The following is a 70,919-nucleotide window of genomic DNA, read 5'->3' on the forward strand; positions in this document are numbered from 1 at the left end:
TGATGAGCCCCCTGTTTTTGTCCGTCATACAAGACATTTTTCATTTTCTTTGTAAATTTTCTTTTTGTGTAACATTGTAAGTTGGAAGTTTCTTTCAGCACACTGAAGATATTCTACCGTCCTCTGGGTTTCCACTTTCTATTGAGAAGTTAGGTATTAGACTGTTATTTCTTTGAAAGTATATTTGTGGGAATGCAAGCTGGTGCAGCCACTCTGGAAAACACTAGGGAGGTTCCTCAAAAAACTAAAAATAGGACTACCCTACGACCCAGCAATTGCACTACTAGGCATTTATCCAAGGGATACAGGTGTGCTGTTTCGAAGGGACACATGCACCCCCATGTTTATAGCAGCAGTATCGACAATAACCAAAGTATGGCAAGAGCCCAAAAGTCCATCAATGGATGAATGGATAAAGAAGATGTGGTATATATATACAATGGAATATTACTCAGCAATCAAAAAGAATGAAATCTTGCCATTTGTAACTACGTGGGTGGAACTGGAGGGTATTATGCTAAGTGAAATTAGTCGGAGAAAGACAAATATCATATGACTTCACTCATATGAGGACGTTAAGAGACAAAACAGATGAACATAGGGAAGGGAAACAAAAATAATATAAAAACAGGGAGGGGGACAAAACATAAGAGACTCTTAAATATGGAGAACAGACAGGATTACTGGAGGGGTTGTGGGAGGGGAATGGGCTAAATGGATAAGGGGCACTAAGGAATCTACTGCTGAAATCATTGTTGCACTATATGCTAACTAATTTGGATGTAAATTTTTAAAAAATAAAAAATAAAACAAGTTAAAAAAAAAAAGAAAGTATATTTGACCCTTGAACAACATAGGTTTGAACTGTGTGGGTTTGATTATTTGTGAATTTTTTTCAATAGATATATTGGAAAATTTTTTGGAGATTTATGCAATTTGAAAAAACTCACAAACCACATAGCATAGAAATATTGAAAAAATTAAGAAAATTTGGGTATTATTGTAAGGATACAGTATATATTAAGGGGCGCCCAGGTGGCTCAGTCAGTTGAGCATCCAACTTCAGCTCAGGTCATGATCTCACAGTTCATGAGTTCAAGCCCGGCGTCAGGCTCTGCACTGACAAGTCAGAGCCTGGAGCCTGCTTTGGATTCTGTGTCTCCCTCTCTCTCTGCCCCTTCTTCTCTCACACTCTGTCTCTCTCAAAAATAAATAAACATTTTAAAAAACTATATAATAAAAATAACATACAAAATATGTGTTAATTGACTGTGTTATTGGTAAGGCTTCCAGTCAACAGGAGGGTATTAGTAAACTTTTGGAGCAGTCAAAAGTTACACTCGGATTTTCAACTGCACAGGAAGTCAAAGCCCCTCGCCCCATGTGTTCAAGGCTCAATTGTAATCTTTTTTTTTTTTTTTCTTTTTGCCTTTGGTTTTCTGCGATTTTCACTATGATGTTTCTATGTGTGAGTTTCTTTCATGTATCCTCCTGGGGATGCATAGGCTTCTTGAATCTGGGGATTGTTATTATGTATCGGTTCCAGAACACATCAAGCAATCTCTTCAAATAGCACTTGTACCCCATTCTCTCTCCACTCTCCTTCCGAGACTCCATTTAAATGTGCTTTTCTGCTTTAACCTCTATGTTTCTTACTCTCTTTCATATGCATTTTAGTTTTTTTTACTTTCTGTATTATTATACTCTAGGCAACGTCTTTTGATCTTACATTCAGTTTTCTCTTCAGCTGCACTTAATCTGTTGTTAAGTTCATTTATTTTTTACTTTCACTTAGGTCTTTTTCATTTCCAGAAGTTCTGTTTGCTTTTTCAAAAAGTCTGGGAGCACCTGGCTGGCTCAGCTGATAGAGCGTGCGACTTTTGATCTCAGGGTTGTGAGTTCGAGCCCCATGTTGGGTGCAGAGATTACTTAAAAATCAAATCTTAAAAAAAATGAGGGGTGCCTGGGTGGCTCAGTGGATTGGGTGCCTGGCTCTTGATTTCAGCTCAGGTCATAATCTCACAGTTCGTGAGTTTGAGCCCCACATGGGGCTCTGTGCTGATGATGTTGAGCCTACTTGGGATTCTCTCTCTCCTTCTCTCTCTGACCCTCCCTCCCTCTCTCTCTCTCAAAATAAATAAGCATTTTTTGAATGAAAAAAAAAAACCACAAAAACAAAAAGAATCCATTATGCTGTTTTTCTTAGTTTCCTATTTGCTCCGTACTTTTTCAAACTGTCTCGTATTTCATTAAACGTAATAAGCATGTTGTCAAAATATGATGTGTCTGATAATTCCAGTTTCTGAAATTTTTATGGGTTTATTCCTGCTCTGTCTTTTCTGCTGGCTCTTACTCACAATTCTTACGGTATCTCGTTATTTTCAACTATGTGCTGGATATTGTTGGAATAATTTGTTGCTTTGAAGAAGCTTTGTCCAGAGGGCATTTGTGTTTGCTTCCTCCAGGCAACTGGAGTCATGACTGATTTAGTACCACCTTAAACCAAGTTCAAGGTTTGACACTCTCTGAACCACTCAGATGAGGAAACCCTTGTCTGTATATTTCTGTAAGAGCTAGTTTGCTTCTGGATTACACTTACTCTGAGGGTGTGGTCCTTTGAGATCCCAGTTTTTTTATAGATCCCAATTTTTCATACTCCCAGCTTGTGTGCGTCCTGGGCCCCCATTACATGGATGGCTCTTGCTAGAATCGTCAGATGCCCTAGAGCAGAGCCACGTCTCTTTTCACTAACTCTGTTGTGTGCTCATTTTCCTTTCAGTTGAGTCTAGGAAGTTCTTTTCTATCTTGTCTTTTCAGGGCTTTTAGGAAGATGCCCTTTATATTTTATCCAGCAATTTTAGTTGCTTTTAGTGGGATATATTTTCTGAATAAGTTAGCCTGCCAAAATTCCCAAATCTTTTGTTTAAGCCAACGGTATTCCCTTTCCTCCCAGAAGACTTCACTTTTGAAACTTAAAAGCCAGAGGATGCTTTTCTTTGCACTGTATCATTTATTCCCTGAAGCAATAAATAAGGAAACTCCGTGTTTGAGGGAGAAAAGGGCTACAGAGTAGAAGAAAGTACCCCTCGACTGGGCTACTATTTCAACATATTGTTCTGCCACATATGTAAACTGCTTAGCCTGGTGTCAAACACATAGGGCTCAGTAAATAGTTGCTGTTATCATTATTATTTCTGTATCCAAACTCACCTTCTTTAGGAAACCTTCTTTCACTAATCATTAACCTGTCCCATTCCAATTCTTCCTTTACTGTATTTTCTCCAAGTACCTTTTTACCCTATTGATTTGCTGTAATAGCTTTTTCAAATGCGCAGTTTTTCTTGGGAAAGTTCAGTGACTGAAGATCATCCCCAGAAGCCTTTGAAAGTATAGAGATATTGTTTCTTTGTTAACTCTTGTATCAGAAATCTTTCAGCTACAGGTAACAGAAGGCTCAATTTAAACTGCCTTAAAAAAAAAGATTCTACTGGTTAACGTAACTGAAAAACCCAGTGGTAGGTCTTCAGGTATAGCTTGATCCAGGGGTTCAGTAATTATCGGGAGGACTTGGTCTTTCTCATCATGTCACGGTTCTTTCGCCCTTCATTTTCCCTTCATTCTCAGGCAGTTATAGTCTGCGTGGTAGCAAAATCTTCACATTCACATCCTCACAGCTCCAAATCCAGTGGGAAAGTGCTCCTATTCACTCTAACAAAAGTCCCAAGATTCACCCGTATCGGAACTAGTTCGGTCAACACTTCTTTCGCTATGGCTAGGGGAATGTGATGTGCTGATTGGCCAAGTTTGAATCAGAGGTATACCTCCTGGAGCTCACAGTTAAGCCCCTCTGCAAACCATGTGTTTTGAGATCGGAGAAATTGTGGTTCCCTGAAGGAGAACTTGGGGGGTTGCCAAAAGAGGGGTAAGTGGATACTGAGTGGACAAAAGCACCATCTGTCCACTTCAGTCTCCAACAGCTCACAGAAAAAAAGCTCAGCAATGAGGCCTTTGAGGCAGAATAAAGTGCATTAACTAGGTGCTGGTTCTCACTAGGTCTCTGGAACATTGACATAGATTTCAGCCACATACAGATAGGACGAGAGCCGGAACACTTGGATGTCGGACATGAAGGGGGCTCTCACAGCCTCCCAACCACTCTGGCACAGTGGACCCCATTTGTAATTCATCAGGCTACTCCCCTTGGCCTCCTCAAGCTGTTTTTCTCCCTCTGATATAAAAATAACGCTTAAACAGGATCCCGACCCCATGTCCCAGGCAAATCAGCTATCCAGATATGGCAGCCAAATTCACCCTAGGGTCAGGGTGCAAGTCCTTATTACACCCAGTTTTGAGAGTGAACCAAGAAATAGGGTTTCAAGAAATATGATACCATGACCAGAGACTAAAAGCAAACATCCAAGGAGTATTTATTTCCCAGCCAAAGCCAGTATCTTCTGCTGATTCGTCCTGCCGATAATGTGTAGGGCTCGCCTGGCCACAGGAGCAGGTGTGGGAGCTCTGAGAGGCAAAGGGCAGGGGCAGGGCAAGGCAGGGCAGGGAGTTCTTTTTTTTTTTCCAACTGGAAGATCGCTACGGTTGTAGTGTTGAGCAGTGCTGGGTCTGCCCCAGCTGAAGCCCTCCTCCTTGATCAAGCCATCCTTGATGACACCATCCCATGGTGATGGTCAGAGCGCCCTGTGCCTGCCTGCCTTCAGAGCCTTGTAGCTGAAGGTCTAGGGGGACGGAAAGCAGGTGGCGAGGCAATAATTATAGTAACTACTTACTGAGCATCTATTACATGACAGGCCTGTGCTTTATTTACAGTAAGCTTGGTGCTTAAGAGTGTGGGTCCAGAGCCCAGAAACGCTGGTTTTGACTTTGACTCTCAGCTCCATCTCACCTGCTTTGAGGTTTCGGTCAAGTTAACCTCCTTATGTCTCAATTCTCCCCATCTGTAAATTTTTTTGTAAAAACTTTCTTTCTTTTAGTGTTTATTTATTTTTGAGAGAGAGAGACAGAGACAGAGCATGAGCAGAGGAGGAAGAGAGAGAGAGAGAGAGGGAGACAGAGGATCTGAAGCGGGCTCCGTGCCGACAGCAGAGAGCCTGACACAGGAGCTCGAACCCATGAACCATGAGATCACGACCTGAGCCAAGTTTGGATGCTCAACCGGCTGAGCCACCCAGGAGCCCCTCTCATCTGTAGAATTTTAATAAGTAGTATATAACAACATTCATAGATATTAAATATTTACCACTTAAGTAAAAATACATAATAATATTTACCACACAGGGTTGCGAGCGATTACAAGAGATACTGCGCCCAACGTGGTTTGCTGCGTAATTGTGAAGGATCATTATTTATATTGGAATTTCTAACCCTACCCTGATCCTGCAGTGTAATGCATTAGTTAGGGAGAGGCTTGGTTGCTCTCCCTAGCTAAGAGAGCAAAGGTTTGACATGTCAGTGGTTTAAGCAAGACGGAAGTTAATTTCTCTTTATAACATAACAGTCCAGAGGAAGGTCGCATGGGGATGGGAGAGGTTCTACCATTTCCAACCTGCATCTTTCACCATGGGGTTCAAATAGCTGCTCCAGCTCTGACCTTCTTATCAGAATTCCAGTCAATAGGAAGGAGAAAATCTGCCCCTTCCTTCTAAGGTCATTCTGAAAGTTTGCATACAATGCTGATGCTCAGATCCCATAGCCAAGCTTTGTAACGCGGCCATACTATCTGCAAAGGAAGCTGGGAAATATAACGTTACACTTAGCTAAAATTGTGGGGATCACTCATAGAGGAAAAAGGAGAGAATAGATATTGCCCTGCCAGAGCCCACCATCTGGCCACCCTGAGCAGAGAACACATTCAGCAGCCTTCAAAGGGAGGCATCCGGGCACCACACCAGCTCTGAAAAATGAGGCGTGGATGGGATCCCATGGTCCCGTGACTTGTAAACTAAAAGGCAAGTAATCTGCTCCTCCCACTCCCCACAGACAACAGCGGAGGAGGAACAGGATAAACCCAATTAAAACATCCCCTCAGAACAGGAGTCCCCGGATCTTATCAATTACCAAATCTAGTTGGGCTGGAATTGCAAAGCGGCTCCCCCACAGAGGAGTAAGTTCTTGGGCAATGCAACTGGCTGCCACTCGTTCTGCTCTCTGAGAAGACCTCCCCTTTCTCTTGTCCTGTGTGGCCTCTGGTGTTGCATCCTGGGAAGTTCTCCCTTACACAGTACCCTCCACGGCTGCACTGGAAAACATGTCTCTGCAGACCTTACAGCTTCCACAGACCTCTTCCTGCTGGCGCAGGTCTGAGGGGGGCTGGGGGTCACCGGAGGGGGGTCAAACCAGCTTTGGGTGACCAGGCTTATCGTTTCTCGGCCAATGCAACACCCTCGAAATCTTAAAAGCCTTCTGACTGGTTCCATATTTGAGTAACCACAGCCAATGCTCTCATAGAGACACAATTCCTGTGGTATACTTTCTATTCTCTCTCAAACTGCTGGTGGCTATCTTGAGGTCATCTGAAAAAAAGATGGCTGTAAAGAGAGCCTCCCTTGTTCTGCCTACGAGGCCAGCTCCCCCTGTTTGCTGAACAGAGTGCTCGAGAGAGGTTTGGAACTCCCGGCACAACCTTTGTTAAGTCTGCCTCCTCCCAACCACCTCTTACAACCAGCCTGAGCTCATCCCTCTTGTAGGTCTTCGCTGACAACAGCCAACAACAGCCAATACTCACCAGCAGTCTGTTTCCATCCAGTTTCTGTGACTTATAGGCTCTGTTAGCACGTGATTGACCTTCCAAAGCATTATAGATGACTGCCACACCACAAGGTTTGCTGTCACATAACAATGGTCACCACCTTACTGGCAAACAATACTTTTCTTTGCTATCTGCTCCCCAGTCTTGAAACCAACGCCACTTGTTTTAGACTGTTAGAGCAGTACCACTTACAGACGCCAAATTCTGCATTCCTTAGGATGCCTGTTTGGTTGCTTTACCAAAGACACGATTTAAGAATGACTTAAATAGGAAAATTTATTTCTCTCTATCATGGTCTGTAAGATGGTCTACAGCTGGTAGGGTGACTTTGAAACCCTTAACAAGCATCTTCCATTTTGGGTGCAAGATAGCTGCTCTAGCTCCTGCCATCGCAGGAGCATTCCAGCCAGCAGAAGGGGAAAAGGAAAAGGAGAACCCACCCCTCTTTTGTTGAAGGCCTGACCTGGAAGTTGCCCACATCCCCTCTGCTCACATCCCTTTGGTCAAATTTAGTCACAAGGCCTTATTTGGCTTCGATTAGAAGATTGGGAATCTGAGTATTTATTATATGCAGCTGCTTCAGCTGAAATTCAAGTGATTCTACTACTAAAATAAGAAGAGAAAAATAGATATTGGGAGGCGACTGGCAGTTTGCCCCAGAATGTTTTCATCCTTATTTTACATCGGTAGAAATCAGCCTCGGAGAAAACAAGCAGTGCTTTTTAAGGTCATGTGGCAAACTAACAGCAGAGTGTGAATTTTAATCAGGTCCGTCTGACCATAAAACACGCCTTCCATGACACACAGCCAACATATTTTGGTCATCAAAGTGCCCACTGTTTACTTGGAGATAAAGGATATTCACACGTGAATAGTTAGGTAAATGTCCGCTCTGTGCACACCGAGATATGCACACAGATCCTGAGCTATAAGGACACCAGTGCAAGGGACAATGATGCCATCAGGGAAGACTTTTCTTTTTTTAACCATTTTTAAGCTTATTTATTTATTTTGAGGTGGGGGCAGAAAGGGGGAGGGGAGAGGGAGAATCCCAAGTAGGCTCCTCACTGTCAGCGGGGAGCCTTATGCAGAGCTTGAACTAACAAACCATGAGATCATGACCTGAGCAGAAATCAAGAGTCAGATACTTAACCAACCGAGCCCCTCAGACCCCCCAGGGAAGACTTTCTTGAAGAAGAGGCCCTCCTACTGGCCCTGTAGGTGGAACAGGCCCGAGGTAGAGGGGAGAATGGAGTATGGCAGGAGAAGGCAATGGTGCGAGCTGCACCTGTTCTGTATCTGGCCTGCTTGTGAAGGTGGCCCAGAGCTTAAGGGTGGGGGAGGTAGACACATCACATATCTCCAAAGATGGTCCACTTGACCTTTCCACCAGGTGAAGTGTCCCACTAGCTGTACCTTAGACGTTCCATCAGCTGGGACAAGACAAGAACATCCCACTGAAGAAGAGCTGTGCTCACCCCTGGTACTACGCAAGACACATGGAAAGGCAGAGTCTCTTCCCCGATCTGTTCTCTTCCACCCTCCCTGTAGGCAGTGCAGGGGCTTTGAGGGGTGATGAGAAATGTGTTCAATACATTCAGCAAAAAATCCAGTAACCCATTACTGAGTGTCCACTCCAGGGCCAGAGACTGGGATGGAAGAGGCTGGAAGGAGGGGCAGAGAGAGGGGAGCTAGAGCAGCTGGGTCAGCATTCCCGATTTGGACACTGACTCAGGCCCCAGGAATGCCAAGGAAGGGGGGTGGGCAGCCACCAGAGCCGGGCTGGGATCCTGTTGGCACCGGGAGATGTAGGGACAGCGGGCACAGAGGGATGTTGGGACGGGGGCTCCCACACACTGGCACCCACCTCCAAACCACTGGTAGAAACAGAGGTCTCTCACTCTGGGCCCTCCAGCCCACCGCACACCTTCACGGTGATTCTAGCTCCCCACCTGCCCCGCCCATCCCACTCCAGCTCCCCCAGCAGAGAGAGGGACAGGCTCCTGGGACTCAGATGAGGACATTTGGGCATACAATGCCCGCTCTCCCGCGACCGCCCACAAACCCCTTGTCCCCAGCCTCCCTGCTGGCTCCAACTTGCCCTTTCTAACTTCAGGACCTCCCACGACTTAAGTGTGTACAAGGAAGACAGTCAAGCTCTACCTGCGTCCATTTTCCCTCCTTTGGCGCCTGACAACGATGAGAAGGAACCCAGGACTCTGAGAGCCCACTTCCTCCCACCTGGCGCCCCCGCAGCGCTCCAAGCCACCTCCCTCCATCGCAAAGTCCTTCGAGCTTGTCCTTGGAGACCCAGGAGGGAGCCCGGGCCCAGGCCTCCAGATTCCAGGTGAGCCCCTTCCCTCCCCACCCTGCCCCAGGCGGCTGGGCGAGAGCAGCTGAGCCCGAGGAGCCCTCCCTCCCGCTGCCTGACACCCAGAGAGAAACCGATCCGGGGAGGGCAGGGCGCCAGGGGCCGGGCCCAGAATAGTGCTGCCCAGCCTGTGTTGCGCACTTGCTCTGGGTTGGTCCGGGGTTGGCCGCATGGAGCACGCACTGCGCCGGGTACAGGGGTCCCGGGGGACGGGAGCTGGGGCAGCCGAGGCCAGGGGATTGCGAGCACACCACACCCTGTGAACGAGTGTGAATGAGTGTGTGTGCGTGTGCGCATGAGCCTGTGGGTGCCTGTGAACTCGTGTGCGCGCGCGCGTGTGTGTTCTTTGTGTCAGCGACGTATGTGGTGCCCTGCATGTCTGGGAATGGTTGGATGTGTTTTTCCGAGTGTGTCTAAGTGTTGGTGTATGGGTGTGTTTGCGGGGGTGCACCTGTGCGTGCATGCGTGTGCGTGCTTGCACGCGCACACGTGGTGGGAAAGGAAGCTACCCGTGGGTTCGGGGATGCAGGGCGTTTCCCCACCCCTTCAGACATTCTTCTCCTCACAGAACCCATCCTGGAGCAGCCTTGGGGGACCTGAGCGTCAAGGTAGGCGGGGCTGCCTTCTCAAGGGCGTAGCCTCTCCTCCTACTTCGTTTGTCTCCCACCTCTCTGGGCCCCCAGTCTCCACTCTGCTAGCCTGGCTTTTCTGTCTCTCCTTTTTCCTTCTTTGTTCCTCTGTTTCTTTTTTCCCTCATCCCCTCTTTCCTCTTTCAGAGGAAGTAGGGGGAATCTAGAGTCGGAAGACTCCAAACCTAGTTCTGTTAGCACTTAGTAAATAGCTGTGTGAATTGTGGTGAATTGCCCCACCTCTCTGATCTCAGGTCCCGCTTTAGTAAAATAAGGATGATGATAACATCTCCCTTATAAGATTGCTATGAGGTTTGAGTGAGAAATATATTGGAGGAGAACCCTTGGGAAGCTTGCAAATGTGAAATATTATTATTAATAACATTTTAATTGATTTTGTTGTGTTACTCCCCATTAACCAAACAGGCCCCATTCCCCCTTCCAGAGATGAGCTGTCTAGAACAAGGAGAGAACACTTCATGGCCATCGCCGGCCATGACCGCAGGCTCAGAAAGAAGCCATGAGAAACAGGGGGCCAAGGCCTCGAGGTGGACAAGGCAGGAGGCTGTGGCGGAAGGGCAGCTGCCGGGTCTGGGGGAAGGTGAGGCCAAGGCCAGTTCTGGGGAGATGGGAGCGGGGGCAGTGGGACATCCCGGAGCCTGGGGCTGGGGCTCTGCTCTGGATCCTTCCAGAGCACAGAGTTGGCCCCACCCTCATCTTGTAGTCTGTCTCTCCACATGGGAAAAGTCACCTGCACAGCAGAGCCAGGGGCCTGACGCGGCCAACTCAGGACAGAGCCACTGTCTTGTGTGACTCTGAGACTCAGCTTTCTCACCTGCAAAATGGGGCCACAGCACCCAGGCTTCCCAAGGCTGCTGTGAGGATGAACAGAGCCAGCGGATGAGAAAGGTCTCTAGAAGACAGACTTACTGTCCTCTCCCCACCAACAGATCCCCAGGCCAAGCCACCTGCTGAGTACGCCGGGCTGGAGGCCACGTTCCCCAAGGCCACACACTTGTCCCAGGCTGCTCCTTTGGCCAAAGTGGGCGCCCCACCAACAGAGTGGGACATCTTCCCCCCTAACCACGAAGCCTCGGCCGCTGGCTCCAGCACAGACGAGCTGGAGCTGGACATAGGGTTCCCAGCCACAGCATCGTGGGGGTATGAGCTCGGCCTGGTGGAAGAGAGGCCTGCCCTGTGCCCATCCCCACGGGCCCTGTTACCCAGGCTGGGCTGGGACGACGAACTGCAGAAGCCGGGGGCCCTGGTCTACATGCACTTCATGCAGGAGCACACCTGCTACGACGCCATGGCAACCAGTTCCAAGCTGGTCATCTTCGACACCACGCTGGAGGTGAGGCTGTGGCTCTGCCCCACCTCCGTTCTCATGGGGCTGCAGCCTCCACTCACCCGCTCCAGGGCCCCCCGCGAGTCCCTTTCCAGAGCTCCTTCTTAGCACCACGGAGACCAGTGCTGGGGAGGACCCCTACTCCCCAGTTGTCATCCCAGCTCTGCCATTGAGTATGTGTAGGCTTTGGCATCAGTCACCGCTCTCATCTCTAAAATGGGAATGGGGGCCCCTGGCTGGTTCAGTCAGATGAGCATACAGCTCTTGATCTTGGGGTCATAAGTTTGAGCCCCGTGTTCGGTGTAGAGATTACTAAAAAAAAAAAAAAAAAAAAGTAAAAAATGACATAAAATGGGGACAGGAAATGCCTGCTTTGCCCTCCAAGTTTCAGAGGACTCCTGGAATAACCCGGGTCAAGTGGGAGCACTTTGTGAACCCCTAAGTATGGGGAAGACCTTGCAGGCTGGCTTAGGACAAACAGCAGGGAGCTCTCAGTAAGAGAAAAATAGGATGGGTTCTAGCCCCTGCTCTTCCCTTCGGCTAAGCTATAGAACGCCTGCTTCCATTTTTACCATCACGTATAGCGGAGCAGTGTTTCCAGAAGCACGGCGATAGTATTACTTAGGGTGAAGCCAAATGAGTCAACGTCAGATTTATTTAGAGAAATCTATTTTGCAGATGCAACGTGAATAAGCGTACCTCCAGCACGTAGATTAGCGAAAACCATAGTGTGTGTGACTGTACGCATGTAGCACCCGAGTAGAAACCCCGGGTGAGTTTGTCACACCCTGATGTGCCAGGTGAAGGCGTCACCACAGTGCCTCCGGCCACCAGCAGCCTCATCTCTGTAGCAAGTGTGCCTGGCAAAGAGCGTGCCAGTGTGTGCCATGGCCTAGGACGGGCAGTCAAGCTCATGCAGAGGAGATCTCGGGAGAAGGCCCCGGGGGAGGACCCTGGTTGGGACAGGGTGCCACTGAGGGGCAGTGAGAGACTCACCCCTCAGTGTTCTGTCTGGCCCTCAGATCAAGAAGGCCTTCTTTGCCCTAGTGGCCAACGGCATCCGGGCGGCACCGCTGTGGGACAGCAAGAAGCAGAGCTTCGTGGGTGAGGAGGGGCTGGGAGGCAGAGGGAAGAGAGAAATCTTCGAGGGGATTCTGGGGCTGAGCTCCGACATGCCACGGGTTCGGGCAGACCCTTGGTGTGAGCCAAGCCGGGGGCTGGCGTGGGGGAACATCCGATCCCGGCCTCGTGGTGGCCAGCTGGGAGACCCCATGAGTGGAGGAGGTGTGACCAGATGACCACTCCAGCTCTACTCACCCATGGTCCCATGTCGTAGGTGCTAGATAGGAAAAGAGGAAAGGGAGAGGAAGGAATTAGGAGAATAGAAAAGGGTGCAGCGGGGGGCGGGGAGAGAAATTACAGGGGAGGCACAAAAGGCGGGGGAGGGGCTGCCCCGCTTCCCTCTGTCCACAGTTCCCACAGCTGTCTCAGACCTAGGACTCTGGCAGAGCCCGGAGGGGGGTCTGACCCCTCAACCTGCCTCCCACCATGGGGCCCCAGACTGACCTCCTGCCCTTCCCTCCTAACCCCGCAGGGATGCTGACCATCACAGACTTCATCCTGGTGCTGCATCGCTATTACAGGTCCCCGCTGGTGAGGAGTGGGCTGGGGACCCCAGGGGCTCCCATCTGGGCTGGGGCGGAGGGTGGCTCAGGGAGCCTGGTGCCCGAGAGGCCCGTGTCCGACTTCCGGAGTCCTGTCAACGTCTCTAGGTCCAGATCTATGAGATTGAAGAACATAAGATTGAGACCTGGAGAGGTGAGCTGGCGGAAGGGACCTGGAAGGGGCTGAGGGTGTGTGGGTGAGCATGGGGCCAAGGACCCGAGGTGGAGGATGGGCAGTGGGGATTTCTTGGAGGGCGCAGGGGAAGGGTGAGAGGGAGCCCAGAGGGCCTGAGGGAGGAAGACAGAGGGGCTGCCCAGTGAGGCAGGGTGGCCAGCTCCTCAGGCCTGACTCTGGCTTTTTCCTACAGAGATCTACCTTCAAGGCTGCTTCAAGCCTCTGGTCTCCATTTCTCCCAGCAGCAGGTAAGCGTCCCCAGCCACCCACCTGAGCCTCCTTGCCTGAGCAGTCCCCTTCCGGGTCAGCCCCTCAGTTCTGACCTCAGGGGCCCATCCCGTGGCAGACAAGGCAGCCTGGACACCCTGTCCTTCTGCAGGGGCTGGGGTGGGGGTTGTGTCTCCCCCAGACCCACTGCTCCCACCTCTGCAGCCTGTTTGAAGCCGTCTACACCCTCATCAAGAACCGGATCCACCGTCTGCCGGTCCTGGACCCGGTCTCAGGCGCCGTGCTCCACATCCTCACACACAAGCGACTGCTCAAGTTCCTGCACATCTTTGTGAGCCTGGGCACAGCCTCAGGGTGACCCGAGGGGCTGAGAAGTCATTGGCCCAGCAGACCGGGGAGGGAGCCGCTGGGAGCACTCTGGGGGCTGCTCCACCTTGACTGCCACCTGTCCCCAACCCACCCAGGGCTCCCTGCTGCCCCAGCCCTCCTTCCTCTCCCGCACCATCCAAGATCTGGGCATTGGCACATTCCGAGACTTGGCCGTGGTGCTGGACACGGCGCCCATCCTGACGGCCCTGGACATCTTTGTGGACCGGCGCGTGTCTGCGCTGCCTGTGGTCAACGAAGCTGGTACCTGCACCCAGAAGTGGGGCTGGCTGGGGTGGGGCCGTGGCAGGCAGGGTCTGTGGGCGTCTGCTCGGGACCCAGGGTGGAGTTAGAAGTCTGCCTGCTTAAATCTTGGACCCTTACTTAGCCTCTCTGTGCCTCAGTTTCCTCATTTGTGAAATGGGAATCTTAATAACACCCATCCTCTGACTTCACGGGATGATTTGAAAAGATTATGTGCAGTTAAGAAGCATGGTAAGAGGGGGGCGCCTGGGTGGCTCAGTCGGTTGAGCGTCCGACTTCAGCTCAGGTCATGATCTCACGGTCCATGAGTTCGAGCCCCGCGTCGGGCTCTGTGCTGACAGCCCAGAGCCTGGAGCCTGTTTCAGATTCTGTGTCTCCCTCTCTCTCTGACCCTCCCCTGTTCATGCTCTGTCTCTCTCTGTCTCAAAAATAAATAAGCGTAAAAAAAAAAAAAAAAGTTAAAAAAAAAAAAAAAAGAAGCATGGTAAGAGGAAACCGAAGATGAGGTTTTTAATGGGAATTCACCCTAAAATGGGCCATGGGATCCAGCCAGACCTCACCTTCTTGCCTTGAAGAGAGGGATTAGAGGGACTACATGATCATTTCTTTGGTTGAACTGTGGCTGTAAACTGTTTCAAAGTCAAAATTGCTGTAATGAAGCTAGATATCAAAAAATGTTTTTTTATTTGTTTTTGTGTTTTGAATGTTTATTCATTTTTTGAGAGACAGAGACAGAGCACAAGCAGGGGAGGGGCAGAGAGAGAGAGAGGGAGACACAGACTCCGAAGCAGGCTCCAGGCTCTGAGCTGTCAGCCCAGAACCCAACGCGGGGCTCGAACCCACGAACGGCGAGATCGTGCTCTGAGCCAAAGTCGGACGCTTAACTGACTGAGCCACCCAGGTGCCCCAAGAAATGTTTTGATTTATTTTTCATTATGAAGAATTGCAAATGTATGAAAATGGTAGGACAAACTGTATAATGAAAGCCACATATCCGTCACCTGGATTAACTATTGTTAACACGTTGCCATAACCAGGGTTTTTTTCCCCCCTGTTTTTTGCTAAAGCGATTTAAATTACAGAGATCATGTTATTTTATCCTTAACCCTTTAGTCTGCATCTCTTAAAATCAGTATATGTCCTATATCACCTAACAAAACCAGAATAACTTACTAATATCATCGAATATCTGAATCTAATTCTCATTTCCTCGCCTTCCCCGAGAATATCTTTTTTACAGGTGGTTTGTACAAACCAGGATCCAGTTAAGGTCCATGCTTTGCAATGCTTCTTTTGTCTTTAGTTTCTTTAATCCAGAACAGTTCCTTCCTCACTTAATTTTCATAGCACTGTAATGACATTCCTGGGTCAGTTGTCCTATAGAATGATGTCCCCCCATCCAGATTTGTCTCTTTGCTTTCTACGGACGGCCTCAGTGTTGTTCCTCTATTCCTGAGTTTCCTGTAAACTGGAAATTAGATCTGAAGGCTTGATCAGATTCAGGCTATCCATTTGAGGCTAGGATATTTCAGAGGTGACACTGTGTAGTCGAATTGCATCACATGGGGAGGCATGATTTCAGGCGTCTCCTCTCTGGCTGTGATGCTGTGTGATCTGTGGGTTTAGATAGTGGCCCCTTGATGCCTGTTTTAAGCCAGTAGCCTGGGGGCGCCTCGGTGGCTCCACCGGTTAAGCTGACTTCGGCTCAGGTCATGATCTCCCGGGTTCATGGGTTTGAGCCCCGTGTCAGGCCCTCTGCTGTCAGCACAGAGCTCGCATCAGATCCTCTGTCCCCCTCTCTCTCTGCCCCTCCCCTGCTTGCACTCCCTCTCTGTCTCTCTCAAAATAAATAAATAACCTAAAAAAAAAAAAGCCTGCAGCCTGGGGAGGACATGGAGATGTCCAGTAACTCTTTCTGAAAGGCTGCCTCGGGCCCTTGCACAGCATGCTGGTTCTGACGTGAACCTCTTCCTTTTCTCTCACCACCTGGCCCCCCACCACCCCTGCAGGACAAGTCGTGGGCCTCTACTCCCGCTTCGATGTGATTGTAAGTGTCTACGGGAATAGGGAACTGGGGTGCCACCGGGAGGCTGTGGGTGTGAGAACCGATGGAGGGGTATCTGTAGCCCGGAAGGACCTTTAGAGGTGTGTAGAGGGCAAGTGGATAGGTGGAGCCTGGTTAAGGGGCTGACTGACATGGCACTTGCCTTCCCGCCCCAGCACCTGGCTGCCCAGCAAACCTACAACCACCTGGACATGAGTGTGGGCGAAGCCCTGAAGCAGAGGACACTGTGTCTGGAAGGAGTCCTTTCCTGCCAGCCCCATGAGAGCTTGGGGGAAGTCATCGACCGGATTGCCCGGGAGCAGGTACCTCGTGCCCCTTCATACATGCCCCCAGCACGTATGGCCCAGTCCCCATGAGCAGCTCCAGCTGTCCTTGGACACCGGACACCTGCCCTGTCCTCCCATTTTATGGCCATTTCAAGCTCTCAGTGTCCACACTGGTCTGCAACTGATCTGCAACTGGAGATCTGTCCACACCAGTCTGCAACTGGTCCTGCTAAGGGCCACAGACAGCCGATCACCCCAGCGTGGTCAGAGCTACTTCTAACTGGTTTCTAGGAGATACTTTTCGGCTCCCCCACTTACGTCGTTGCCCCTGAGTCTTGGTGACAATCTCGTTGGTTACCATAGCTGCATGGCTCGAACCTCTCACTGATCCTCTGTGGACCCGCAGGTACACCGGCTGGTGCTGGTGGACGAGACCCAGCATCTCCTGGGCGTGGTGTCCCTCTCCGACATCCTTCAGGCACTGGTGCTCAGCCCTGCTGGCATCGATGCCCTCGGTGCCTGAGAATATCTGAGTCCTCACTCCCAGGCCGTCTTCCACACGCAGAAGCCAACGAAGGGAGCCAGGGAACACGGTCTCCATCTTTCCCCACCCCAGTTTGCTGGTTTGGCTGTGGTTCAGGTAGGCTCTGCCCTGGGCCATCGGCCTCAGCACCAGCCCATTGGTCTTCCTAGGCTCTCAGATCTCAGCCTGAGGCCCCCTGAGGATGGGGGTGCCCAGCTCACTGCTGAGCAGCCCCATGAAAACTACAAGTATCAGGACTCCCCGTGGGGCACCCACTCTGTCCCATTCTCCACTGAGGTCATGAGGGTCGTCACAAGAGGGGTGGACAGGGGCTGGGGTCAAGGCAAGGGCGGTGATGTGATTTCAGATGCTCTGGGGAGTTTGACCTGCCTTCTCGCAACTCAGCTCCCACCTGCTGGGAATCCCACCGGAAGGAAGCAAGTTAATAAACCTTTGTTGAATGGAATTTCCACGCTCAGTCAGAACTACGGCTGAAAGGAGGGGGTTTCTATCTAAGTAATCATCTCAGTAAATCCGACATGATCTCAGACTCTTTCCTGGTACCGTGTTGGCTAGGAGCTGGCTCAGATTCCACCTGTTTGGCAGTGGATGGCAAGACAAGGTTCCCCTACTGGAAACGCAACCTCTCCTGCCCACGTAGTCACTGTCTTGTCTTCTCTTTTCCTCACAGGCTTCACCAGCCCTCTGTCATTGCCCTTGCCCTGCCTGTGCTCCCAGAAGCCCTCAGGAATTCTCAGTCCTCCATGGGATGATGAAATTAAGAACAGCTGAGTCGAGCCTGGAGATCTATGAACCAGAGGCACTGAGATTACCCCAGGGCTGCCTGCTCCATGCCTACCCACATCACTTTCCCCCCCACTGGCCCCAGTGGAGCAGCGAGCCCTCAGCCAGTTGGGTGTATTCAGGGGCTCTGGATTCCTCAGCTTCTGGACTACCTGGGAGGCCCTGCTATTCTTCCACACTACTAAGGGTGGCTCCCCACAACTTGGCCACTGCCCTTCTTCCCTCCCAGCATTGAAACAGCAGCCATGTGGAGAGCCTGTTGAGTGGGGTCCTCCCTCCATTCTCATCCCGAGCACCAGCAAACGGTGTTCTCAGTCCCCAGTGACAGCCTGTGTTTGGATCACTGAGGATGAACACTGAGAAAACAAAAAGAAAAAGAACAAGCAACCCGTGCACTTAAATTGTATAAGCTTCACTCCGAAAACGCTAGTCATTTGGCCTGAACTTGCAGCAAGAGCCCTGTGCTTTCTGAATTCAAAGACGCGAGGGAGAATCTGTAATTGACAAATGCTACCACTGGCCTTGCTTTTGTGCATAGAGTGTTAGTTTCTTTTTTCATTTTTTATTTATAACAAAACCATAAAGAAGATGTTAATTAGTTAATGACAGAGTAAGTGCAACTCAGTCCACAAACTCTAATCTGCTAGAGACAACTTTTTTTTTTTTAAACACTGAATGTAATTCCTATTATGGACCCCATTTCACCAGGTGGTAGAAATTAATCTCCGTTTGGGGTTCACCCACCACCTTTTCCTGGGGTTAAATTCGGTGAGAAGGGGAGGCTTTGAGTAGTGGAAGACTTTGTTCCTCACTTATCATCAACCACACTTGTCAGCACCTGCTAAAATATTCCCATTCCCATCTCTCTGTCACTTGGTCGGTCACTGGTGGGCATGGCCCCTGCTAGGTGCTCCCTCAGTCCCTACCACAAAGCCTCCTTGGGCCTGCCTTCTCTTGGGGCATGAAGACATTCTAGCTCCTGGACCTGCACCCCTCTGGGCTTCAGGACGCTGTGTGGTCCCAAGCACATCTGCTCAGGCAGACAGCAAGTGATCTGTTCTGCGCTGAGTTTTGCTCTGTGTGTGTGTGTGTGTGTGTGTGTGTGTGTTTAGCCCCTACCCTGGAAACATAGGGCACAGGGCTCTTCTTATCATCTCCTTATCGTTTCCAAACCTCTCTGGGGTATTTATCATATTCACCTCCTCCCTTCAGACACAGCTCCCTTCTCAGGGGCCCCAGAAATGTCTACAGTCTCTTTGCCTCCCCACCCCCCACCAACCTATGGAATCTTCACCAGCGGGGCCTTTTTCTCTAACCCGCCATCCATTCTTCCAAGTCCACTGCATGTGTCTTGAGTTCTTGCCACCTGCCTTGAGGGTCAGGCTTTGGAAATTCCAAAGCCAAGGCCAGGCTTCGGTTATGTCATCCCTCCCCTGTGGCAGTGGACGCTGTCTGCTATCCAGTGGAGAGAGGAGAGGTTAATATTTCTAAAATATGATCCCACCACATTTACCTCACAGAGCAACAGAGTGGAGACATTTGTGCTTGATGAGTCAGGCAGTAAATGAAGACATTTTCTCACAGACACGCAGCTTTTTTTCCGACTTTGCCATAACCCATGGGTCAGTGCTTGTTCTGCTCTGGCCCTGCCTGGGAAGGTCCTGGGCCTTGGGCTCAAGTGGGAGGATGGGGGTGCTTCTCTGGGCCTGTCTCAAGCGACAATCTTGGGGAGCCTGGGGCAGGCTTCCTCCTGCTGCAGCTGACTGTAGGGAATGTGTAGCAGGGTCAGTCCTTTGAGGTGGTGTCCCAGGTTGCTCTGCGTGAGCAGACCGTCAGGTCAGCCCAGGCGTTCGGTGGAAAGGGCAGCCCTGAGGAAATCACTCTCTCCCCCTCCTGCTCCCCCCCACCCAAGAGTAGATAGGTCTCCAGCCTCCTGGGCCCACCATCCTGAGGACCCAACAGTTACCCCTTGGGCCCTTCTCCCCAACCCTCAGTTCCTGACAGCCCTCCCACATCATGGCTGCTAGAAAAGAGGCAAAGGGTTGCCATGGGGACTACTCCCGCCCCAACTCTGAATAAAAGTATGAAGGCCAGCCACTCTGCTGGCTTCTCTGTTCATACCTATGAACCCGGGGCTGGCCAAATGGTGCAGGCATCATTGCCTCCATGCCCCCGACTCCTGCCCTGACCCCCGAGGCCCCTCCGAATTTCTGTGACCTCCAGGCCGGACTCTCATCCACCTCTCTCATCATCTCACATCACCTCAGCAGTTATCAACCCTGGCTATGCCACAGAATCCCCAGGGGAGCTTTATAAGATGGTAATTCCAGGGCTCCGTTCCTAGAGAGATGCTAATTTCCTGACTTGGGGGGTGCGACCAGGGCAACTGTATTTTTTTGTAGAAACTAGAGGCTTGCGATGCATAACACGTGATGGGCACGATAGCTTGCTGAGAAATACAGGCGCCTCATTTCCATAATTAGGAAAATCGTCTGTCGCCCTATGGCATCTATATTATTTGTTATGACCAAGATCTACAAGAAGAGCTGGCTGAAAGCAGGGGCACAAGGTAGAAGATACACGATTTGCTGGCATTCTCACTAGCCTTACAAACATATGCAAATACAGAAGAATTCAGCACAGGGTTACATTATGTCCATCCCCTGACGACAACTGTCAGAATTTGTATTGGACGTGCACCTTACATCTGGAATCACAAATAATGAGCTAGAACTGAACTAACATTAATGAGCCAAGATACATCAAGAGCTAAAACATCTGTAGAACACGAGCATGTAGACAGCCAGAAAATATTGGGTACTCGGTCTATTTTTACTCCTGGGAGTGCTGCATAAATGTTTAAGAAGACAAGCTGATGTCAAGGGGCACCTGCATGGCTCAGCCAGTTAAGCACCTGACTCGATTTCAGCTCAAGTCACGATCTCATGATCCATGAGATCTGTGCTTACGGCATGGAGCCTGCTTGGGATTCATTCCCTCTCTGTCTCTCTCTGTCTCTCTCTCTCAAAAATAAATAAATAAACATTAAAAAGAAGAAAAAGAAGAAGAAGAAGAAGAAGAAGAAGACAAGCTGATTCCTTAAAGTCTTACCCAAAAATATGGATTCTAATTGGATCCAACAAGTTCAAATTAGCTGGAAAGGGAGTAATGAGATGTGCACATTGTTTTCGGTCAAGAGCGTATCTCCTGTGCTGAATTAATGTCCACTTATCCGTAATTATCCTAATTCCTATTGTTCTTTCCTCGCAGTCAGGTCAGGGTGGATAATCGGGGAGCCTCACTGTGACAACACTTCCCTGTGACTTATGTGGGCAGCTCAGAGTCCTCGAGACCCCAGCCCCACCGTGGTCTGAAGGAGCAGACATTGGAAAAGGCAGAAGTTGCTGAGTGACTTGGTGACAGAAATCTCGCACCCCACCCCCTGTCCCGAGCCCGGCCCCCATTCTCTGCATTTATAGGGACCGCTCACAGGTGGATCCCTGCACAGGTGGGGGACAGCTATGCCCTCAGAGTCAGGAATTCCTCCCAGTTCTCTCCAGATTGCTCCATACGGAAAGCTCTGTATCCTCCCCTCTTCTTCCTTCCCCTGCCTACCATCCCAGCCTCTTCTCATTTAACAAACATTTTTTAATCGCCTCCTAGGTGCTAGACACAGAGTTGCTCACTGGGCTCCAAACTGAAAGGAACTTGGTTTGTGCCCTCTGGTGGGTGCACAGCTGGTGGGGGAGACCGTGGGGTCTCCAACAAGGTGAACAGGTTGAGCGCTCAGTTCTCTCATGTGGGTGGGGAGGTGGGGAGAGCACAGAGGAAGTGCTTGTGCTCCCCCCCAGAGAGGTCAGGGGAGGCTTTTCAAAGGCAGTGACATTTGAGCTGAGCCCTAAGGAAGGGCAAGTTCTCTGGGATGACATGGCAGTTGGTGAAGAGACTGTTCCAAGAAGAGGGGACACGAAGAACCAAATATTGAGGCCAGAAAGAGCATAACGTGCTCAGGCAAATACAAGGAGTTGGGGTTCAGCTGTGGAAAGGGTGTCTGGGCAGGGAGTGGGGGTGGCGGGCAGGGTGCCAGAGTCTTCTAAGCCATGATAAGGACTTTGGACTTTGCTTCATGCCTGAGGGAAGCCTCTGAAGGATTTTAATAAGGGCAATGATATGATTTTCTTTATCCTCACAAACAGAAGAAATTTGATTTTAGTTTTCTATGACCCAGCAGGAATTTACAACTGGGGCTGGGCCTCATTGCTTTCTCCAGCCCCCGGTACACCGAGTCTCCGTGCCAACCTGCTTTCCCTCTGGTTGGCTTCCTGTACGGAAGAGGCTGGAAAACTAAAAACTACCATCCCCATGTTCTCTTGCAGCTCGAGCTCCAGCCTCTCAGTTGTATGTGAGGCACACGGAAGGTGGGAGGGAGGCGGCGGTCGTGGGGGCGGGGAGGCTACTGCCCACCTCCCCATCCCCCACCCACCCCCACCAGCCCTGACCTGGGAGACGGGGAGTAGCATAGGGCCCGCAGTTGTAGCGATAGCTTCCCAGCACTCGTCCTCCCGAGGGCGGCCAGTGTGACGCATCCCAGGCTGAGTGCCCCAGGGGCGTCCCAGGAGTCATTCCTGGAGATCCAGCCTAGCGTGCCTTCACCCATGTTTGTAGCACCTCATTACCCCTATCAAAGCACTTCCGTTCAAACGACGGTGCCCCTCTTGGTGCCCGGAGGATTGTTCTGCAGATCCTTCTTGGGCAGGTCCTTGGCCAACAGCGCGTGAAGCCAAGGCCTCTGTGCGAGGTCCAGGAAAACACAGGTGTTCTCATTTTCCATGGAGGGAGATGGCTCCACCTCCCACAAGATCCTTAAGTGGGGACACGGTGTTCCCCAAACACAGAAAGGGGGTCAGATGCTGGGTCATCAAAAAGAATGACAAAGGTCTCCAATTATCAATAAAAGTCCCTTTATTCTATATTTTTTCCAAAGATAGCCATGTGACTGCCGGGGGGGGGGGTGGAGGGCAGGGGGGAGAAGTGGCTTTTTATCTGAGAAGGAAACGTTCAAAATTATAAAAGTGGCCAAAGCTCAGGGTTCTACAGAAAGTACACTGTCTTGGACCACTGGCGTCTGGGAGCCTCTCGTCTGAGACACAGCAGTGGCCAGAAATTACTGTGCCAGAGAGAGAGAGAGAGAGAGAAGGGGGCTGCTCCAGGAAGGCCCGGGCCCAGCTCAGCACTGTCTCTGCAGGAAACGCAGGCCCACCTTCTTATTGGGAACCAGGACGATGCGGGCCACGCTCCTCACCTCCCCCGTCTCGGGGGCCAGGACCACCTCATACTTCTGGATCAGCTGGGAGGTAAAACACACATGGGCCTTAGCATCCGCGATCTCCGCCCCTGCCCTCCGCTACACGCTCCCTCCCTGTGCTGCCCTTCCGCTCCTCCCCACGGCCCCCATCAGCCCTCCCTGGCCCACTCGGCCCTCCAGCCTCTCCCCCACTCACCCTTGACAGCAGCAGCTGCATCTCCAGTTCCGCAATCCTGCGACCCAGGCAAGCCCGGACCCCATAGCCAAAGGGCACAGAGCCAAATGGATGCTGGACCCCAGGGGTAGCAGGCTGGCTCTTCTTCAGCCAGCGGTAGGGCCAGAAGCTCTCTGGCTCAGGGAAGATGTCAGGGTCACGGGACACCACATAGTGACAGAACACAAACTGGGTCTGCGGAGCGAGAAGGGGCAGCCCATCAGCTTAGGGCCGCAGGGCACCCCGGGAGCCCCAGCTCTTCAGCCCCACTCACGTTCTTGGGGAAGAGGAAGCCACCGACTTCGATTTCCTTTTCCGTGATGACCCGGGAGTTCGTGGGGACCACGGGGTAAAGGCTGCAGGGAAAAGAAAGCACAGGTTCGCCTCTGGTGCCCCAGGCCCTTCTTCCCATCTCACCCCTGGCCCTGGCGCCAGCCCAGCAGCCCCCACTTCCGACTCCTGTCTGAGTCCTCCTCTGCACAGACCCTGTGCTCCTGGGAACCGCAACCTACCGCAGGGTCTCCTTAAGCACAGCTTTGAGCAGGGGCATGTGTGCTAAGTCCTTGTACTTGGGCACGTGCCCGGGGGGTACCACGCCCACCACTTCCTTATGCAAGGCAGCCTGGATCTCTGGGTTCTTTGAAAGATGGTACAGGGCCCACGTCATTGTGTTGGATGTCTGGGAGGCAGAGGGAGAGATAAAGTGAGGAGGGATTTCTAGGAAAAAGGCTAGTTAGGTAGTGGGGGGAGTGTGAGTGAGCGTGCGCGGAAAAATGAATTTGCCGCGAGCATGGCAGAAACAGACACAGGGGCTCATGGGGACCCTCCATGTGACTCCACGGCAGGATGAGGACCCACACGATGGAGAATCACGTTCTAACAACAAGGAAACCGTAACAGAGGGAAACCCCACGTGACAAAAGGAATGCAGAGTCTGACCAAGAAGGCGCTTGTGGTCGAGCTCTCTGCTTAAATTGCATCTCAAATAGATGTGAGATGTGACTTCCTAGCTGGCCAAGAGAGGCTCCAGGAGGTGATGGGATCCCTCTTACAAAAAAACCATTCCCAGAGCACCTGGATCGCTCCAGTCGAGTTGGGCGTCCGACTCTTGATTTCTGCTCAGGTTATGATCCCAGAGTTGCGGGATCAAGCCCCACATCAGGCTCTGTGCTGTGTGTGGAGCCTGCTTAAGATTCTCTCTCTCTCTGTCTCCCTCTCTCCCTCTCCACTGCTCACATGCAGGCTCTCTCTCTCTCTCAGATAAAAATAATAAATAAAAAACAAACGAAAAAGAACCATTTCCTGCCCACCTCTGCCGGGTTGAAGGACCTCCCTGTTTTCCTTCTAGCTCTACATCTGTGACACAGAAAGAGAAGCAGGTACCTGGAGGAACGAAGGTCAGGCTCAGATGAGGGTAATGGGGAATTGGTTCAGGACAGGAGCTGGGAGCCCCCGGTCTCCTTGCTGGCCCCCCTCACGCACCGTGTCTACGCCAGCCAGGAGCAGCTCGGGCAGGCTGCCCATGACCTCATGAGCACTGAGCTGTCCTCTGGTGAGCAGGAAGTGCAGGTAGCCAGATATCTGCACTTCATCTGGCCCACTTTTCTGCAGCTGGGTCTCTATCTCCTTGAGTTTCTGATCAATCAGCTTCTTCCCTACAGAGACAATGGAGAACAGAGGAGGACAAGGTCAAAAGCCATGATCTCCCAGGACCAAGAGCCACTCTGATGGCTGGAAGCATGAGGTAGGGAGTCCTGGGACAGACTGCTGATGCACAGACCCTGGAACCCACCCCACAACCTCCCTCCCTGGCCTCCTCACCGAAAGAGAAGATGGTGTTCCAGCCATCCAGATATCGCTTCCAGAAAGGCAGCAAGGAACGGCTCCACTTGGGGAGAAAGGTGACATAGAGTGAGTTCTGGAACATGAGCCCGACAGATCTGATGAAGGCCACGGTGTCCTGGGGGATGGGTCGCTCCAGGCAGCCAATACGTTTCTCAAACAGGATGTAGCAAATAGCTGGCAATGCACAAAGGCCATCACAAGAGGTAGTGTCATGGCACCCAGAATCCAGGGGGCTTGAGGAGGGGGAACACAACCTGCCTCTGGCCCCTGCCCGCCCCAGCCCCTGTCCCCACAAGGGTACCTTCCAAGGCAAAGTAGTAGAAATGGTGAGCCATGTCAGACACGTGGTCCCCTGAGGCACTCTCTGCCAAAAGATGGTTCAGGTGGGCCAGGAAGTCCTCAATCACCTCATTCAGAGCATCGGTGTAGAGCGCAGCCTCACTGGGCTTCAGCATCCGCTGGTTCAGAGCTTGGCGTAGCTGGTACCAGTGGTGTCCTTCCCTGTGGAGGATGGAGGAACCGCACACTTGTAAGCAGCTGATGGAGGTTAGATTAGATGGGGTCTTCCCCCTGCCCCGAGACCTCAACAGGGTCTAGGAAAATCTCAGACTCCTAGACTTAGAATTACAGAATCACCGAATTTCAAATGACAGAATCTTGGAATCACAAAACTTCAGAATCTCACTATACCATCGTGGGAGTAGTCAAGATGGGCATCTGGAACCAGACTCCCTGGGGTCAAGTCACAGGTCTGATGATTACTGGCTGAGTGACCTTAGGCAGGTGACTTAACGCCTCTGTGCCTCAGTTTCCCCTTCCATAAAAAGGGAATAATAAGCGTGCCTATCTTAGTAGGGTTGTTTGGACAACTACAGTGCTTAGATCAGAGCCTGGCACATGGCGAATGCTTAAGGAATATCGACTCTGATTATCTTAGGATGCTACAACTCCAGAATCTTCTGTATGTGAAATGAGGAGGAACTACGATGGTTCCAGTCCTCTGTGTGGTGGATGAGGAAGAAAGGAGGAACAAATGAGGGTTCCTGGGATGCTCAGATTCTGGACCTTCATGCTCTGCTTGACTTAGTGGGTCTAAGGGACAGGGAGACCCACCAGGCGGGTGCCCCAGCCCCTCTTGCTACGGGCATCCAGTAGGGGGTTGTGTCCCCATCCTGGTTAGACAGGGATGCTCACAAGGGTGGGACCATGCTTCCCACAGCGGGGCTTCATGTTCAGGAACTGTCCCCACCCACAGCTGTCCCCCAAACCTGTTACCTCTCCTAAGCAAGCTGGGTATGGGCCAAGTTTTTAAAAGCTAGTTGCAGACTAATAAGTACAATATGGTCCAATTTTACGAGGAGGAAAGGAAATCCTAAATATCCGTATGTGTATCCACAGGTTTCCACATAGAGTAGAGAAGAAGGACCCACCAAACTGTCAGGATTACTTGGAAGAATGGGATGGGAGTGGGCGGTAGGCAGACAATATTTCATCATTGGAAATTTTACAGTAAGTATTACTTTTGAATTTTAAAAACCAAGATGGTATTTTAAAAAGATAGACGCTAAAAAGGCTTATGGCAAGAATTGGGGTTTATTTTTTTAATTTTAGAAAATTATTTATTTAAATGAACCTGAAACCCCAGGAGTTTTCTTTATTATGTTGGGAAACCCTGCAAAAAGATCAACGAAAAGTGTTGCTGACAAAGAAATGAAAGCCAGAATAGACTCATGTATTGGAACTTCAGGCTGTAGGGTTTCTCTGAGAGTAAAAAATTCTCCCAATAGTAGCGATCAGATTTGCGGAACTTAAATGAGAACATTTTTGTGGTTGTTAAAATATTTCTTGGGAAGACAATGTTTCATAGAATGAGATGTAAAAATATATATATTTATGTACTTATGCACATATATACGCTAAAACAAAAAAGAACTTATCGTTGGTTAGTAAAATAGCTTTAAAATACATGTATATGGTACAATATAACTAGGAAACTGGCTTTAGAGTAAAAAATTAAAAACAGGTGACAAAGGCGTGCACATAACATCCGGCTCCAATTCTAGATCCTGAGCCACCAATTCCAGTGGTGGCCTGACCTGGCAAAAACCTAAGACCCAAATCTTGCCCTTGGGGTCAGACATCAAGTTAAAGAGCTCTTGAAACACAGACATTCTCTGTTCTCTTCCCAGAACTTCGAGCAAAGGGCTCAGTAATTGTTGAAGTTCTAAAACTGTCTACCTGTGAAGGAACCAGGAAAAAGGGGTGGAAAAAAACCACATGTGATGGGAGAATGGACATATGGGCATCAAAGGCAGATGAAATGCACCCTCTCACCAGTTCGCTTCCTTTCCAAAAGTATCAAGGTATTAATTTCTTGAATTCCAGAATCAGAGAGATCTCGTTCGCTAGTGGCAAGCGATGTAAAACCTCTCTAGGCTTCAGTTTCTTCATCTGTAAAATGGGGATTATAATACTATCTACTTCATGGGCTTGTTGTGAGGATAAGGTGAGATAATAAATGTAAAGAGACTAGCCTGATACCTGGCATGTCACAAACACATAGCTACTATCCTTGGTGCCATTACCACAACCACCGCCAGGATCAACTCTCGTCTCTTAAGAAATGTCGAAAGCATGAGATGTCAAGCAACTAGGGAAAATAAAAGTCGTTCATTACTTTGGAGCTCTGTTAACATACCATAGCAAAAAGAAACCTGTCACAGGGTGAAAGAGGTGATGGGGATTAAAGACTACATTTATCATGGTGAGCACTGAGTAATGTATAGAATTGTAGAAGCACTATTTGTACCCCTGAAACTAATATAACACTGTATGTTAACTGTACTGGAATTAAAATAAAAAACGATTTAAAAAAACCCTGTAATATACCCAGTTACAACCTGTGACACTGGGAATGGTTCATCGCCAATGATTCTCGATTGTTTACTTCAATTGGCACATGCGTATATAACATGTTCAGCCCGTCCTCGAATTTGTCACTGCCAAAATAATCTTAACTTTTCTGGGTGTAATTTCAAGGCTGAAACCCACATCTGTTTCAACGTATGGAGAGCACCTGTGAAAGTTATATGCAACAACAAACCTATAATACATAATTTAGGAAATATTTTTAAAGTCAAATTCAGCCTTCCTAATTAATATGGTGACAATGTTTTTTCAACTACACATAGATTATGGTTCACGTTGCGATATCTTCAACCATAATGTAGAATAATGGGGCTGGAAAGGTCCTAGAGAGAGCTTGGAGGCATTCTACCCCAAACTTCCCATTTTACATATGAGAAACGTATGGCCAAGGAAGGAGAAATTATTCATTTGTCCAAAGTCATAAAATACATTAGTGGAAAAGACAATGAATGGCCGCTGGGCTTCAGCCCATCCCAACCACTGCTTTCTAGACTGAGTATCAGGCTCAGAGGATGAAGGGAGAGCCTACCCTGCCCATCATCCCCTGGCTTCCCAATGCCATTGCCCTTGGGCCTGGCCCTCTGAGGCCTTGTACCAGTCCCTTTAGGCCCCAGCTCACGTGGTGAAGGGCCCATAAGCCAGGCCCTGTTGGTCCCGGTGCTCCTTCCATAGTTCCATGTCGTTCCGTACTGGGTACTTGCTCTCTTGCCGCATCACTTGCTCCAGGAGTGGGGCACTGGCCAGGTTCACATGCATCTGAGGCCCTAGGCGGGTTACCCACATAGGACCATACTTGGTCTTGTTCAGCATCTGTGGGGGTCAATGAAAGCTGAATAACCATGGCCCATCCAGGTAGGCATTTACTAGAGAAGAGATGGGATGGGGGAGTATCTGATAATCACACCAGAGCAAGTGGGATGGGCGAAAGCAAATTTTAAAGGAGGTAGGCACTAGGATGGCCTGTGGTTCTGAAAGAACACTGGGGGGAAAAAATGAGCACACAGGAGTTAGAATATTCAGAGCAATGAGTATCTGGCAGAACTGGGAGAATTGAGGTCCTTGGAGAAGCGAGATTTTAGAAAAATGGGATGTGGTAAACGGGGGTATGTTTTGAGGTATAAACATATGGGGTCCAAGGTTTTAGAGAAACTGAACCCTTTAGTGAGGTATAATAGAACACCTATGGCTTCTTCAAAGAAGCATTTAAATCTACTGCAGCTTGCTTTCAATGAGATAAAGATAAATACCTCATGTATTCAGTGAGAAAAAAGAGACACAGTAGAAACTCCAGGGAAAACAAGAAGCTGAGAAAGAAAGTCAAGATTAAAATATGAAGTAAGGTATGTGGTATGAATTTATTTTTAACAAAAAAGTTATTAGCTGCTCAGTAAAATAATGATCAACTATTTTATCTTAGAATTTCTAAAGCACTTGACAATCGGTACCCATTGCATCTGTGAAACTGGCATTGGTGTAATGTTTTTATAGGTGCTGGAAATGAGGGGGAAAATAAGTATACTTTGAGTTTTGGAGGTAAAACTTAAAAAGAATCCACAAACACTGAGACTAAATTTACTGGCTAAGTTAACACCCACAAACTTAAAGAATTTGAAACACAGTGGTTTCTTACTGTGTTTTACTATTGGTGTTAAAAACTAGATTCTCCTAGGACCAATGCGACCTAATTGCCCTCAATATATTACCCAGTTGCCCAGAATCCACCCCGAACGAACAGCCGATTCTGTCAGTTCCTAGGAAAACAGCCTTGACAAACCCCCCCACCCCCGACATCTATTTAGTTTTGTTTCCACGTTCACCTCCCAGTAATGCCTACCAGCGTGGTATGGTTTTGAACAGATGATTGTGTGTAAACTACAGGGATTCCTGGAGAGAAACAGGCATATTTGTACATTGCTGGTGGGAGTCTAAAATTACACAAACCTACATGGAGGACAATTTGCTAACATTTATAGAAATTACAAATACATTTATAAACAAAGTATGGGAAGTCTACATAAGGGAATACTATGTCACCTTAAAAAAGGATGAATCAGCTCCTTGTGTAGTAATATGAAAAGTTGGATTGTAATACAGAAATATACATAACCAAAGTAGATTGTTAAATGGAAAAGAAATATACATAACCAAAGTAGATTGTTAAATGGAAAAGTATGATATCTTCTGTCTAAGAAAGGGGGGCTAAATTAGAATATACAGCATTTGCACTTGCTTTTATAAAGAAATATTGGGTCACATCAGAAACTAATTAAAGTGACTACCGATGGGGCAGGTGGAGGGGACAGCAGTGAGAGGCAAGATTGCACAATGTATATCCTGTCATATCGTTTTGAGCTTTGAACTATGAGAATGAATTCAAATTTTTGATTTTTTTTTTTATTTTAGAGAGAGAAAGACAGAAAGCGTGAGTGGGGGAGAGAGGCAGAGGGAGAGAGAGAATCTTGAGCAGGCTCCACAGTGTGGGGCCTGACTCGGGGCTCAAACACATGACTCTGGTATCGTGACCTGAGCCGAAATCAAGAGTTGGACGCTCAACCAACTGAGCCACCCAGGTACCCTATGGATTCAAGTATTTTTAATCTAAAGGGAAAAAAAGAAAGTGTCTTGCAAAACAATGAGTCATCTGCCACTGATCAGGTAATTCCAGAAAGCAGGAAAGGCTGGTCAAACCTCTCAATTCATGTATATACTCCTTAGATTTATAAGGTTCCATTTTGTAAAAGTACTTATATGTCTGTTTTTCTCTACTGAATTCTTTAGGAGAATTATCTTAAACCTAAGTTTTAATTTGTGATTCCAGTTGGTTTATTTAAGATATTAATGACAGGGGTGCCTGGGTGGCTCAGTCGGTTCAGCATCCAATTCTTGATCTTGGCTCAGGTCATGATCTCATGGTTCGTGAGATCGAGCCCCGTGACGGGGCTCCGCACTGACAGCAAGGAGACTGCTTGGGATTCTCACTCTCCCTCTTTCTCTGCCCTTCCCCCGCTTGTGCACACACTTTCTCTCTCTCTCTCAAAAATAAACTTAAAAAAAGATATTAATCACATAATAATAATGATAATAATAGTAAATATTTCCACGGAGCTTAGCATAAACCAGATGCTATTCCAAACACTTTACTTACGTTAGAAATTCAGTCCTCACTACCGCTGTATGAGGGGGGTGTAACATTACCACAATTTCATAAAAGAGGAAACTCAGGCCCAAAGAGGTTGCCCAAGGTCACTTTACTGGGAAGTAGAAGAGTCTGAATTCAAACTCAGACCACCGAGATGGTTCTCAACCACCTGCTCCATCGAACTACAAACAAACTTAGGCCCTTTAAAAATACATACTATTGGGGCACCTGGGTGGCGCAGTCAGTTAAGCATTCGATTTTGGCTCAGGTCATGATTTCATAGTTTGTGGGTTCGAGACCTGTGTGCTGACAGCTCAGAGCCTGGCACCTGCTTCGGATTCTGTGTCTCCCTCTCTCTTTGCTGCTCCACCTGTGCGCGCTCTCTCTCTCTCTCAAATAAATAAATAAATAAACAAACATTAAAAATATTTAATAAAAAATAATAAGTAAAAATATATACTATTTAAAACCAACGTAACTATGCAATAAACCAGGGTTCCTCACAGCACTATTGACATTTGGGGCTGGATGATTCTTTGTTGTGGTGGACTGTCCTGTGCATTTTAGGATGTTTAGCAGTATCCTTGGCTTTCACCCACTAGCATTTCCCTGCCCTCAAAGCTGTACAACCAAAAACATCTCCAGACGTTGCCAAAATGTCCCGAGGGAGGCAAAATCACCCCAGGTCGAGAACCTCCACAACAACCCCAACTTTTTTGTTGTTGTTTTGTTTTGTTTTGTAACCCCAACCTTTTAATATGAGTCTTAATGCTTTAATTTTAGAGGACTCTTCTTAAGAAACAATACCTCATTTTGAAGAAATACTTATTTACAGTTTGGGTTTTTTCTCTTTGTGTTAAGTTCAAATGCAATTACATGTTACAGTTTTATAAAAATGCAAATAGAGGTGGGGCGCCTGGATGGCTCAGTCAGTTAAGCATCCAACTCTTAGTTTTGGCTCAGGTCACGATCTCCCCAGTTTTTGAGTTCAAGCCCCACATCGGGCTCTGCAGTGACAGTGTGGAGCCTGTCTGGGATTTTCTCTCTCTCCCTCTTTCTTTGTCCTTCCTCTGTGCTCTTTCTCTCTCTCTCTCAAAATAAATAAATAAATAAATAAATAAATAAATAAATAAATAAACTTTTTTTAAAATGCAGATACTGGTAACCTCTGAGTCATGGTTTATAGATAGGTTACTTTCTTCTTTATACTGTGATTTTTTTTTTTTTCAGATTTTCTACCATGATCTTAGAATCAGAAAAAAAAAAAAAAAAAGTCATGTTTTAAAAGACTAGATCAACAACCATTTACTTGGGGACCAGCTTCTTCTCTGGAATCCAAAGCCTCTGGCACCTCTTCCTGGCTGTCAGCTTGGAAGTTTCTGAGGCATTTCCCCCTTTGCATAGGCCATGCTTTCTTTCCTCTTCCTTCATATTCCTCTTCTCAGTTTACTCGGTGGAACTGAACAAGGATCTATTTATGTAGGAACTTATTTTAGAAAGACACCATAATACTTGCTGAAAGAGTGTGCTATGTCTGTGAACCTACCATTAGGCCGTAACCTGAGCCAGTTAGAGAGCCCCAACGTTCTCAGATAGATCCTGTCCAAGTGCCACTTTGCAGAACAGAGTCCCCTAGGGATCATCTTCCAGGATGAATGGGAGGGGTAGCTTCCACCAAGTGAGACTCCAAAGGGGGAGAGTGATGAATTCACTCAACATTTATTTATTGAGCTCATATCCTGTTCCTCCTATACTTATCTAGGGCCTGGGGATACAGCTGTGTGCACAGCAGGAACAGCTACCCTTAGAGAGTTTACATCTCAGTGTATGAGCCACACAGTTGAGAATTTGATTACATATGCTTATAAGTTGCTCCCTAGTTAAGTCTTGTCTCTTCAACTAGATTGAAAATCTTCTAGGTCAGGAATGATGTCATACTTCTTATAATTGCAGTCTTTTTTTTTTTTTTAACATCTATTCATTTTTGAAAAGCAGAGAGAGACAGAGCATAAACGGGGGAGGGCTAGACAGAGAGGGAGACACAGAATCCGAAGCAGGCTCCAGGCTCTGAGCTGTCAGCACAGAGCCTGACGCGGGGCTCGAACTCATGGACCATGAGATCATGACCTGAGCTGAAGTCAGCCGCTTAACAGACTGAGCCACCCAGGTGCCCCCATACTTCTTAACTACCTCCCATGTTGCTTGACATGCCACTACACACATTTTAGACAATATTTAGCAGATGTCAATGAATCAGGTGGAGAAAAAAGTTGCAGAAAACACGAAGAATATGAAAGACAAACAGTGACAGACAGAGAAGCGAGGCGGAGGAGATTCACAAGAAACCAGTAACAGTGGCTCCAAAGGAGTGGGAATTAGTTGTAAAAGCCTGGAAAAATAATCCAAAAAGGAAATAAGAAAATAATCCCATTTAGAATTGGATCTGTTTTGGACTGAATGTTTGTGTTTCCCCAAAATTCATACGAAGCCCTAGTCCCCCAGTGTGGCTGTATTTAGAGATGGGGCGTCTAAGGAAGTAAGTAAGACTAAATGAGTAATTAAGATTAAATAAGAGTGAGTCCCTGATCCAATAGGATTAGTGTCCTCATAAGAAGAGACATCAGAGAGCATTCTCTCTCTCTCTCTCTGCAAGTACACACCAAGAAAAGGCCATGCGAGGACACAGGGAAAAGGTGGCTGTCTACAAGCCAGGAAGAAAGCTGTCACCAGAAATCAACCTACTGGCACCCTGATCTCAGACTTCCAGCCTCCAGAAGTTAAAGAAAATAAATTTACATTGTTTAAGACAGCCAGTCTGTCATATTTTGTTACAGCAGCCAGAGAAAACTAATACAAGCATCCAAAAGAATAGAATACTCAAAAATAAATTTAGCCAAGGAAGTGAAACACTTGTACATTGAAAACTACAAAACATTGCTGAAGGAAACCAAAGAACTAAATAAATGGAAAGATAGCCCATGTTCATGGATATGGAGACTTAATATTGTTAAGATGGCAGTAATCCCCAAAGTGGTCTACAGATGCAATCCAATCTTCACCAAAATGCCAATGACCTTTTCTGCAGAAATGGAAAAAATCAATCCTCAAATTCATACGGAACTGCAAAAGGCCCTGAATAGCCAAAAATATTGAAAAAGAAAAACAAAGGTGGAAGAGTTATACTTCCTAATTTTGAAACTTACTACAAAACTACAATAATCAAAACATTGTGGCAGTAGCATAAGGATACATATATAGGCCAATGGACAAGAATTGAGAGTCCACCATCTATGGTGAATTGATTTTTGTAAAGAGTGCCAAGACCATTCAATGTGGGGAAAGAACAGTCTCATCAACAAATGATGCTGGAACGACTAGATAACCAAGTGCAAAAGAATTATGTTGGACTCCTACCTCACTCCATATACAAAAATTAACTCAAAATGGATCAGCAACCTAAATACAAGACCTAAAGCCATAAAACTCTTAGAACAAAACATAGAGGCAAATCTTCATGACCTTGGACTTGGCAATGGATTCTTAAATTTGACACTAAGAGCATGAACAATAAAAGAAAAAAATAGATAAATAAGACTTCATAAAAAATTTCAAATCTTGTACATCATAGGATATTACCAAGAATGTGAAAAGACAATCTATAGAATGGGAGAAAATATTTGCAAATCATACATCTGATGAGAGTTTAATATCCAGAATATACAAGAGGTCTTAAAAAACTCAACAACAAGAAGGCAGCTCAGTTTTAAAATGGTCAAAGGACTTAACATTTCTCCAAAGGAGAATACAAGTGGCCAATAAGCACATGAAAAGATGCTCAACATCATTGGTCATCAAGGAAATGCAAATCAACACCACAATAAGATACCATTTCATACCCAGTAGGATGGCTTTAATCCAAAAAACAGAAAATAACAAGTTGTTGGTAAGCATGTGGAGAAACTGAAACCCTTGTACATTGCTGATGGAATTATAAAAATAGTACAGATGCTACAGAAAACCATTTGGCAGGTCCCCAAAAAATTAAACACTGAATTACCATATGATTCAGCAATTCCACTACTAAGTGTATGCCCAAGAGAAATGAAAACATGCCACACAGAAACTTTTACACCAATATTTATAGCAGCATTATTCATAACAACTGAAAGGTGCAAACAACCCAAATGTCATCAATTGATGAACAGATAAACAAATTGTGGTCTACACATGAAATGGAATATTATTCATCCATACAAAGGAACAAAGTATGATACATGCTATAACTTGGATGAACCTTAAAAACATGTGCTAAGACAAAGAAGCCAGACACAAAAGGTCATATACTGTATGATCCTTTTTATATGATTTACCTGGATAGGCAAATCCATAGAGACAGAAAGCAGATTAACAATTATTGAGGGGCAGCAGGACAGAGCAAAAAGGAGAGATTAATTGGTGACAGGGTGTTTTTCTAGGGTATTGAAAAAGTTTTGAAATTAGAATTAGTGATTTCATAACATTCAAAATACACTAAATGCCACTGAATGGTACACTTTAAAATGATGAATTGTATTATGTGAATTCCCTCCCCCCACCAAAAAAAAAAAAAGCCTAGAAGTTTCTGGCATTTAAAACCTCCAGAGCCTCAGCGATAACCTGATGTGAACAAAAAACAGCCCCTCAGAAAAGAAAGAACGGAAAGAGGCTGAGGAATGTCCAGTTGAGTCAGTTCTTTGGTTCCAAAATTTTTCTCAACTGTAGATCAAGGAGGAAAGAGAACCAGACCAACCTTTCCTTTCCACTGTTAATTCCTAACCCAGGACTAGGGATCAAGCTTTGGGGGGTATTTGCTGGTCTGTTTAACTGTTCAGGGAAGAACACAGGGGCAGTCTCTGAGAATGCCCTCTGTTATGCAAAACTACTGTGTTTACAACTTTCTTAGAGGGCAATTTGGCAGGCAATACATGTCAAAGCCCAGAACAAAATCTTTTACCCAATAATTCCATTTTAGGGGTTTATTCTAAAGATGGGCATGATATTTAGTGATATATATATCAAAGCTTTTACACATAAAAAAATCTAAATATATAACAATAAAGTTCAGCAAATTCTGGTGAAGCCATACAAAAGAACACTAGTCAGCCATTTAAAACTGCTATAGGTGTACTTGTTGATATAGAAAGGTATGCATATTTATTAATTAATTTATTTTCAAATACTTGAGTGGTTTTTTGCTTAATGTTCATTTATTTTTGAGAGAGACAGAGAGACAGAGCTCAAGCAGGGGAGGGGCAGAGGGAGAGGGAGACACAGAATCTGAAGCAGGCTCCAGGTTCTGAGCTGTCAGCACTGAGCCCGACGCGGAGCTCGAACTCACGAACCACGAGATCATGACCTGAGCAGAAGTTAGACGCTTAACTGACTGAGCCACCCGGGCACCCCCATTTGTCTTTTTTTTAAAGTTTATTTATTTATTTTATTATTTTTTTAAAATTTTTTTTTCAATGTTTTTTATTTATTTTTGGGACAGAGAGAGACAGAGCATGAACGGGGGAGGGGCAGAGAGAGAGGGAGACACAGAATCGGAAACAGGCTCCAGGCTCCGAGCCATCAGCCCAGAACCTGATGCAGGGCTCGAACTCACGGACCGGGAGATCGTGACCTGGCTGAAGTCGGACGCTTAACCGACTGCGCCACCCAGGCGCCCCTTATTTATTTTATTTTTGAGAGAGAGAGAAGTTGGTTCTCATGAACTGTGAGATCATGACCTGAGCCAAAATCAAGAGTCGGACACTTAACTGACTGAGCCACCCAGGGACCCCAAAAGGTATGCACATTTATTTTTAATAAAGGGCAGCTACAAAAGAGTATATGGTATAGTTTCATTAAAAAGTATATATATACACACATATATATATGCATATATATACGTATACATACATACATACATACACTGATGACACATGGAGGAAAATGTAGAAACCTATTCACCAAGGATTAGCAAACAGGGATAATGCTTACTTACCACTAAGATTATGTGTGTATTTATGTACTTGTTTCACAAATGTTTACGAAGCACCTATGTGTACAAGGCACTGTGACATGTGTAGGGTTTGGGAATTATGGGAGATTTGGATTTTCTTCTTTTTGTGTCTGTATACTTTCTGATTTCCCTACAACAAACACATATTTATATATGCAGAATAATGTTTAATATTCTGCAAATTACTTCAGCCACACTGAAATGACATTTTCTCTTACAGGTGGTACGTAGTCAAAAACTATTAGCACATAACTCATATTTATGTGATTTTTCCAAAAAACAAGAGAAATTTTTGCAGGAAAAACGTGCCTGTTCATTGTCATGTGTTTTTATCTCATCCACAGCTGGCAGTATCAGTTGAAGGGTCAGGGACTGCTTGGCAGGAGATTTTGTTCTAGTTCCAGCCCCAACACTAATGGGCTTTGTCACTTTGTTGGGGGATAGCTCCACCATGGCACCCTCCCGACTGAGACTCTGCCTGTACTCATATACACGGAGGCTTGAACCCAGCCTTCCCTGAGTCTTCAGAGTTCAATGCCCTGTGACACCAACCCACCCCAGGACACGAGAGGACAGAAATCCTACAAGGAGCCACCACAAAGCTGCCCAGCACTTGACTCCCTGTTTCCCCCAGGAGGCTGTCAGGAGACCAACAGATTCTCTTCTGGGTTTAGATGAGGTGTGTGCTTTCTGCCCTATCCCCCTCAGAAAAGAGCTGCAGAATATAAAACCACCTAGTTGCAGTCTAGAAGGGGCACCTCAACATATCCCACAACTCACAATGCAATCATCCGGCCCCTTTTGTTTCGGGGCTGTCCTTTTGCATGTGTGGGACAGGGATCTCGGTGAGCTGGCACCTTTGGCTGATTCTTCTTTTCACTGTCTCTCTCTCTCTCTCTCTTTTTTTAATGTTTGTTTATTTTAGAGAGAGAGAGAGAGAGAGACAGAGTGTGAGGGTAGAGGACAGAGAGAGACAGAGACACAGAATCCAAAGCGGGCTCCAGGCTCTGAGCTGTTAGCACAGAGCCCAACACGGGGCTTGAACTCACGAGCCATGAGATCATGACCCGAGCTGAAGTCCAACGTTTATCCAACTGAGCCACCCAGGCACCCTGTCCCTCTCTATGTAAGTAATAAACTGTCTAAATCTAAATGTGGCCCACTGTATCTTTTCCAGAAAAATCTGTTATGTCTTGGCTTTGCCTTGTCTAACATGTGAACTTGATACTTTTGGTTCCCAGTACGGTGCTGGTAAAGTTATAGTGGCCTTTTAGAGAACTGGGACCACATGGTCAGGTTCAGAAATAAAGTAGAACCCATGATCTAGTAGCACGTGCTCTGACCTAAGTGTGTGTTGGGGGGCAGAGAAGGGTCCTCCCACCAGCGGATGGCATGGACCAAGCAGGGTAGGAGAGGTAAGGCAGGCAGGGCCGAGGAGCAGCGGTCTTCCCACAGTCCTATATCCACTCTGTCAGTAAATGGCCACGGAAAATTGAAAGTAAATGCAAAGCTGTCTTTCCAGTGGAGGTGCTCCATGCCGCCCCTTGTCCCCCGCCCCCTGGAATCCCTGACCTTCCAGCCACTACCCACCTCCTGAAGTGCCTGTGTTAAACCCTTTGGTCTGTGTTTCTGTAAAGTGTGGGACAGCAAAGACAAAACAAAAGGGAAAATGATTCTGTGATTCTGAGTGAGAGACCCATGAGCCAACTCCTCCTACATACAAAATGTATGATGGGTTTCAAAATGTTTCACTGACAGCGTTCCTAGACTGTTAGGAAAATTCCTCTGAGGTCCAAACTTTTCATTGTATAACTACGTCTTGTTGGTTGGCAAGTTGAAGGTCCCGGTAGGAGTGATGAGTAAGATTCAGAGTCAGCTTGCCAAGTAGTTTTGGAAACAACGTTGGTAGAGTGACAGGGTGTAATCCCCCTGGCAAAGAAAAAACTGCTGTCTTTTACCACCTTTTAAAAAGCAGTATATTCCTGATATGAAAGTTGCACCTACAGAAGGAACCATACTATCAAGGGTGTCACCCCACTGCTCCTGACAGATTGACTACATGGGGTTTTTTTAACTCTCTTCACCAAAGCTGATAAGGTCATGCCATCCTTTTAGGAAAAAGATCGTGAGACCCCACGGGCCAACTAGCAAAGTGTGCAATAGGATCCTGGCAGGCAGTAACAAGCCTGGTTGACGTATTTAGTGACAAGGGGACAGGAGTCCTTGGCCATGGTCCCCGAGAGCCCTGATGAGTTGTGTTGGTTTTTTTTTTTTTAATTTAATTTTATTTTATTTTACTTTATATTTTATTTTATTATTTTACTTTATTTTATTTTATTATTTTTTAAGTGTTTGTTTATTTTTGAGAGAGAGCGTGCACAAGCAGGGGAGGGGCAGAGAGAGAGGGAGACACAGAATTTGAGATCATGACCGGAGCCAAAGTTGGATGCTTAACCGACTGAACCATCCAGGTGCCCCAAGTTGTGTTGGTTTTTAGACAAAAAAGGGAGAGGGTCCCATAAAATGTTTAAAAACATTCCATGGTTGTTCCTTACCCGTCTGTATTACTAAGGAAAGGAAAACTGTTTCCATTAGACAGGTGGCTGTGGCTACAGATAAAATACTCCCTGGTCATCAGTTCGTCAAAGCTATACTGAATGTATTGTGGGAATAAATGTGTTAAATACATGTAATATTTCTCTAAACTGTAAGGGATGTTTTCGGTGGGGAAACGCCATGATTAGAGCAGTGGTAGTGGGTTGAGTGGACCACCAGGAGTCTACCTTGTTCTCTCGGTTCAGTCATCCGGTATAAGTAAAGTAGTATGGGATTCCAAGGAAAGGGAAGGGGTGGAAAGGAAGATCACTGTCTTGATCAAAGAACTAGTACAGACAAACATGCTTAAGGAAACAATCCAGGGGTGTCTGGCTGGTTCAGTTGGAAGAGGTGCAACTTTGGGCGTAGAGATTACTAAGATAGATAGATAGATCGATAGATCGATAGATAGACAATCCAACAGTACAAACTGTTCTTCCACTGCGGCCAGTCAGTCCTCATGAGACATGTGAGCTACACGTGTCAGTGACTGACATTACACAGACTGAGACCAGTGGTAAAATTATGTGGCCACTAGGCAATGGTTCCTTAGGGTTTTGGACATGGCACTTGCCTGACCTCACCACCCAGAATACCCCAACTGAGAGACAATTACTGGCTTGATATTGAGCACTAATGCACACTGAGACAGACACGGCAAATTGCTGTTCTACCTGATGTCCCGTGGGAAACGAGAACATCAAGTGGGTACTGCCTGACAAGCATCCCTGATTATGTGGCTGCAGTACATCCAGAAAATAGCACACCAGCCATTAAGTGGTTAGTCGCCCTCTAGATGTGTTGACTCAGATGCAGGGTCTATGCCAACACCTCAGATTTCTTGGGGGCTTACCTTCACTGAAGTTACTGACAATGCCTGGGCCTGGTTCATGGATAGATCAGCTCAGTTGGGGGCCATGGGGTGTCCTGGGGTGATGCTGCCATGTACCCCCCAAAGAAAATTGTCTAAAACTATGCACGGAAAGGAGAACGCTCGCTGTTGTGAGCTGTGCTACTTGCTCTGGAAAAGACCTCCCCAAATACACCCTGTTACATTTTCACTGACTCATGAGTGTGTGGGCTGATGCCTGGCAGTGGAATGCCTGGATGAACAAGTCTCAGCCTCTTTGGCAATGATCATCATGGCAGCAGATCACACAAGACCCATACCCTCTGTTCATGACCCGGAGGGACGCCCGTGGCAAAGGTTTCCTTGGATCAACATGGGTGAAATCAGCAAGCTGAGGAGATCTGTGATACAAATGTAAGGACCGTAGCCATCCAGACAGACTGCTGCACAGGGCATGGTAGTCCATCCACGGGAGCCCCCAAACAAGGCATAGTGACCGCAGTATGTGAAGCCAAAGAAGGTGGCAGATATGCCCAGACCACCAGCTAGACATTCCAGTGGTAAAAGAAATTTGGGGGCTCATAGTGAGGGGTACTGGACCTGGCCTGTCCTACCAAACAGACTGTACAGGTCCCCTACCATCCTCTTGAGGGTACCATCGGACATCGATTGTAGCAGACACCTCTTCAAGGTATGACACTACCGTCTCCATCTGCACAGCACGAGGGGCACACTATTCAAAGACCCTTCGATGGACAGTGCTATACATTTGGTTTCCCAAGGGCATCCATTCAAACAACGGTTCCCACTTGAAGTAAAAAGGACCCAGCAGTGGCAGCTGCGTGGAACATTCACTGAACCTTCCATGCCTCGTATCATCCCCAGGAAGCCAGTGCCACTGAAACATGGAGTGGACTCTTAAAGGGGAAACTGAAAAAGATAACTGGATAACCCAGCCTCAGCTCCCAGTGGATGACACACCTAAGAAAGTCAGTTTGGAATATCTATGTGACAATTCACTAGGAGGGTATCTGCCATTTCAACAGAATTCTTCATTGTGAGATTGGAGAGCCAGGAAGAGGCCCGAGATAGGTTGTAAGAGACCCGAGCCACATAATTAACTCTTCTCATTCCCCCATTTTTCTTCCCACACCTACCCCCTTGGAAAACTAACAGCTACTTTGCAAGTAGCGAGAAGAGTCATGGAGTAAGCTATCCTAACCTGGTGCTTCTTTCGCCATCAGTTCTGCTTGCCGCTCTTGGGCAGTAATAGATATGGACGGTAATGGCCATGAATATGAGGTTTCAGCCCCAAGATGGCCCCGATGTGGGGATGGGAGATGTTCTAGAATGGTAGGAAGTATACAAGGAAGAAATCACTGAGGCACCTCAGCAGGGCTCATGTGAGGGTTAGGACACACAGGAGGATTGGGACAAAAAAGTGAAGGGACTGCTAGGAGGTTGTCACATTGTACACATGGCTGTGGGGAGAGGAATACCTCTGGCTTGTGGGAGATAAGGGGTCATCCCCGGGAGGTTGGAGGTGCAGGGAGGGACTATTAATCTCTCTCTCTCTCTCTCTCTCTCTCTCTCTCTCTCTCTCTCTCTCAGCCCCTATCTACAGACAAGGTGGCATCTAACTGACATGTGGCCAAGTTAACTCAGACCACCACCGCCCTCAACTTGACCACTGGCCAAATAGAATCTCAATCTAAAAACTCTTAGAAACCTCCCAAGGGCCAGTGATTTCAGAAATGGTCAGCCTCCAATAAAGACAACAGGACAAGATTAACCTTCTGGACACTGATCTGGTCTCTTTAGCTTCATCCTGTTACTGTTGGCCTCTTGTTCATTTGTCACAGGCTGCTCCAAACCCTTCAGCACGGGTGGTAATAGGCAACCGTAGTGCCCGGCACTTCTGCGGGGTTGGCTGAGGTGGGGTGTAGGTGGTTGCAACTCCGGTTGCCCTTGGATGGGGCGCCTGGCTGCAGTATATACTCCAAACAGGCCTAATCAACCTACAGGGAGTCACGGTTGTGGTGACTCATCCAATATTGCCAAAGACAGATTTGGTAGGCGCTCCCGTCAGTAGAACTGGAATATTTATCTGATGGGGTATTTACATCCCTGCAAATTCTGGGATATGTGAAGGGTCGGGGTCGAACGGTGGAGCAGCCCAGTACCTATCTATGCACACAGAGACTTGAGCCATAGCTTATGAGTTTTGGCAGAACACTTTGCCATCTTCCTGGGACATGGAAGAATGTCTGTGAGGAGTTGCAATAAGGCCCGCACCCACTCACCTCCTTATCTCACTAGGGAGGTTGTCATGAAACAGTTTCTCATCACCTCCCAGGTTCTGATGAAGTGTGGGGTTTCTGCCCACCCCCACTCAGACAAGAGCTGCAGAACATAAAACCCTTTGGCTGCAGTCTAGAAGGAACGCCTCAGCAACGGGATACCCCATAACTCACGCTGCACTCATCTGGTGGGAAAAGTTTCAGTGTCGTCTTTTTGAATGTGCGGGACAAGGTTCATGGGGAGCCGGCACCTTTGCCTTACTCTTCCTTTCACTATTTAGCAATAAAATGTCTAAATCTAACAGTGGCTTGTTGTATCTTTGCTGATTAAATCAGTCCGGCCTTGGCTTTGCCTTTTCTTGCTTGATATTTCCTCATCAGTCAAATAAGAGAATTCTATTAGTAGTTGATCTCAAAGAGGTGCCCTGTGGCTACACACATGTTAAGGTGAATAACCCAAGGCAGGCCATAATGGCAATTACCAATTCACAGATATAATGCCTAAAACGTACTAACCCACCTCAAGGCAAAGGCTGGTAACCTGGGGTGTGCAGACAGGCTCAGGGGTGGGGGATGGAAAACTGAAATTCTATGCAATACGTGGTAAACAGACTCATTTTTTGTTGTTGCAAAGTGCCATAGCTTTCAGATGTTTAAAAGGTTGTGATAGAGATTCTCTCCTTACCAGATTCTGCTCAGGCTCTTCCCAGCCCTCTTCTTAACTGGGCCTCGGCTGGGGCCTAGAAAGACTTGAACTCACGGACATAGTTTCTAACAGCTCAGAGTAGCCTCCACAGGATGACCTTCATTCCGAGGATAAAGGCCCCTTAAAGTGCCGCCCTGAGGGGTGCCTGAGTGGCTCAGTCGGTGAAGCGTCTGCTTTTGGCTCAGGTCACGATCTCACAGTTTGTGAGTTCCAGCCCTGCATCGGGCTCTGTACTGACAGCCCAGAGCTTGAAGCCTGCTCGGATTCTGTGTCTCCCTCTCTCTCTGTCCCTCCCCTGCTTGCACTCTAAAGAACTTCCTGTTTGTAACGGCTGACACCTAAAGATAAGGCCTCTGTCCAGTCTCTGAGGAAGTATAGGAGTCCTGCTAAGAAGCACCAGTTAACTAACCATATGAGTTTCACATGGACCAGCTGCCCCCCTTCCTGCCTTTTGTAATTTTTCATTTCCCTGACTCTGCTCACGGGCCTGCCATCCTGCTCCCCGCTCTCTCCCTCTTTTAAAAGACATAGTCACCCCTGCCCACACCAGAATGGAGTTTATCTCCTTCCCCTCCTGACAGCCACTACTGAATAAAACCTGTTTTCACCACTCTAACTTATGTCCGCTATGCCTACCTTTGACAGCTGTGGGCACCTTGAAAACTCGAAAGCAACACTGAGCCGAAAAGCGGAAACTACACAAACCTCCCTCAACCGAAGAGTGGAGGAACACATTGTGGCATATCCCCACCGTGGAATATTAGTCAGCCATAAAAAGGAACAAAGTACTGATGCTCACGTGCTACAACATGGATGAACCGTGAAGACGTCACGCTAACTGGAGAAAGCTTTTCACAGTAGAGCACGTATTCAATGAGCCCATTTATACGAAGTATCCAGAACAGGCAAATCCACAGAGGCAGAGGATAGATTAATGGTTGCCAGGGGCTGATGAGGGAATGAGGCCCCGGCGGTGCTAAAGAGCACGAGGTTTCCTTCCGGGGCAACGGAAACATTTGAAAATTGATGTGGTAATGATTGCACAAGTCTGCGAATATACTAAAAGCCGTTTAGTTGTTCATCAGGGTGGATTCTATGGCATGCGATTATATCTCAAAAAAGCTGTTATAAGAAAAAAACAAAACAAAACACTAAAATCTCCCCTGGAAAAAAGTGATACCGCATTGCAAGGTTCTATTTTCCTACTTAGTGGCCTGTTTAGTTTAGTGACTGGTAGACTCCTTAGGGAGGCTCTCAGCACGGCAAAAACTAAAAACAAAAAACAAAACAAGCAAACCAAAAACACAACAAACACTCAAACAGCAAGTAAATAGCGCCAAGGACAAAAGTAAACTCACAAACTTCACGTACTGTTTTGCCAGCGTCACTAAACCTGCCCCTAAAAGTTGGCAGGCCATCAGTTGGATAAACAGAGGGAGAGAGGTAACTCTAGGCACGGGCCACTCCTTTGCCTACACTGGCAGATGGTCAGAAAGAAGGCCCACTCAGGGTCAAAGGTGAAGAGGAACCCCGCTGGGACCGTCATGTCTCAGTGCTGTCAAAGCGTCATGGAGAATTTAGCCCCAACCCCCTCACACAAGTGGAATTCACATTTCCGGGAGACAGAGGTGCTAAATAATTAACAGCATTCCCAGGTTCTCCTAGCTCTCAACCTTGCCTTGAATGATCTCCTCCAAGATCAGACCAGCCCAGGGGCACTATTTGGACTTAGGATGAGCAGGATTACTTTATTTGTTATTATGAATATTTTAATGTGGAGAGTTAAAGAAAATAACATTATAAATGCACATGCACCCACGCACTCAAATGAAGAGAACTGTTAATATTTGTCATATTTGTTTCAAATCTTTTTCCAAAAGGAAAATATTTCCAAGTTCCTTTCTTGTCCTTCCCTTTGCCCTCCCTCCCCAGGACAACCACTATCCTGAATCAGAAATGTATCCTTTCTGTCAATGTTTATATAATTTTATTGTATATATAGGTGTCCAATGACAGCTTATAGTATTTTTGTGTGGTTTTTAATTTACAGAAATAGTATTCTACTGTACCTATCATTCTATACTCAACCTTGCTGTTTTGAGACTTTTGGTTTTTTGTTTGTTTTTTAAGTAGGCTTCATGCCCAGTGCAGAGCCCAAGGCGGGGCTCGAACTCACAATCCTGAGATCAAGACCTGAGCTGAGATTAAGAATCAGACGCTTAACCGACTGAGCCACCCAGGTGTCCTTCAACCTTGTTTTTGAGTTCTTTATTGATACATTAAGAGCTTGTGCATTTATTATGACTGTTGTATATTGTTCCATTGTATGACTATATCACAATTTATTTATCCTGCTTATGGGTATTTAACAGGTTTCTGAATTTTTGATTTTACAAACAAAGCCACAAAAAAAATGTTGTGCATGCGTGTAGCCCTTACTTCAATCATCATAAAAATGTCTGGTTTTATGCAAGAAGACAGAACTGTCGTAAGTTACTAAAACATGTACCAGACCATAGGACAGTAAGAATTTCCCTGTGATTTTGCACTCATAGAGAAAGAATGGGCTGAGGATACAGGGTGATCCATGAAAAAGCATTGCCTGGGACACCCTCAGAGAGGCCTTCAGGGAAACAGAAACACTGCCCACCCCCCACTTACACCCCTCACACACCCAGAGGAAAACCGCAGTATGTTGAGGGCACTCTGCCCACAAAATGGACGAGTCTCAGGTGAAACAATGAGGGCGTTCAAAGAACAAGGACTGCACGATCAGCAGGTGATGCAGAACTAGAAAGAAGATGTAGGCACACTGGTGGAAATCGAAAGTAAGGACCCAGAGCCAAACAAGGGTACAAGGGAAAAGGCCATCGGAAGACCTCAAAATATCATGCGAGACCAGGAAGCACTTGGTCAGCCTTGCATTTACCTCCTGCTTTCCATTCTTTGGCTCTCGTGGTTTTTTAAAAAAAATTAATAGGTAATACATACATGCACACTGTTAAAATTCAAAACAGTGAAAAAGTAAACAAAAGGACCCAAAAGTTGGCAAACTGTGCCTGGGCAGGGTGATGCCAGAGAAAACCTGGTGGAGGTCCAGAGCAGTCCTGCAATAAAAGATAAGACTTCCTCCTAACTCTCATCTTCAGACTCCAAGAAACCATCACACAGAGGCAATCATTATTGCCGATTCCTTGTGTGTCCTCCCAGAGATATTTCATGTACCTACTAAACATATATATGCATGTACATCTCACATTCCCCCTTCATCCACAGATGATGGCATATAATACCATTTTGGGTCTCACTTTCTTCCCATCTCTTAGCAAGCAATTATATTAATACCCATAGAGCTGCCCCTGTTCTTTTTTTTTTTTTTTTAATTTTTTTTTTCAACGTTTTTTATTTATTTTTGGGACAGAGAGAGACAGAGCATGAACGGGGGAGGGACAGAGAGAGAGGGAGACACAGAATTGGAAACAGGCTCCAGGCTCCGAGCCATCAGCCCAGAGCCTGACGCGGGGCTCGAACTCACGGACCGCGAGATCGTGACCTGGCTGAAGTCAGACGCTTAACTGACTGCGCCACCCAGGCGCCCCTGAGCTGCCCCTGTTCTTTTTGGTGGTTGCATAAATTCCACCAGATGAAGACACTATAATCAATTAGACCCTTAATGGGACATGTAAGTCATTCTAATCTTTCCCAATCAGAGATCCTGCTACTTTGAATATTCGGTATTCTCTTTGACCACAGAATTTTATCTGTAAGATAAAAATTCTAACAGTGCAGTTGCTAAGGTGGTATGATTCACACTTTTGACCTTAATACCCGGTTTCAGTTCCCAACCCTGAGGCTTAAAGGCAGTACATCTAATTTTGCCATAGTCTCAAGGACTACCATAATGTCTTCCAGATGAGACTGAAAGCCAAAAAAAGGTAACTAGAGGACAATCTCCGAAGGGCTGGATGGTAACATGAGTACTGGGGCAGAAAATCCATCTAATCAATGGTATTAGCCAAACTGAAGAAAGAATGTGTTAACAGAATGGGAGGGGTCGTTACAAAACCCAGAAGAGGGAAGTCAAACAGCGAGAATTTGGCAGCATTTATCTTTCAAGAGAGAGATACTTAATCTAATGGACAGGCACCAGAGAAGCACATTCAACCAGGTTTCTCCAAGGCCTAGATGAAATTTCCTTCTGTACAATTCCACTCTTTTAGTTCTGGGGTCTCTGCATACTAAGCAGTCCACTAATGCAGGTACTACTTTTTCTCCCTAGGTACCTGGATCCTAGGGAGAGCGGGCAGTGGATTAAAGACGGCCACAGATTCTTTGACATCCTTCCCATTAAGAGGTGAGGTCTACATCTTCTCCTCTAGAATCTAGGTGGGCTCTGTACCTGCTCTGATGGGTAGAATACAGTAGAAATTATGCTGTGCCAGTTTTCGGGCCGAGGCCTTAAGAAACTGGCAACTTGCACTTTCTTTCCCTTGGAACATTCAGTTTGGGGAAAGCCAGGACCCCATAAGAAGTCTGATCATCCAGAGACCACCATGGTGTAAGGAAGCCCAAACTAGCCACATGGAAAGAGAGAGAGATGCTTAGCTGATCTGGTCAAACCAGGCCAGGCACCAAACATGCGACTGAAGAAGCCATCTTGGAAATTCCAGTCCTAGGAGATGTGACATGGGGAAACACTGAGGAAGCCATGGAAACAAATTTAGTTTCTGAACAGAAACATGGCCCCACTCAAGCCATCCCAGCCATATCCAGCCATTCAAACTGAAGCCCTGCTCCCTTGGGAAGCTGAGATAAGTCACTTCTGATGTGCACTGCCCAAATTCCTGACCCATAAAATCATGAGTGTACCAAAATGTTGTTTTAAGCCATTATATTTTGGGATAGCTTGTTATGCAGCAATAGATCATTAGAATAGGGGGTTTCTATGTGATGGAGTATTATGATTCCCGAGAGGGCTGACTTCTTCAGTAAATAAACCGTGGGCACTCCAGTCCACAATTTGTTTCTGTGGGTTTGGCCAATGTTGGTCAGTCCCTAATAGTCTGCCCATGTTCAATTTGCTGATAAAATATAGTTTCTGAACTCGAAAAGTTGAGACCTGAATAGTGAGGCTGACTCAGTCGGCCCACCGCCCTTACTGTCTTTTCACTCGATCTTATGTCAAACAACCCAGACCGAAGAGCTAAGGAGAGTCTCACAAAGTTTACCACCTGATGGAATCACTGCTTGGTACCACTCACAGCCCTTTGGCCGGTACATGACATTTATTTATTTATTTATTTATTTATTTATTCAAACATTAGTAAGAACCTTCCCTGTACCAAGGACTGTATCTGGCACTGGAGGGCACAGAGGTGGGAAAGACACAGGCCCAGCCCTCAGAACTTACCAGCCCAGCCTCTAAGCCATATAAACAGGTGATGGCATGAAACATGTGCCATCTAAATATATAAAGCAAATATTAACAGATCTAAAGGGAGAAACAGGGAGCAACACAGTAACAGTAGTGGAAATTGATACCCCACTTTCATCAGTGGACAGACCACCGAGACAGAAAATCAATAAGGAAATATTGGCCTTAAGTGACACAACAGACCGGATGGACTTAAGAGATATATACAGAACATTCCATCCAAATGCAGCAGGATACACATTCTTCTCAAGTGAACATGAAACATTCTCCAGGCTAGATCACATGATAGGCCACAAAACAAGTCTTAACAAATTTAAGAAGAGTAAAATCGTATGGAGGATCTTTTCTCACCATCTTTTACCACCACTTTACTTTATGGTAAAGCCATAAAGTATGAAACTAGAAATCAATTACAAAAAAAGAAAAACCTGGAAAATTCATAAATATGTGGAGATTAAACAACATGCTACTGAATAATCGTGGGGTCAAAGAAGAGATCAGAAGAGAAAATCAAAAAAATATCTAAAGACAAATGAAAATGGAAAATACAGCATATCAAAACGGAAAGGGAGAAGGGGTGCCTGGGAAAAGGAGGCTGGGGCCTTGAACATCCCTGTGAGGAGTTCAATGCTGATTCCCCAGGTCCTGTGGAGATTCCTGAGCAGGGGAACCAAACATGCTTTAGGGACACTGACGCAGCAGCGGTACATGCATAAGACTGAGCTGAAAAAACACCAAGCAGGAGGGGGCGCCCAGACACCATCCCTTCCCACAGTCGCCATGGGGCTGTTCATGCTGCCAGCCAAGCCACAGCCAAGCAGGGAGGCTGACCTGGTGCCGGAGCTGCCAGAGCTGGAAACGATATGTCTTCTGCATTGGGCAGAACAAAGCCTGCCACGTTCAGAAGGTCCCAGGTCATCTGGCCTTTGATGCTGATATCAGTGGAGAGCGGGATTGCAGGCTTCAGGGAAAGGGTGGGGGGGAGGGGGGGGGGAAGAGTGGTAAAAGCCATAATTTATGGAGTGCAGCAAAAGTAATTCTAAGAGAGAAGTTCGGAGTGATAAATGCCTACATTATGAAACAAGAAAGATCTCAGATAAGCAACCTAACTTTACACCTCAAGAAACTAGGAAAGGAATAACAAACTAACCCCAAAGTTAGTAGAAAGGAGAAAAATAACAAAGATCAGGGTGGAAATAAATAGAAACTAAAAAGACAGTAGAAAATATCCATGAAAACAATCTGACTAAAAAATGGGCAGAAAATCCACATAGATATTTTTCCACAGAAAACATACAAGTGGCCAACAGGTACGTGAAAAGATGCCCAACGTCAAAAATCATCAGGGAAATGCAAATCAAAACCACAATGAGATATCACCTCATACCTGTTAAGATGGACATCAAAAGAATAAGAAACAACAAGTGTTGGTGAGGATGTGGAGAAAAGGGAAGCTTTGTGCACTCTCAGTGGGAATGCAAACTGGTGCAGCCACTGTGGGAAACAGTGTGGAGGTTCCTCAAAAAATTACAAATAAAACTACTCTTGGGGCAGCTGGGTGGCTCAGTCGATTGAACATCTGACTTTGGCCCAGGTCATGATCTCACGGTTCACCAGTTTGAGCCCCACGTTGGGCTCTGTGCTGACAGCTCAGAGCCTGGAGCCTGCTTCCGATTCTGTGTCTTCCTCTCCCTGCCCCTCCCCTGCTTGCTCTCTCTCTCTCTCTCTCTCTCTCTCTCAAAAATAAATAAAAATATTTTTTAAAAAACAAAAGAACAAACAAACAAAAACAAAACTACCCTATGATCCAGCAATTCTACTGTGGGTATTTATTTAAAGAAAACAAAAACACTAACTCAAAAAGATATAAGCACCCCCAAGTTCGCTGCAGCATTATTTACAATAGCCAAGACCTGGAATCAACCTAAGTGTCCACTGATGAATGAATTGATAAATTGTACTATAGGGGCGCCTGGGTGGCTCAGTGGGTTAAGTGTCGGACTTCGGCTCAGGTCATGGGTTTGTGGGTTCGAGCCCCACATCGGGCTCTGTACTGACAGCTCAGAGCCTGGAGCCTGCTTTGGATTTTGTGTCTCCCTCTCTCTCTGCCCCTCTCTCTCTCAGGCTGTCTGTCTGTCTCTCTCTCAAAAATAAACATTAAAAAAAATTTTAATTAAAAAAAAGAAATTGTGGTATATACACAGTGGAACATTATTCAGCCACACAAAAGAAGGAAATCTTGCCACTTAGGACAACATGGATTGACCCTGAGGGCATTATGTTAAGTGAAATAAATCAGAGAGAGACAAATTTTGACTGATCCTTCTCTTCCATGTGAAATCTAAAAACAAAACAAACCAAAACCGAACTCATAGATATAGAGAACAGATTGGTGGTTGCCAGAGGAGGCGGGTGGGAGTAAGGAAAATGGGTGAAGGGGGTCAAAAGACAAAAAAGTGCAGACAGAAAATAAGTGAGTCCCGGGGATGTAATGTTCAGCATGGTGGCTATAATTATTAGTACAGTATTGTATATTTAAAAGTTCCTAAGAGAGTAGATCTCTTTTTTATGTTTTTAAAATTTATTTTTGAGGGTGGGGGAGGGGCAGAGAGAATGGGAGAGAGAGAGGATCCGGAGTGGGTTCTGCACTGGTAGTAGCAAGATCATGACCTGAGCTGAAGTTGGATGCTCGACTGAGCCACCCAGGCACCCCTCTTCCGGTTATTATTTGCATCCCTCTAGTGGCTAATGATATAGATCATTTTTCCATGTGCTTTTAAGCCATTTATATACCTTCTTTGGAGAAATGCCTATTCCAATACTGCTTTCATTTAAAAAATTGAGTTAGTTATTTTATTATTGAACTGTATAAGTCCTTATATATTCTGGACCCAAGTTCTTTATCAGATACATGATTTGCAAATATTTCCTCCCATTCTATGGACTGTCTTTTCACTTTCTTTTTTTTTTATTATTAATTTATTTTCAATTTAGTTAACATACAGTGTCGTTTTGGCTTCAGGAGTAGAATCCAGTCATTCGTCTCTTACATATGACACCCAGTGCTCATCCTGAAAAATACTCACCTTAATTCCCATCCCCCATTTAATCCACCCCCCACCCCCTCCTTCAGCAACCCTCAGTTTGTCCTCTGTATTTAAGAGTCTCTAAGAGAGATCTTAAGAGTTACCACAAGAGGGGTACCTGGGTGGCTCAGTCGGTTAAGCGTCTGACTCCTGATCTCAGCTCAGGTCATGATCTCACAGTTCATGGATTAGAGCCCCTCATTGGACTCCGAGTTGACAGAGTGGAGCCTGCTTGGGATTCTCTCTCTCCCTCTCTCTCTGCCCCTCCGCCGCTCATGCTCTCTAAATTAATTAATTAAAATAAATAAACTTTTTAAAAAAAGACATCACAAGAAAAAAATTGTAACTATAAAAAAAGAGAGGGGCACCTGAGTGGCTCAGTCAGTTAAGCATCTGACTCTTGATTTCAGCTCAGGTCATGATCCCACATTTCATGAGTTTGAACCTCACGTCACGTTCTGGGCTGAGAGTGTGGAGCCTGCTTGCGTTTCTCTCTCTCCTTTTCTCTCTGCCCCTACTCCGCTCACTCTCTCTATCTCAAAAATAAATAAATAAACATTAAAAAGAGAGAGAGAGAGAGAGAGAAGAAACATGACACATGAAATGACAATTATGGGCACAAGGCAAAGTGGGGCACATGAAGGCAGTCTGCAATAAGAGCTACAGAATAGATGACTGATCTCACCAGTCTCTGGGTCCCCATCTTTGAAAGACATCAACTTAACATAAGTTTACATATAAATTTAGCATATGTTCACATTTCATTTTGCTAGCACTCTTGATATTATTTTCTTTAAGAAAGAGAAGGGAACTGCATTTATGGACTAGCACGATTTTCACATGTCCCAGTCCCTACTCCACTCCCTTAAGTCCTACAATGCTCTCCTGAGCTGACTTTATTATTTTTGTGTGTGATATGCAGTTTCGACCCGACAGTCGAGGGTGCCGAGGGGATATTATGGTCAGCTGCCTTTATATCAACTTCAACTGCTCTGCTTTGTGCAGCACTCACCTGGTTGAGGTGGGAGGGACCCCAACCCCAGCTTTAGAGGTGAGCCTACATGTGTCTAAGCTAATTAGAGTATGTCAATGGCCACTATGATGGGTTCAGAGACAGGCAATTAACCCAGGCCAGTCAACTAACTTTTGCAAGGCAGCAGAGCCAAGAGAACTGCAGAAAAGCAAAACTATAGCTTTGATGATCTCATCAATCTCTAGACCAGGCTATATAGCTGTAGGGCATCCAACTATTAGACTTTTTGGTTATATGAACCAATAAAGCTACTTTATCGTTTAAGCCACTGTGAGAGGCAACCAAACAAATCTGAACTGATACAAAGTGGGTCACTGAAATGTATCCTCCTTCTCAATAGGGGTATTAACAGGGTTTTATAGATGCGCAGGCTTTCACTCTTTATTAACTCACACCAGTCACATGTAATGGGAAGGGCTAGTATAATTTCCACCAGTGCCCTGGGAAGGTTCATGTGACTCCAGATCTCTGGGATACAGGGCAGGAGCCAGGGGACTCTCCAAAATCCTAGCCCTGGCTGCTCCTTTAAAAGGCTACACATTCCTGGGGTGCCTGGATGGCTTAGTCAGTTAAGCATCCTACTTCTGATTCAGGTCATGATCTCTCAGTTTGTGAGTTAGAGCCCTGGGAGAATCCTCCCTTCGAATTCTGTGTCTCTCCCGCGCGCGCGCGCTCTCTCTCTCTCTCTCTCTCAAAAATAAATAAACATTAAAAAAATAATAATAATAAAAGGCTACACATTCCTGGCTTTCTCCTCTTCCTCCTCCACCTCCTAGGGTGGTCTAGAATTTCTTTGGTAGTTACTGCTCTAGAGATAATCCTCAGCAAAACCTTCCAGTAAACTCTCCCTATGAAATGAGGAGGAATCCTTAGTCGCCACCCTTGGGGCATTCACTGGGCCTCTCCTATTTCTAGAGGTTAAATCAAGCAGGAAAAGTTTACAGAACTCTGGTTTCTCAGCTTACTTGGTATCTTAAAGCTGAGCCCAGAAGGAATTATTTTTTAACCAGCTCTATGAGTCTTGTGACCTGCCCACCAAATCTAAGAAACAAGAGCTAAGCACTGCAAGCACTTCAAGCCCTCATAGCCATTTTCACCCTCATCCTCAACTCCCTGTCCAACTTTGTCTGGAGGGTGCCTCAGATACCGCCACACCCGATCCTTTGTCCCCAGAGGCCCTCTCTACCAATCCTGTCTAATCCATCCTACTGCACACACCATAACCTCGACAGTGCCCCCTAGAGGCCATCTTCACCCCGTGCCTGCTCAAGAGCCCACCACGGCCCCTCGGAGGAACCAGGGCCCTTTGTCTGACCTTCATGGCCCTCCTCAAAGACCTGTCCTATCCCCAGTGCCCAGAGCTCTTCTGAGTTTCTGACTACTGCCCAGCACAGGGACATGGTAACCAGCCTGTTCACCAGCCCGGCCAAAGGCCTGCCCACTCGTCCTGCCAATCACTGATGACCACACATGTGCCTGGAGAGCAAATAAATGAATCAAAGGTGCCACCCAATCCCCAACCCTGGGCAGGCTTCTCCTCTCAGGGCACTCAAGTTCTCTGCCTCAAATTAGCTGTTTATTGATCTGTTCACTTCCCTCTCTCCCTCTTCCCCCAAAGGAGCACATAAACCCTAGGGTATAAGCTTCCAGCTCAGCACTGAGGGCACTGGTCACCTCTCAATGAATCCCAGCACTTGGAAACATGCCTGGAGCAGAGTGGACATGTTTATATTTTTTCATAGTCATTAGGAAGACAGATCTGAGGTGAATCTCTTCAGTTCATTTCCTAAAACTCTTCCAACTTAGCCAACATCGGGTTTTCCCATCTCTGTCCATCCAGAGTGGGTTATCTGCCTCCACATGTGCATTTCACTGAATAAACTCTTCTTACTGGATTCCTTAATTTAAACAAATGTTCCTTTTCCTTAATGTCTATGATTTTGCTTTCACTCGAGAAGTGACATTTTTCTCTCTGTGGAAAAATCTATCCTGCGAATTGCTTGACGACCATAATCCTCCAGAATCCATTTCCTTTGGAAGAAGTCTGTGGTCGCCAACATCACCACACAAGTAAACAGTCATTGTGCCACATCTGGCAGCTTATACCCTTACATTACCAAGTAATGTTACCAAGACAGTTCTCTCCTCTCTCAACCCCTGTTCATTTTATTTAAAAAAAAAAAATTTAATGTTTATTTTTAAGAGAGAGAGAGAGGCAGAGTGCAAGCAGGGGAGGGGCAGAGAGAGAGGGAGACACTGAATCCAAAGCAGTCTCCAGGCTCCCAGCTGTCAGTACAGAGCCCAGCAAGGGATTCACACCCATGAACCCAGAGGTCATGACTTGAGCTGAAGTCAGGTGCTTAACTCTCTGAGCCACCCAGGCACCCCTACCCCTGTTCATTCCAAACCTGGCCTCCCAAGTCCCCTCCTTCCTGGTGCCCTCCTGATTCATACCACTCCGGGACCTATTCATTTCGGTTCACAGGGTTCTGTCTACCCTTCGCAAGTAATCCCTACAGATTTCCAGTCTATGACCATAGCTCCAGTCGGTCCTGAGCTAAATTCTCGTGTCCTTCACTTTTGGTCCAACGTGTCCCCATCTCCAGCTTCTTTATCCTTGTGCTCACCCCCACCCCCCAGTCGCGAGCCCCCACCCTCTCCCCCGCCCCGCCCCCGCCCCCGCTCGGTTACCTGGAGCTTGTGTAAGTGCAGAACGTAGCCTTGCACTAACAGCTGGAAGAAACTGCGCAGCTGCCCCGGCCCCGGAATCTCCTCCAGGGTCCGCAGCCTCCGGTCGCCAGGCCCGTTTCCAGGAGTCTCGGCGGTGGCCGAGACGGCGGCGGGGATCGCGGCCTTGGCTCTGGCCCCGTGCGGGCAAAGGCCAGGGAGGGCCACCCGCGTCCCCAGCAGCGCCCACCGCAGCCTCGCGCCCCTCAACGCAGCCACGCGATCCATGGCCCGCGCCGCCCGCGTCTTTGGACCGCGAGTGAAGAGCGCCTGGAACCCGCTCAGAGATCAACCCCAAGGGGGCGGGGTCAAGGCGCCAGCCGCCGGGTAGGCCGGGCGCAGGCTGGCCAGGCCCCTTACCCCTCACTTTCCCTCGCGGTCCTGAGTCTCTCCAACAGGACCTAACAGACGCACAGAAGCCACCTCCTCCAGCCGTGAGCCTGAGGCCCGGGGGAGGGGCCGGCCCACGCCGCCGCGGAGGCTGTCCCGGGGGATATACGGAGACCGCCCGAGCCCCGACCGTGGCCGCCAATGCCGCGACTCCCCACCTTGCTCTCTCGCGGACTCTCATCGAGAACTTGAAGTTCTCTGGACCGTACTTTGGTTCGCAGTAGAACAAAGTTCTCGGAAGCCCCACCCAGTGAGTGAGACTGGCCGTCGTCTGACCTGCGGGTTGGCCACCCCAGGGCGCCATCGCCCCAGCTGTCCTCCCTTCCCCGGGAGCTGGAACAGGCTGCTGAGATTAAACCGGCCACTGGCTTTTCCTATGCGCCCGCTGGTTGTCCGAGCGCCCAGCCACTAGAGAAAAGAGAAGAAAAGAAAGAAAGAAAAGAAAACCCGTCCCAAATCCAAGGTCATCTGATTCCTGGAGGGTGAAAGCCAAACTGGCAAACAAATTTAAATATTAAGGGGTTGTTAATGCAATTCTACCCCCCCCCAACCCCCAACGCGCACACTCCTAAATCTGCCAAGGCAGGGTTTTTCAAAGTGCAGGTTGAGCCCAGATTTAGTGACTGAAACCAGAATTATTTTTTTAATAAGATAAAAAAGAATAAAGCAGTATAGAAAATACTGCCAATAAGAAAGATTGTTTCATGAATCCTTTTTTTCACATATATTCAAAGTATATTGAAAAGTTATTTCTATTTCAAAACGTTAAAAACATGGTTCGTACAAATATAAAATAAACACAGGTCAAAGATTATGCAACCCATTAGTGAGAGAACCAGCAGGATGGTAGGTAAGGCTTGTTCTAAGAACACTGGAAGAATTGGTTTTTTTTTTTTTTTTAATAAAGAGCCAGAAGGAGAAAGGGCACATTAGGTTCAAAGGGGCAACAATTAGAGGGTCAGCTAAGGTGGCTACATGGGGATTTATTTTTATTTATCCCTTTAGGGGACATAGAGTTTCTTCAATCTGCGACTGAAAATCTTTCATCAGTTTGGGAGTTTTTCTGACATTATCTGTTCAAACATTTCTTCTACCCTAATCTGTTTTTCCATCTCTCTCCTAGGACTTCAGATTATACATATGTTAGACCTTCTGACTGATCCTTCCTGTCTTTCACCCACTTTTCTGCATTTTTTAAATCCTTTTTTCTCTTCTAGCTCATTAATTCTCTATTCAGCTGTGTCTAACCTACCGTTAAATCTGCCCATTGAATTCTTTTTAATGTTTATTTTTGAGGGAGAGAGAGAGAGAGAGAGACATAGCACGAACTGGGGAGGGCAGAGAAAGGGAGACACAGAATCCAAAGCAGGCTCCAGGCTCTGATCTGTCAGCACAGAGCCCAACTCAGGCACCTCAACACTGATTCTTGATTTCAGCTTAGGTCGTGATCTCAAGGTATGTGAGATTGAGCCCCACGCAGGGCTCCACGGTGAGGGTGGAGCCTGCCTGGGATTCTCTCTCTGTGTCTCTCTTTCTGTCCCTCCGCTCCTCAATAAATAAACAAACTTTAAAAAATGTTTTTTATTTATTTATTATTATTATTTTTTTTAGTGTTTTATTTTGAGAGAGAGCAAGAGAACAAGTAGAAGAGATGTCAGCATAGAGCCTGACTTGGGGCTTGATCCCATGAACTGTGAAATCATGACCTGAGCCAAAATCAAGAATCGGTGGTGGGGTATCTTAATGGACTGAGCCACCAGGCACCCCTTAAAATTTTTTTTACTTTATTTCATTTTATTTCATTTTATTTTATTTTATTTTTTATAATTTACTTATTTATTTTTAAATTTCATCCAAGTTAGCATATAGTGCAACAATGATTTCCGGAGTAGATTCCTTAATGCCCTTTACCCATTTAACCCATCTCTCCCTCCCACAACCCCTCCAGCAACCCTCTGTTTGTTCTCCATATTTAAGAGTCTCATGTTTTGTCCCCCTCCCTGTTTTTTATATTATTTTTGCTTCCCTTCCCTTATGTTCATCTGTTTTGTATCTTAAAGCAGTCATATGAGTGAAGTCATAAGATATTTGTCTTTCTCTGACTAATTTCTCTTAGCATAATACCTTCTAGTTCCATCCACATAGTTGCAAATGATAAGATTTCATTCTTTTTGATTGCCTAGTAATGCTCCATTATATATATATACCACATCTTTATCCATTCATTTGTTGATGGGCATTTGGGCTTTTTCCATACTTTGGATATTGTTGATAGGGCTGCTATAAACACTGGGGTGCATGTGCCCCTTTGAAACAGCACACCTGTATCCCTTGGATAAATACCTAATAATGCAATTGCTGGGTCGTAGGGTAGTTCTATTTTTGATTTTTTGAAGACCCTCCATACTGGTTTCCAGAGTGGCTGCACCAGTTTGTACTCCCACCAACAACGCAAAAGAGATCCTCTTTCTCCGCATCCTCGCCAACATCTGTTGTTGCCTGAGTTGTTCATGTTAGCCATTGTGACAAGTGTGAGGTGGTATCTCATTGTGGTTTTGATTTGTATTTCCCTGATGATGAGTGATGTTGAGCATTTTTTCATGTGTCGGCTGACCATCTTGATGTCTTCTTTGGAGAAGTGTCTATTCATGTCTTTTGTCCATTTCTTCACTGGATTATTTGTTTTTTGGGTGTTGAGTTTCCTAAGTTCTTTATAGATTTTGGATACTAACCCTTTATCTGGTATGTCGTTTGCAAATATCTTCTCCCATTCCATCGGTTGCCTTTTAGTTTTGCTGATTGTTTCCTTCACTGTGCAGAATATTTTTATTTATTTATTTTTTTAATGTTTATTTATTTTTGAGACAGAGACAGGATGCGATGGGTTAGGGGCAGAGAGAGAGGGAGACACAGAATCCAAATCAGGCTCCAGGCTCCAAGCTGTCAGCACAGAGCCCGACATGGGGCTCGAACTCACGAGCTGTGAGATCATGACCTGAGCCGAAGTCAGACACTCAACCGACTGAGCCACCCAAGCACCCCAGAAGCTTTTTATTTTGATGAAGTCCCAATAGTTCATTTTTGCTTTTGTGTCCCTTGCCTCTGGAGACATGTTAAGTAAGAAGTTGCTGCGGCCGAGGTAAAAGAGGTTTTTGCCCGCTTTCTACTTGAGGATTTTGATGGCTTCCTGTCTTACGTTTAAGTCTTTCATCCATTTTGAGTTTATTTTTGTGTATGGTGTAAGAAAGTGGTCCAGGTTCATTTTGCTGCATGTCGCTGTCCAGTTTTCCCAGCACCACTTGCTGAAGAGACTGTCTTTATTCCATTGGATATTCTTTCCTGCTTTGTCAAAGATTAGTTGGCCATATGTTCATGGGTCCATTTCTGGGTTTTCTATTCTGTTCCATTGATCTGAGTGTCTGTTCTTGTGCCAGTACCATACTGTCTTGATGATTACAGCTTTGTAATACAGCTTGAAGTCCGGGATTGTGATGCCTCCAGCTTTGGTTTTCTTTTTCAAGGTTGCATCAGCTATTTGGGGTCTTTTCTGGTTCCATACAAATTTTAGGATTGTTTGTTCTAGCTCTGTGAAGAATGCTGGTGTTATTTTGATAGGTATTGCATTGAATATATAGATTGCTTTGGGCAGTATTGACATAAAAATGCATATTCTTATGGACCCGTTCTATTTCTTCTATGAAGCCCTTAATTATATCCTTTCACCTTTTTCCTGTTGTTGTTGTTTTTTCTTTCTTATTAGTTTGTTGGTCTTCTTTTCCTATTTCGGGAGATTAACCTTTCTCTGTTATATATACTACAAGTATTTTCTCCTGGTCATCTGTTCCCTATATCTTGGCTGTATTTAAGATATCTTTTGTTCATTTCTGTGTGGTCCAGTCTGGCAATTTTTCCTTTAATGACTTTTTGGTGTCAAATCTTGCTTGGGACTATCCCAAGATTGTTAGGGGGAAAAACTTTCATATACTTTACCTTATATTTAATAGCTTTGTTTTTTACATGCTGTATTTTTGTTCACAATTAGCAAGTCAATCCATTTGAAATTAATTTTTGTTTCCGGTTTGACCTGGGGTGTTAACATATCTAATTATCCCACTGTTATTACATTAAATAGCATCTAATTATTCCAACATCATTTATTAAATAATAGCTCAGGAATTTGCTGGGGGTGCCCCCATCTCCTATCTGGGGGGAGCAGCATCCTTTAAATTATAAGACTTAGCAGATTTGATCTTCCATTTCACTCCAGAACATTCCTTTGGTGCCATGTAGCTTTCAGGAGCTGTCTCTGGATCATCCTCTGATATTACAATTACCACCTGCAGCTCAGAGGTACAGTTTACCCAAGGTTACCCTCCATCCTCACTGGAGGCCAGGAGGATATGGGAAGGGACATACCCATTCATATCACGCCACTCTGCCTCTTTAGTGTTCCCAACACCATACAGCACATGTTTCCAAACTTTTTAGCAAAAAGTTTGGACATTTTCAGAGGGGAATCCCTACATAGGAGAATCCAACGTTCTCCTTCAAGTTGCCCGAAGGTAGGCAGCTGGTGCCCTAGACCTTCATGACCCCGTGCTTCAGATGCTTCTTCCACAGCTTTCTAACTGGGTTCTGCAGCTCTGGGTTTGTTCATTGTCCCTCTTGCATTCTCTTCTTCAAGTCTTGAAGTGGAGAAACTCTACTTTCCCTTCCTTGGGAAAACCCCACCTCTTCCCCAAGGAGCCTGGATTCTTTTCTTCAGAAAAGGTTCTGAGTCTTAGTTTGGTAGTTTCATCCAACCCTGAGTTTCAGCCAATGGTCCCAGAGGCACAGGGTGGGTCGGCACCCAGCTCTGGCCGATGATGAAGGAAGAACCTCCAGTTCCTATTTTATTCACAATATTCCCACCAGCGAACATGGCGCCAGGGTTGCTGACATGGTTCCTCTACCAGCTGACCTGTAAAAGTAAGCATCTCACTCTAGACAAATTACTTTTGCAATTTGTGCAGCCTAAACCGTATTGAAGCAAAAATATTTCCTTTTAAATTAAATAGAATGAGTGAGCATCAATTATTCTGCTGAAGAACAAAGCAACTGGTTTCTCTCCTGCCTTTCTTGGGGTCTGGGAGAACTACTGGCATCACAGAAGCTCTACACTAGCTCTTAATGACTGCACTCTCTGACACCTGGCGAAAAGCATTTGCCTTAAACTCAAGTCAACAATTGTCCTCCAAATAGGGCGCCTGGGTGTCTCAGTCGGTTGAGCATCCAGCTTCAGCTCAGGTCATGATCTCATGGTCTGTGGGTTCAAGCCCCACATCAGGCTCTGTGCTGACAGCTCAGAGCCTGGAACTCTCTTCGGATTCTGTGTTTCCCTCTCTCTCTGTCCCTCCCCCACTCATGCTCTGTATCTCTCTCTGTCTCTCTCTCTCTCTCTCTCTCTCTCTCTCAAAATAAATAAACATTAAAAAATTGTCCTCCGATTGGGGATGGGATGGCATGGTCAATTCTTCCACACAATGTATCCCCATAGGTTTGAAATATCACATACATTTTTTCTTCATTTCTAGTATGCATTTGAATCTATTTCTATTTCTCTGTTCTTCATCCCAGAGGCCAAAAGCCATAACAACTTTAGGTGAAACAGACCAGGCTGGGGATCAGAATAGGCAATGAGGGGGTGGGGGGTGTGCTGGGAATTGGGGCAACTACAGGATTCAGCCCCAGGGCAGCTACCACCCAGCTTCAGCCAAGTGTTGCCATGTGGGAATACAGGCCTGGTGTGGCTAGAACTCTTAGATTTTATTTAATTTTTAATTTTTTATTTTTTTAATGTTTATTTTTGAGAGAGAGAGACAGAGAGACAGAGAGACAGAGTGTGAGCAGGGGAGGGGCACAGAGAGAGGAAGACACAGAATCTGAAGCAGGCTCCGGCCTCCCAGCTCTCAGCACAGAGCTCGACACGGGGCTGGAACTCATGAACCGTGAGCTCATGACCTGAGCCTAGTCAGACGCTTAACCAACTGAGCCACCCAAGTGCCCCTGGAACTCTTAGATTTTAGAAGAGAAGCCCCCAAAATCTGAATTTTTATATGAAAACCTCCTACAGCTTTAATAAACAGATTAATCAGTGCAAACAAAATCTGTGTGTGTGCTGGTTTTCACCCCCTGCTTTATGCCCCACTCTTCTCTCTGCCTGTTCCTGAGCTAATGCAGTCCCATTTGAAATACTGCTTGTGATGGACTGAATCATCGACCCCCCCAATCCACGTGCTGAAGTCTTAACCCCCAGCACCTCAGAATGTGACTATATTTGGAGATAGGGCCTTTGAAGAGGTGATCGAGGTGAGACGAGGTTGAATGGCCCCTAAACTCACAGGACCTTATGGGGAGATTTGGACACAGACACACACACAGAGGAAACCAAGTGAAGACACCTGAGGAGGATGTCTACGAGCCAAAAAGAGAGAGGTCTTAGGAAAACACCAACCCCGCAGACACCTTGATCTCAGACTTCTGGCCTCCAGAACTGTGAGAAAATAAATGTCTGCTGGTCAAGCCACCCTGTCTGTGGTACTTTATAATAGCAGCCTGAGACAACTGATATACTGCCTCTTTTTAAAAAGTATTTATTTTTGAGAGAGAGAGAGAGAGGGAGAGAGGTAGAATGAGCGGGGGAGAGGCAGAGAGAGAGGGAGACACAGAATCTGAAGCAGGCTCCAGGCTCTGAGCTGTCAGCCTAACGCTGGGCTTGAACTTGCCAACTGTGAGATCCTGACCTGAGCTGAAGTCAGACGCTTAACCGACTCAGCCACCCAGGCATCCATAGACTGTCTCTTTTTATTTTATTCTTTTTTTCTTTTTTATTTTTTTAAATTTACATCCAAATTAGTTAGCATATGGTGCAACACTGATTTCAGGAGTAGATTCCTTAAAGCCCCTTATCTATTTAGCCCATCCCTCCTCCCACAACCCTTCCAGTAACCCTCAGTTCTCCATATTTATGAGTCTCTTATGTTTTGTCCCCCTCCCTGTTTTTATATTATGAGTGAAGTCATATGAGTGAAGTCATATGATTTTTGTCTTTCTCTGACTGACTAATTTCACTTAGCATAATACCCTCCAGTTCCATCCACGTCGTTGCAAATGGCAAGATTGCATTCTTTTTGATTGCCAAGTAATATTCCATTGTATATATATACCACATCTTCTTTATCCATTCATCCATCGATGGATATTTCGGCTCTTTCCATACTTTGGCTATTGTCAACAGTGCTGCTATAAACACGGGGGTGCATGTGTCCCTTCGAAACAACATACCTGTATCCCTTGGATAAATGCCTAGTAGTGCAATTGCTGGGTCGTAGGGTAGTTCTATTTTTAGTTTTTTGAGGAACCTCCCTAGTGTTTTCCAGAGTGGCTGAACCATCTTGCATTCCCACATACTGCCTCTTTTTAAAAAGACTACTGACATGGGACACCTGGGTGGCTCAGTTGGTTAAGTGTCCGACTCTTGGTTTTGACCCAGGTCAGGATCTCACCATTTGTGAGTTCAAGCCTCACATTGGGCTCTGTGCTGACACTGAGAGGCCTACTTGGGATTCTCTCTCTCTCTCTCTCTCTCTCTCTCTCTCAAAATAAATAAATAAACTTAAAAAAGAAAAAAAACCCTGCCTACTCACAGCTGTTTATTTGAATACCACAGTCTCCTTGAATAGTTAGAGGTCCTTATTCTCCTTCTCCAGGGAAGAAAAACTAAAGTTCAGGGGCACCTGGGTGGCTCAGTCCATTGAAAGTCAGGCTTCAGCTTAGGTCATGATCTCATGGTTTGTGAGTTCGAGCCCCATGTCTGGCTCTGTGCTGACAGCTCAGAACCTGGAGCCTGCTTCTGATCCTGTGTCTCCCTCTTTCTCTGCCCCTCCCCTGCTCGCACTCTTCCTCTCTCTCTCAAAATAAGTAAACATTAAAAAAAAAAAAAAAGGAAAACTAAAGTTCAGAGAGGTAAAGAAAGGTCAGTGGCAGAACTGGACTTTGAACCCAGGAATTGGGCACTGAGTTCAATGTTCTTTCCACTAGATGTGAGGGGAGAGAGGAAGGACGAAGTTGTATGAACATTTCTACTGCAGAAATGGGAGGTGGAGAGGAGCTCACTATTATCCTGATAACCAGAGGCTGGGTGATGGCCCATAGGAAGGTAGGACCCCTTGCCTGGCCCCACATAATTATCTGCCTGGAGCAAACAGTGTCCTCCAGTCCTTGTGACTCGAGCCTTTGTGGGGGGAGCAGCTCACCATTATCCCAACCGGCGCTGCCTCCTGAGGTCTCTAGAAATTGCCCCAAGGATATGTGCTGGCCTTCTGAGGCTGACATGCTCTTATTTGGAATTCCATTTTGTATCAGAAAGTTATCTTGCGCAAATTTAGGGATGCTTGCTGCTGTGTAATACAGAATTTGTCTGGTATTTGTCCCCGGGTCCCGAGCTGGAACCCCCAAGCTGTTGGAATTACATGAGGGATAGGAGTGTGGCAGCAGATCCCTAGATAGTTTCAGGATGGGGGGTAGTCATGCCAGAGAGCTTGCCCATATGTTAGATCCTGCCTATGTAACGAAACGCCAATAAAAACCCCAGATGCCAAAACCCAGTTGAGTTTCCTGGTTGTCAAATGCAGGAATATTCTAGAACGGTGACACCTCCTGATTCCAAGAAGAGAGGACATGGAAGCTCCATTGCTCAAGATCCTCCTATTGGTCTCTTCTTTTGTCTGGTCCTCTTTCAGATGCTTTTTAATAAAACTGTAATTTTAAGGATAGAACTTTCCCAAGTTCTGTAAGTCATCCTTGTGAATTATCAAGCCTCATAGGGGTGTGGGAATCCCTGAAACTGCAGCCAGTTGGTCAAAAGCATAGGTGGCTTGGGGACCCCCCAATTGCAGGTGGCATCTGAAGTGAGGGCAGTCTTGTTGGGGACTGTTCCCTTACCTGTAAAGGCAACACTAACTCCCGCTAGTTTGTGTCAGAATTGCAGGTGCAATACTGTGGTTGGGTCTAATTTTAGGGAATTACATTGTGCCCAATACATGTGAGGATTCCAACCTGGTCTTCAGTTGCTATTGGCTCATACTGAAATGCCCTCATTTCTGCCTGACTGCACACTCCAACCCTATTCGTGACCAAAGGGTCTCACCCTCCCCCCGCCCCCCACCCATCACCGCACACACACAACTCTCTCCTGCCTCTGCATCCTTCATGGGCTCCTGGAAGCATCTGACTCTTCCTGAACTCAGGGCACGAACTTTGAGGTCATCTCAGGCCCATCTGCCTACATATCTCAGATGTCCTCATATTGGGAATGAGGGAATCTCTGGGACTTCCCTTCTGGAAGCTGGTACAGGTCTTTTCTGATCTCTGATTCTCAAAATCATTGGCAGAGGAGAAGTACAGGACACAGAGACACACATTAGCCTAGAAGAAGGAGGAAGAAGAGAGGAAGAAGGGAAAGAGAGGAGGGAGAATTAACATTTGAGGGCTTATTCTGTGCCAAGCACTCTTCTGAGACTTTCCTAATATTAATTCATTTGATTCCTGCATCAACACTGAGGTTTATATTATTTTCCTAGTATTTGAGAAAGCAGAGGGGTGAGATTAAAAATAATTAGCCCAAGTCACAGAGCTAGTAAAAATCAGAGTCCGGAATTCCAAAGCTGGGAGCCACAGTGATTGTGAATGCTTGTCGTGAGCACACTGTGAAGTTGTGTCTTTCCACAGGCCCATTTCACTCAGTCATAAAGCAGGGTTAGCGTCACTATAAAGCAGATTCGGCATTCCAAACACAATGACATTTCACATGTTTAACGTGGCTTCCTAGAAGTCACACAGAGCAGGGCACCTCCTACAAGTCACACAACAAACAAGATCGAACAGGGGTAGGAAGTGAACGAACCAAAAGTGAAGGCAGTCTGATCCCCAGCTGGGATAAGGCCTCAGTCCGCTCCTGGTCAGCTCCTGGCACTAGTAAGTGCTTATGCTGTTCAAGCAGTGAAGGGTCTCTGTTCTGTTGGGGATCCACCGGCCAAAGCCTTCAGTGGCAGCTGCCTTTTTGAAGTGGTCAGACACACAGGGGTCAGTGTCCAGATTCTGATAGTTTGCTTCAAACATCCTCCCTTTCTAAAGGGATTTCATCTGTCTCGGGCCTTTGCAGACCTCCTCTGTTCCTGCTGGTTGTCAGTTCTGAGTGTGGCATCCCCCCGGTGCTGGTCTTTGCTGTGATGCTCTTAGCTGCTTGCATCATTGCTTGACACAGGCCACTGTTTGACATGAGTGACTCCATCTTGCTCTCTGCAATGCTCTCGACTGACTTCCTTTTGCTAAACCTCGTCATTGTCTCCCCATCTGACACCTAAGGTACATCTTAGGCTCTTCAGAGCAGGAAATTCCGGCTGGCGGTCAGTAAGCAAATACGTTTTTCGTAAATATTTCATCATATGTCTGACCTTGAAATTTCGCAAACAAATAAATGACGATTTTCTTCTCTGCTGTGTGGGTCTTTCCCTAAAAAGAATGAGATAAAACACGCCAGCCACTGCTTCCTTGATGGGAGAGGGCCCCTCGATGAAAAGGGAGTGACCAGGAGTGCTGCTGTTCTCCGACACATGAATGCGGCTCCCTATCCTGACACAAAAGAACTTATTGAAACAAGAGGCAGCCAGATATAGTGAAAAGAGCAAGGGTGGTATTAAAATGCTCACGATGTTTCGTTAAGAAACAACAAGTCACAAAACCATTTCAACAATTCATCTGTCTCTCTCTCTCTCTCTCACAAACACACACAATTGGAAAGATGCATACCAAAATTAATAATGGTGGTGAATTACGTGTGACTTTCATTCTTTATACTTTTTCTGTATGTTGTCTTAACTTTTTAAATCAATTTCTTGATAATTATAAACATAATTATAATATAATACATATAATATAATACAACTCTAGAAATTAATTTCTTTATAATTTCTTTACAATTATGTTACTTACTAGCTATGAGACTTTGAGCAAATTATATATAACCCCTTGAGTAAGCCTCAGTTCTCCACAATTAAATAAGAATAAAACCTACCTGGGGTGCCGGGGTGGTTCGGTCGGTTAGGTGTCCAACTCTTGAGTCCAGCTCAGGTCATGATCCTACAGTTCGCGAGTTCAACCCTGGCATCATGCTCCTCGCTGATGATGCAGAGCCTGCTTGGGATTCTCTCTCTCTCTCTCTCTCTCTCTCTCTGCCCTTCCCCTGCTCGCACTCTCTCTCTCTCAAAAAAAATTTTTTTTCTAAAATTCTTTAATAAAAAGAATAAAACATACCTAATTTACAGGGCTGTTGTAAGAATGCAAGTTAATATAAGTCAAGTTCATCACTCAATTATCATTATTATAATATAGCAGAGTGTCCTGTTTAATCTCTAACCAAAGCTTCGTTTACTTCTTTTAACAAATGGAGAGAAAGTATTGATTCAGGAGGCCTGGGATAGGGCTTGAATTCTCCATTTCTAACAAGCTCCTGGCCCACAGACCACATTTTGAGTAGCAGGTCGAGAGGGATGAAGACATTGAGGAAGAAGAATGTGTAGCTGATCACTACAGGTATTTTTATACTGGGAGCATTTGGAAATTCTGGAAACAGGCAGGATGTTGAAAGTCCAGGCTTTCATTTCAAGAAGAACCACTCATGGGGGAGAGAAACTAGAAAAAAAATGTTGGCAGAACTCATGGGAGATTTCCAGCACACAGCATTACTCTCTCAGGACATTTGTCAAAGCCTAGGGCTGCAAAGTGAGAGACTGAAAATCTAAGAAGGAAAGCCTCCAGAAAGCCAAGTGTTGCTTTCAGGAGTCTTGCAATATATAGTATAATTAAAATGTAACTTTAAATAAGGGGTTCTACTCACGCAATTCCAACGTGTCTGTTGGGGTGGAGAGGCCACACCACCAAGTGATGCTTGGACACCAGCTGGGTGTCCTACAATTCAACTCAGTTCTGACACTGTTCACATCCACATCAGATTCCACAGGTTATGTGCCCAGTCCCACAAGAGTGCCCCCCACCCCTACAGATGCCAATTGCAAGCCCAGGTTGTTACCTGTGCTTCTGACCACCCAGCTACAGATTGGAGGTTCCCATGACTGGTCTTCAGATGCCAGTCACAACAAGTGCAGGCTGTTATCTGTACTTCTGACTGATTAGCTATAATGCAGATGGTCCTAGGTTTTGGGCTTTAATTTGCTAGAGCAGTTCACAAAACTCAGGAAACCCAATTACTCACTGAATTATTAGTTTATTAAAAATAATTAAAAAAAGGGGCGCCTGGGTGGCTGTCGGTTGAGCGTCCGACTTCGGCTCAGGTCATGATCTCACAGTTTGTGGGTTCAAGCCCTGCATCGGGCTCTGTGCTGACAGCTCAGAGCCTAGAGCCTGCTTCGGATTCTGTGTCTCCCCCTCTCTTTGCCCCTCCCCGCTCATGCTCTGTCTCTCTCCGTCTCAAAAATAAATAGAAACATTTAAAAAAATTTTTTTAAAAAGAAAGAAAAAAGAAAAAAAACAATTACAATAATATACCGTAATAAAAAAAGAAAAAATAATAATTTAAAAGAAGATAAATCAACAGCCAGATGAAGAGAAACATAGGGCAATACCCAGAACAAAAGCACTTCTGTCCCCAGAAGTTTGGAGTTTGGGCCCAGCACCGTGACATGTGGAAGCGTTCTGGCTCCCCAAACTGGAAGCTTTCCAAACCCTATCCTTTGGGTTTTTTATCGGAGGCTTCATTACAGAGGCATGTTGATTAGATCATTAGCTGTTGGTGATTGATCCAACCTCCAGTCCCTTTCCCCTCCCTGGAAATCAGGGGGAGGGACTGAAAGTTCCATCCCTCTGCTCACTGTTGGTTCCCCTGGCAACCAGCCCACATTCTTAGGTGCTTTCCAAAAGTCACCTTATAGGGGCACCTGGGTGGCTCAGTCAGTTAAGCATCTGACTTTGGCTCAGGTCATGATCTCACTGTTCACGAGTTTGAGCCCTGCATGGGGCTCTGTGCTGACAGCTTAGAGCCTGGAGCCTGCTTCAGATTCTGTGTCTCTCTCCCTCTCTGCTCCTCCCCCATTCATTCTGTCTCTTTCAGGAAATTCCAAGGGTCTTGAAAGCTGTGAGCCACGAACCACGGATGAAGATCAAATTTATATGAGAAATATATTTTGGCCATCTGCATGACTGGCTATACGTAATCTTCTAAATCACAACAATAATGCAAAAAGAAGGAAGGAGTGAATGGAGCTAACGTGTTCTAATTATGCATTAAAACCAATAATTTGTATTAGACTTCTGCTATGGCTGCATAACAAACTGTCCAAAGAATTAGCAACTTAAAACAACCTTCACTGCATTATGCGTACAGATTCTGTGAGCCAGGAATCTGGAGCAGGCACAGTGGGAATGACTTGTTTCTGTTCATCTATGATGTCCGAAACCTCAGTCTGAAAGATTCAAAGGCCGAGGGACTGGAAGAATCTGGAAGTGCCTGATGGCTCAGAGACAAGCACTGTTGTCCAGAGCATCCTCACATGGCTTTTCTGTGTGGCTTGGCTTCTGCAAAGTACAGCAGCTTCGAGGGAGTAGGATTTACTACATGAAAGCTCAGCGCTGCAAGCATGAATGTTCCAAAGAAGAAGGCAGAAGCTGCGTCATCTTTTATTACCCAGCTTCAAAAGGGACACAGCATCTCTTCTGCCATACTCTTCAGCCAGAGCAGTAACATGCTCTCCTAGATCCAAGAGGCGGGAAATCAGACCCTGATTCCTAACAGAAGAATGGTGAGACCAGTTGTAGATTACACGTGTTTTCAGAGATATTGTTGCAGTAGCTTTGGAAAAAACAGCCTCCCACACTAGCCATCTGTTTGGGGTGATGAAATATTTGGAGTAGGCAGTGATAATGGTTGTGTAACAATGCGCGTGTAATTAATGCTACTGGGTTGTACATTTAAAATGGCTAAAATGGCAAATTTTATGTTACATATATTTTACCACCATAAAAAATTAGAGAGGGAGGAAGAGAAGGAGAGAAAGAAGGAAAGGAAAAAGAGACAGATAGCAGGAGACCCAGACCAGCCCAGGGCTGAAATAGGTAGGAGTTACGTGGGAAATTAGGCATGGCATTCCAGAGAGGAAAGCTGGATTCTGTGTCCATGCCCCTAGCTGTGCATATAATTTGTACCCTGCCCCCTCCAAGATTCCTCAATCTAGAAGCTTGTTAGAGGGTTTGTAGAGAGTTTGAAGGATAGTAGAAGGTTTGGCTGGACCCATGACGAAGTGTACTCACTAGAGTAAATGAGAGGTTAAGAATAAAACCAAAGGGGACGACTGGGTGGCTCAGTCAGTTAAGTGTCTGACTCTTGATTTTGGCTCAGGTCATGATCTCACCGTTCATGAGTTCAAGACTCGCATCAGGCTCAGCGCTGACAGTATGGAGCCTGCTTGGGATTCTCTTTCCCTCTCTCTTGCCTCTTCTCTCTCTTTCTCTCTCTCAGTAAACAAAGTTAAAAAAAAAAAAGAAGAAGAAGAAGAAGAAGAAGAAAACCAAAGGATCAACTTCCATTTTCAAACCTACAAACCCACAATTTCAACAAAAGGCTTATGGGACCAACCTTGGAAGACTAACTTACAATTCTAACAACATTACTGAGTTTCTCGGAACCAAGCTTCAGAGAATAGTGCCATTGAGCTGGGGAGCGAATGTCTTGGGTGGCAGAATCACCAGCATAGTCCCTGGAGAGGTGCGATGCCTGAATGATATTGTGTGGATGGATAATTGTATAA

The 70,919-nt window shown here is 46.3% G+C and overlaps 2 protein-coding genes across 3 annotated transcripts; one reads left to right on the plus strand and one right to left on the minus strand.

Moving 5' to 3' along the window:
• The first annotated feature begins 9,304 nt into the window (after window positions 1-9,304).
• Window positions 9,305-16,669, plus strand: PRKAG3 (protein kinase AMP-activated non-catalytic subunit gamma 3). Of its 2 annotated transcripts, XM_049614869.1 has the most exons (13): window positions 9,305-9,325; window positions 9,703-9,742; window positions 10,209-10,364; window positions 10,714-11,117; window positions 12,134-12,215; window positions 12,706-12,764; window positions 12,884-12,929; window positions 13,144-13,198; window positions 13,383-13,509; window positions 13,643-13,808; window positions 15,818-15,855; window positions 16,029-16,175; window positions 16,546-16,669. In XM_049614869.1, the coding sequence occupies exons 1-13, from the start codon at window positions 9,305-9,307 to the stop codon at window positions 16,660-16,662; spliced, it is 1,458 nt and encodes a 485-aa protein (XP_049470826.1). In that variant the 3' UTR covers window positions 16,663-16,669. The 2 variants fall into 2 exon arrangements, with proteins under 2 accessions (XP_049470826.1, XP_049470825.1); XM_049614868.1 differs by lacking the exon at window positions 9,305-9,325 and having other exon boundaries at window positions 9,496-9,742.
• A 5,759-nt stretch (window positions 16,670-22,428) lies between these two features.
• Window positions 22,429-56,242, minus strand: LOC125911174 (sterol 26-hydroxylase, mitochondrial). The gene is made up of 9 exons (XM_049614870.1): window positions 55,636-56,242; window positions 28,378-28,568; window positions 25,132-25,331; window positions 24,807-25,004; window positions 24,468-24,640; window positions 23,498-23,664; window positions 23,260-23,341; window positions 22,968-23,180; window positions 22,429-22,813 (listed from the first exon to the last, which is right to left on the minus strand). Exons 1-9 carry the CDS (start codon window positions 55,897-55,899, stop codon window positions 22,694-22,696), a joined length of 1,608 nt encoding a protein of 535 aa, XP_049470827.1. The 5' UTR covers window positions 55,900-56,242; the 3' UTR covers window positions 22,429-22,693.
• Between the last annotated feature and the right edge of the window lie 14,677 nt (window positions 56,243-70,919).

The sequence above is a fragment of the Panthera uncia genome (assembly GCF_023721935.1).
Source record: "Panthera uncia isolate 11264 chromosome C1 unlocalized genomic scaffold, Puncia_PCG_1.0 HiC_scaffold_3, whole genome shotgun sequence".
Classification (NCBI taxonomy): Eukaryota; Metazoa; Chordata; class Mammalia; order Carnivora; family Felidae; genus Panthera; species Panthera uncia.

What these genes read in the sequence shown, in the direction of transcription:
- PRKAG3 (XM_049614868.1), top strand. Translation starts at nt 9,496, where the DNA reads ATGTGGTGCCCTGCATGTCTGGGAATGGTTGGATGTGTTTTTCCGAGT. An exon ending in TGGGGGACCTGAGCGTCAAG is followed by an intron (nt 9,743 to 10,208) that starts GTAGGCGGGGCT and finishes TCCCCCTTCCAG; the next exon opens with AGATGAGCTGTCTAGAACAA. An exon ending in GCCTGTGGTCAACGAAGCTG is followed by an intron (nt 13,809 to 15,817) that starts GTACCTGCACCC and finishes CCACCCCTGCAG; the next exon opens with GACAAGTCGTGGGCCTCTAC.
- LOC125911174 (XM_049614870.1), bottom strand. Translation starts at nt 55,899, where the DNA reads ATGGATCGCGTGGCTGCGTTGAGGGGCGCGAGGCTGCGGTGGGCGCTG. An exon ending in TGCACTTACACAAGCTCCAG is followed by an intron (nt 28,569 to 55,635) that starts GTAACCGAGCGG and finishes TGACCCCCACAG; the next exon opens with ATGCTGAACAAGACCAAGTA. An exon ending in GCTTATGGGCCCTTCACCAC is followed by an intron (nt 25,332 to 28,377) that starts GTGAGCTGGGGC and finishes CATCCTCCACAG; the next exon opens with GGAAGGACACCACTGGTACC.